This window comes from Scophthalmus maximus, chromosome 18 (genome assembly GCF_022379125.1).
Source record: "Scophthalmus maximus strain ysfricsl-2021 chromosome 18, ASM2237912v1, whole genome shotgun sequence".
In the NCBI taxonomy this organism is placed as follows: domain Eukaryota; kingdom Metazoa; phylum Chordata; class Actinopteri; order Pleuronectiformes; family Scophthalmidae; genus Scophthalmus; species Scophthalmus maximus.
In genome coordinates, this window is record NC_061532.1 from 6,061,132 (window position 1) to 6,132,804 (window position 71,673).

Genomic DNA, 71,673 nt, shown 5'->3' on the forward strand with positions numbered 1-71,673 from the left:
GACCTGCTGGGCGTGTAGATGTGCGCGAGTGTCTGGTATGCCTCGCGCAATTTCAATTGAGTATCGCCCCGCAGAGGTGTGATAGATTCACTGCTCTTGGATACTGTTGCTATGTTTTCACCAAGCCTCCCTGTCACAGTGTAAACAGACCTGATCCTGGGAAATTTATCTTAAATGTCAGGGCAGCCCATGCCAGGTAGCTCTGTCACGCACTTTCACCAGATCTTGTCGTGAAAGACAAAGGAATTTCCTTTAAAAGACTTTAAAGCATTCGGTGGAACAAATGCAAAAAAGAAAAAGAAAAAAAAAAGCTCACAATGGTGTGAAAAAGAAAATAAAGGGGTTATATTCAAAATTCCTAACAAAACTCATAACAGTGTGATGTGCATGTAGTAATGCACATCACATTACTTAATAGAGTTACAGTAATGTGTTTTCCTGCATGACCTAACACAGTGTTTCCCTGGATCAAATCTGACTTATGCAGGACTTTACCCACAGAGGTGTGTCCAAGCATGTGCATTGCTGAACGGGTAAGTCCAGAACATCCTCTTGTGGAACATGCAGTGCTGCTTTCATCGGGGAGTCTCCATGAGGAAACTTTAGAATCTTCCCCTCTTCCTCTGCTCTGGGTGGGCATGCGCCCCTTCACTTTTTAGCGTAACCATGAACACAAAACAAACAAGTTTTGGAAATCCTGCTATACCTGCTTCCGTCTGTTCCATGAATATACAAAAAGTGTTGATTTTTTACACCACTGGTGCTGCTTTCACTATTGTACTTTTCTTTTCTTTTTGCTTTTGGGACATTAAGGCACAAATTTCTGTATTCCTGCCTACGATACTTTTCAGCTCTTTTGAGACTGTAAAAGTATTTGACTGTGACAGAGAGTGCACATCCTAAGTGGAACTACAACCATACTCAATAGCTTAAACAAATGTTTGATTTGCAAATTGTCCTTCAGTGAAGGAACAAGCAAAACATGTTGGACACATTGTTTTTGTCGTTATATTTTTGCGGTATTTACATGTGTAGGAGACTAATGTTGAGATAAAGAAAAAATATGAATGACCTTTGCACAAAGTTCATAGCAGTTACGTGATAACACAATGCGGTCAATGGTGTAGGTGTGAGCCATAGTTCATGTTCACTATAAATTATGTATTGGACCTAATTTTGGAAACCCTGATTTAAAAACAAAAAAATGTTAAAACTCATTTCAATTTGGCCAATTAGGTGAAAGGGATCAAATGGAAAATACGCAGTGCCACTTTGGTTAGCCACCGAATAAAAAAAAAGAAAAAAAAAGAACGCTATTTTCCCCCAGTGCAGAAGGGAATTCTTCAAGAGCCGGCCTGGGGCCTCTCTCTCTCATTCATACGCACAGTGTCTCATCCACCGAGAGAATGCGCGCTGTCCCCTAACCTACATCACAGGTGAAAGAATAGGTGTCGAGTAGGAAACTACAAGTTCTCGTTCTGAGTCTCCCTGATGGGGGGGGGGATTTTTTTGTTGTTTTTTTTTTTTTATTTTGTCGGAGACAAGTCAAGTGGAAATCCCCGCCAGGGCTCCGCCCAGCCAGCGCACAAAACCCTGCGCGCCTCCCTCAGCGGCACCACTCTGCCCCTGACCCGCTCGGAGAGAGACGGAGCTGCCCGCGCCCACCAGCACAGTCGACAATTGACGTCCGCAGAGTGCCGAGCCACAGCGCAATGGATTACGACTCGGACACCGCGGGGCCCAAGCAGGCCAAGGCGCTGCCGTGCCAGGAGGACCGCTTCGACAGCGGCCTGGACTCCATGAAGGACGACGAGCTGGCGAGCGAGTTCGAGGACATGAGCGTGGACGCGCACGAGCACACGGAGGAGTACGAGCCGTGGAGGAGCGCGGTGACGGAGGACGGTGACACGTAAGTGGGCCCTTTCGTGGATCAGTACTAGTGCAATTGCGCATTTGCAAAAAAAATAAATAAATGGTGCGCGCATTAAATGGAAGTTTGGGCCACTAGTGCGCAGCTTCTAAACCTTTCAACGCAAATGCATTTGAAAAGGTTCGAAAAGCTGCAAGGTTTTTACGCACGAAATGTGCAAAAAGTTGCACGACAAAATAAGTGGCCTTTTAAAGTGTGTGCGCGCGTGTGCGCGTGCGCGTGCAGTCAGTGTGTGTACTTTGGCTGAGAGCGCAGTCTGGGCGGCGCTTGTGTCCGCGTTGCGCGTTCAGGAAAGTCCCTGGCCCGCTGCCAGTAACTGATAAAGCATCAGATGTGTCAAGCCACAACTGGTGGAAATAACCCGACAAAACTCCACTCTTGCGAAACGCTCCACTGCTCGGCCTTTGTTCTTTCTCATTTGCCTGGAACCACTTCCTCTGTGCCTGTTTTTCTTTTTCTTTTTTCTTTTTGTGGAAAAGCACTATTTTCACTAACCAGCCCCTCCCCCTCTCTCCCCTTCCCCACAGGCCTCTCCACTTGGCCGTCATTCACGAAGCCACTGAACATGCCCTCCAGATGATCAAGCTGTCTCACAATCACCCCTTCCTCAACCTGCAGAACCACCAGAGACAGGTAACAACCAACGATCAAACGCAAATGTGATCGATCTCCCCCCTGAGCGAAGATCCTTTTACCAACCCCAGCGCACACGCACGCACACAGTGGGATTCAAAAGCGATGTGATAATAATGAAAATTGTCCTCTCCCCAGACTGCCCTCCATCTAGCAGTGATCACAGAGCAGCCCCAGTTGGTGGAGAGACTCCTGAAGGCCGGCTGTGACCCGCGGTTGGCTGACAACAGCGGGAACACGCCGCTCCACATCGCCTGCAAGAAGGGCTCGCTCACCTGCTTCAGTGTCCTCACCCAGAACTGCCAGCGCCACCTCACCTCCATCGTGTCCTTCCCCAACTACAGTGGTGCGTTTTGAAAATAAATTTAAAAATAAAAATTAAAGCAATTCTTTCACACACACACACACACACACACACACACATTGTGTTTTGGTTCAATTTGTCAGTGCCTGCTTTTTGAATTTGATTGTTTGACTGAACTTTGCTCTATTTTTTCTCCCCCCCAGGACACAACTGTCTCCACTTGGCATCTATTAACGGCTTCATTTCATTGGTTGAAAACCTTGTCCAGCTGGGTGCAGACATCAACGCACAGGTGGGTGTCACTAACTTTAAATGAAAGCAACCCGCATAATTGTTTTTGGGGTGCAAAATAACATCTAGATGAAAAAGCAGCAAGCTAACATAATTTTTCTCCACATCGTTTCCTGCAGGAACAATGCAGTGGACGCACGGCCCTTCACCTGGCTGTGGATCTCCAGAACCCCACACTGGTCCGGTGCCTCCTCGCGCTCGGCGCCAACGTCAACTGCTTGAACTACGGCGGCTTCACGGCGTACCACCTCACCTATGGGCGCCAGAGCGACGAGATCAGGCACCAGCTGTACGAGCAGACGGCGCAGGAGCTGAGGGAGCTGCCCGAGAGCGAATCGGACGAGAGCGATATGGAGGATCTGGACCTGTCGGAGGATGAGGTCAGTATCCGATTCAGAATGGCACAATTATGAGGCTGTTTCATGAGCTACGGTTACATATAATCCGGCCTTTTACAGTATGGGTTCCTAACATTCTTTCAAAATTCTCTTCCCTACAGTTGTACGACGACATAAAGTTCGGAAAGTAAACGGAACCATCCCTCTGCCGATGGTATCGATGACAGTGAAGCTGCTACTGGGTTGCCCGCGGCCCCCAATGAGGGACGAGTTGGTACCTGTGCCCCATCCAGGTCCATGTCCACAGGTGCTGGCCCCGGGATCACAAACGTGAATGAAGATGGTTTCCAGTCTGGTCAAAGCCAGTCCGGGTCACAGAACTCCTGTGTCAAGAACCAAAAAACCAGCAGGACCACAATCTCCTTGTGGTCTTTTTCTATACTGTAAAAAATATATATATATTGATGTGTGTATATACACCTGACATGTAATATATTGTAAATGCAGAGATATTATTTTTGTACCTGTACATACTATACATTTTGTGAATTTAAGCACTATAAACAAAACAAAAAAAACTGCTCAGAATAAAAAAAGTCTATGAATATAAAGCGCTTGGACTGATGTTTCCTCCACTCGGCACGAGTTCAATTTCCTTCCACTTTTTAAAAATAAGAAAAATTCCTCACTTACAGAGTGACGAGGAAGAGAGTCATCAGCCAGACTTGCGAAGGTTGCACAGACAAAAAATGATCACACTCGGCCCGCTCGGAACAGTCTGGGATTTCCTTGTTGGGGCGAGGTCACCAGGTCTCTGAGTCACTGCGCCGAAAGTCCCTGGGCAGAACAAGAGGAGCATAATGTACTTAAACATTCCGCCCCGCCCTGGAACTGCTGCCGAATAGCAGCTGGGAACTGGCACTGGGTAGAAATTCCAAGAAAATTTTGGAAGGGGGGAAATGTCTTGTACAAAGTAGGGGAAGTGTGCCACAGAGTGTTAAGTGTTGCTTCTGTCAAAATGAAACGTTGCTTAGTAGGAAATACATCAGTCGGGAATTACCTAAACTAATTGGGTTTGACCTGAAGTAAAGTTGGGGCCAACACCTAATCAGAAAATGCCTCGGAGTGATAAGGTTTAATAAGCTCTAATTGTCCTCAGGGGTGTAAACTTTTAACCCTACAGGACCTCAGGGGGATTTCCAAGGGACAATGAGCAGGTCGTTCGTTCTTAAGGAGAGTGGAAATTGCACAGGAGAGGCAAACATTAACTCGGGTTAAAAGTCCTAAAATATTCTGACTACATTTGGGACAAGATCATGAAACATATTTAGCTGGACCTTTGTTTCTGATGCTGAGACGTTTACGGACACACGAGAGCTGATGTGACTTGACTGATGGGAAATGATCCAAAAGCAACAGACTATGACTGGCTGATGACATGCTACCATCATTTCTGATCACATGGTTATGACAAAGTCCTCTCAAAGTCCCCCTCCTGAGACACACACACACACACACACACTCACACACAAGCCCATTGTCAAAGCCGTTCTGAAGTATATCCGGTGAGCCGAAGTAATCTATTTCTGACATGCTACAGGTGGCTAAGAAAATGCCTTAGTGCTGAGAGAATGAGGACAAGTCTAACCAACATCATTCACCGTGTCGTAGAGTAACCACTCCGCAGCACCTCAGTATGTCATGTGACGTTTAGTGCATAGAGAGCCACAACAGGAAGCTCAGAGGGAGAGCGCTGCACCCGCTCATGTTCCATTTCCTCCTGCTGCTATATTCAACCTGCAGACGAAAACACAGCTGATGAAACAAATGAATTAGCTTACACGGTCAGGGAGTTGAGGGGTGTGAGTGTGTGTGTGTGTGTGTGAGTGTGTGTGTGTGTGAGTGTGTGTGTGAGTGAGTGAGTGAGTGTGTGTGTGTGTGTGTGTGTGTGTGCGACAAAAAAATTCTGCAACGATGCTTGTTATTTTACTCCAAAAACTTTTTTTTATTGTTGAATGAAACAGCGGGGTAAATGTACAGCAAACAAAGATAACACCGGTCTCTGTCTGGGAACTGCGTATCCCATCATGCTCTAAATGAATCCAACAGGTGACATGTCTCTGCTCGCTCAGTCCCGCTCTGCCAAGGCCATCAGGTGGACGTCCACTTCTGACTCCGTCAGAATCCTGGAGGAAGAAAAAGCCAGATCAATTACAGTAAACAAATATTTTCATTGGCAAAATCAAATTTGTTTTAACTTTTACTTGAGATTAGACAATTCATTGATACATTGATTCAAGGATGAAGAGAAAAATATTAATTTATTTTTGAAGCAAAAGTGCTAGGTGACATGTTACAACCAGGGACCATACGTTTGTGGAAAGTCCCTTGGATTTGTTATTTTATGCAAAAATAAAAAACTTTCAGTTTTAAAAAAACGTAGCAGAGAATTTATTTTGTTTGCTGCCATTTTCATTTTACACAAGCAATCCCATCGATACGGATAGCTGTATAATTATCATGCTTTGCCCGATTATTTACCTGAACTTGGGGTCCTGCGTTGTGATGACGCCCACCTCGAGCTCAGAGGGCTTGAAGTCAATGCAGAGAACAGTTGACAGACAAGATATTGCCGTCTAAAGAGGAAGAAGAGAGGAAGAAAAACAAGATAGTTAGGTCAAAATAAGGTTTATGATAAATGTATTATACTGTATAATAATAATTAACTAGGAGCCACACAGCTGGAAACCACCTTTAAGGTGACTTTCACATTCATGTTCCACCTTGGTCGACCAGTGCTCTGTCAGAAAAACGTGACTTCACATACCTCGATAGTTTGTTCAAAGGTCCAATCCAGTTTCTTTTTCACTTTCTTCTCCAGGAAGCTGGTGGCTTCCGTCTGCTTGACTCCGGCGGCGGTGGCCTTGAAGCCGCAGTAGTAGCCCGCCGGGTCGCACTTGTACACCTGGGGGCCGTACTCCTCGTCCATGCCGATCACGATCATACCTGCGGGTTCACAGGCGTCCGGGAGGACAGTGGGAGTGATCCTTGGCATCGACATTTTGTCATTTACATGTCATTAAAGAAAGATGACCAGGTCCGTCTGTTCCAGGACACATGGATTTATACTAAATACCAAATATATAGTAATATACTACAAAATGTAGTAATAAATCAAAACAAGCACTATACATACAGCAGCCCAGTGGTCGCATTTCAGCGTTCTGTGTGTAGACTTGTGAAATGTCTGCAAGTCTCTTGCACAGCATGTCCACTGGAATCTCGTAACCGTACTTGTACTGCCAGTTGGCCGCCTCATAGCGGGCTCGCTGCACTTGGGACCGGCTGTCAGCTGAAGGTGAGGTCGGCGCATGTCGAGGAGGGAGAGAGGAAGAGCAGCCAGTTTGTTTTAAAGCATCCATTAAACTGTCACACCGTAATAGTGGCGCTTTAAATCTGTAATGCAATGTTTGAATGATTGCCGTACAAAGTCAGTTCTCATGGTAAAGTAATGTCAAACGATGACTGCGTTCAACTTTCAATTTGAACCATTCTAAATTCCAAAATACCTGAGATTTAAAAAAACAAAGTAGTGGATTGTTCCTGTTCACTGAAATGTTACTGTCTTCTCAACAGTTGACACCCAATAGGCAACTCTTAGAGAACGCTTAAAAAATGCTTCAATAATAGAAAAGAAAGAGGAGAGTGGGAACAAAATGCAAAGCAGCCGCTCAGTGTACAGCACAACCCAATAAATACATGTAACATCCTACAATGTCTTTGATAAAAAAATGGAATTTAAGTCAAATTTGAACCCTGATTATTGTATTGTTTTTAAATCTGACTCTCAAATTTTGACATTGAATTCAATCACTGGATTGCTTTTAACATTAAAAATAATGAACGATCCCTTACATTAATGTCATGGTTCCCACCACCATAGACAAACATCTGTATTTTTTTCTTACCCGTCATCCCAGACATTACACATCCAATGTTATCTGTTATTCTGAAAAGGTGGGTCACTGTGGCGGAATCCAGGAGCTTGTCCTGTGTCAAAGGAGACAAGTGGAGTGAACACATGATAGTGGTCTTATTGTTTGATTTCAATGATGTCATGATTCCAAATGATTTCCTCGACCCCTTAAACTGATTGACAATAAGATCCGGTACAATTCCAGATATCAGAAGAGCTGAGAATATTACATGCACTGAATATCCTGCTGTAAGTAAATGGAAACATAACAAAATATATCATTCTAAGGAATTTATTTTACCAATTCTTACACTTGGAGGTTTAAACTTAAAATTCTTTCTCAACAAAAAAATCTCTTTTTCACTGAGAAAAGATTGGGATTTTACAAATGTTCACCTTAATTTAAGCAGAAATTTCACACATCAAAACATAATTTGGGCTCAGTGAACAGTTTTCGTACATTTTTCACACTAGCTACACACTGAAGCTACATAAACAGTGTCTTTATTCATGACAAAGTCTCAAAGTCTCCAATAGAGAGTAACTGAGGAGAAATGTAATTTATTGAATATAGATATATGTTCAGTCACTCACTCACGAATGACTGACCCATACTAAGTGGCAATAAATATACACAGGATAAAATGTTCATATATGTATATGTATATATAAGGAGCATAATTCATTTCACTGTCATTCTGGATGTCGCAGCGTACAAGGAGAAAGAACCTCGTGTCGTGAGTGCGGGAGGATGCGAGTGACGTGCAACTTCCCAACGTTATCACCCTCCCAGAGGCGTGAAGAAGAAGACGACGACCCGCCGCGGACAACTCACCGGTACTTTTTTCTGTGTTACGACAATCGCACAGTCCTTCCCCCTGACCGCTACCGACGTGAGTCCACCTTGGTTTATGGCCTTGAAAGCATATTCTGAAACAAAAACAAAGCAGATGCACGTGTTCATCTGACAACAGCAGTGTGTGAACATTGAGGAATGCTAGTTAACAAGCCAGGCACGCTGGGATTTTGGACAGTAGATGCATAAAAACAAACAGTGCTCTCCCTCAGCAGGAAACCTGGAACCACAAGCCAACATCGCAAGATCATGTAACATGATCTGGTTGACCAGGTGATGTTGCATCCAGCAGAGGGGTTACCTGTCTAGTGTACAGCTAAATACCTGGCAATATTCCCATCTTTACTGTTTATTGCTCATGGAGCCACTTCGGGGTCTGTCTCCTAACTGTTGTTGCTCAGGTGACATCAAGTAAACTTTGAGAAGAGACTGGATCAGTTGGATGATCTACAAAAGCGACCTGCAAACATACAGAACCAACGTTATGTGGTCTCTATTTTCCAAACGCCACCTGCTTGCAGGACTGAACAACACATAAAAACTGGCGCCGATGCGACAAGATGCCATTACAATATAGATCGTTTCCTCTCTTCACTCAGGCGACATTTGCCTGAAGTGGCAAGTTGACCCTTCGAGCAATGAATCAGCTCGCTCGGCTGCAATGCTAGCTGCAATGCTAGCCGCGCTAACTAGCCGACTAGCCGGCTAGCTTGTTTTGGTTCCGTTCCGCTTGACGTCTCGACGAGAGAAGCAGCCGCAGAAATAGGAATTCGCACGCCTTTGACAGCACCTGTGGGGATCGACGTGACGCGTCCTCGTCTTCGGCGGGGCGTCATCTACCGGCTAGAAGCGACGCTAAGCGAACCATGACAGAGCAGTTAGCTAGCTAGCAAACCAGCGAGCCCCTTTATCGAACCGGCTTTTTGTCTGAACACAAGCCGCGTACTGACCGACTTGGTAGAGTCTCCCTTCGGGGGAGAAGATGGTGATGTGTCGGTCGAACCCTGCACTCGAGCCTCGAGACATTTCTCTCTCCTTTTTTGTATCAAGGTTAGGATTGGCCGAGGAGTTCGTCCAAGTGAATTTGCGAGCAGATTTTCACTTCATGCAGAACGTTTCCCACCCGGAAGTTGAACTGGAGCGAGCGGAACTTCTTCCGGTGTCAGAGGCCTGCCTCGTCTCCATGGTGATATAAATACTACACCTGCCGTGCTGCGTCTCCAGAAGTGGTCAGGTACCAAAGTAAGTACTACACTCGGGTACAATTTGAAGGTACCTGCACTCACTGAAGTGTTTCATTTGTATGCTGCTTTATACTCCCACTACACTACAGAAGGAAATATAACTTACTTTATACACCACTTGCTATTTGAGCATATTGAAGTCTTATATTAAAAATCAATGACCTCATAAAATATTATGTACTGGCTGAAGCCAGTACATGCTAATAACCTTTCCCGTTATTAGCATAATGCTATTTACACATCAGTAATAATCCAATATTGCACAATATTGCACAATTGGGGACAATTGGCTCTGCACAATCAGTACTTACCTGTAATATCTATGTGCATTTTACATTTGTTATATTTGCCTACTTCATTAAATGCAGGACATTCACTTGTAATAGAGTTTTCAGTGTAGCATTACAACCCTTACTTGCAATAAGTAAAGTTTTTCTTTTTTTTACAGATGCTCGAGTGTAATGTGGATAAATGATAAAATACTGTCATTAACGTGTAGTAGCCATGTGTATTAAATGAAATAAAAATGAAAAGAAGGGCACAAAATATGTAGGCTTACAGGACTACATGTACAAAGTGACATTTGGTCAATACTGTATATTAATTCATTTGTTTCATGTCAGCCCTGGGTGTTCTAAGATTTAGCATTTTACTGATACATGGATATTATATCACTTGCATTTTGTCTGCTTTAGACACCGACACCGTTTCTGCCTGACCTGCACTGCAAAGCTAGAATTGCAATTGTACATCACTGTGTCAAAGTGAAAACAGATGTGAAACCATCAGATTAAACCTCATGACGCCAAAGGTTTTATCTGTGTTCATCATATAACAAGCCATGTGAAAATAATGCCAGCTTTTACATGGAACATGAGCATTTTTGTTTTTGCTCCAGTATGTGGAACAACCGCGGATCCCATTGTATACGCTCAATTCCCATTTCCTTGTTCCTGAAAAAGAACAAAAAGTGCTCTTGTCATACAGGGATTTTCCCCTCTGTCCCCAGGTAGCTAATACAGCTGAATAGAGGATGTCTGCTTCCTCTTTATGAGTAACTTACACATTCAGAGGATGACGTACACGGCTATCAGTGGTTTCACGATCAGCGACAGGCAGGGGTGTTATCTCGGGTCCGCGATGCCAACAGAGGTTATCTTATAATAGTTCCTCATATTCTATGGCAAAAAGTCCCCATTTTCGGTTGGCACGTCACTATACTATTTCAGAAAAGGTGCAGTCCGTGAAACTTTACATGAATGACACAATTACACGCCATGAATGCAACAATGTATTTTAATAGATGTTAATTGGCTGAAAAATTAACCACAAAATCCTGTATTGCAAAATGTTTGAGTTTTAAATATGGACTTTGCAACTCCAAAATGGGCACTGATTTTTGAAAATGATCACATTCTACATTCATTGTTTTGGAATTTGAATGGAGACATGACATTTTATAAAGATAATGATCTATGAAATGTATTTTTAAGGCTCAATTGGGTTGTTTCTGTCTAAGTAAAATAAATGATGGTTGAAAGGTTAAACGTTTGAATGCTTCTACGATACATTGTTAGATCATCTGCACTTCCTCTGCTTTGATATTTTTCAAACTACACAGCAAACCCCCCCACCCACGCCGATGCCCCTCCATCCTGATACCTCTCACTTTCCTCCCCCTTTCCTGTCTCCTTCGCCACAACTGTTCTCTCGCTCTCTCTCCTCCGGTGTCGGTTCTTACTGCATGAGAGCATGGCTCATTCATACTGTATCAGCTCACCATTTGCACACTTTATTCACATTTCAAACCAGAAAAGACCCCCGCCCTCAGCTCCAAGAGAAGAGGCGTGGGACTGTTCTCTGGATTACGCGGGGGGATCTCCACCATCTATGAAAATACTTTTTCACATTGCAAAGCCACAGGCTGTCAAATGTTTTCCAAGCACAGAAGTTTAGATGTTAGGCAATAAGGGAAACGTTCGAATGATGAGGCTTATGTTCTCTGAAAATCCTCCTCACCAAAAATGAGACACTCATAGTTTTGACTCATTTTTGAATGAATTTCTTTTCTTTCCATAACTCTCACCTTTTTTGATTTTGCGCATTTAAAACTTTTCAAATACATTTCTCGGAAACTGTATTTTTATTGTAAGAGTATGAAAAATGTAAAGCTGACTATAGAATTGACCTCGCTTCGGGCACAGAGTTTCTAAGAACCCAAATGCAGTGTGCAGCTTTCACAATCGGCTTATCTGAAGTGAATTCATGCAGATTGATGCAAGTCCACTGAACATGTGTGTGATTAAAAATGCTGCGGGCTCACTTCCTTTTACTTCTGGCGACTTCTTTAGAATGCGTATGTTGTTCCTTGTACACTATCTAGTGGTTTGTCGTGTTGCAAGCTCGCCAGTGGTGGTTGCCTCAGGCTGTGTTGCAATTATTTCTATGGAATCTGTTGGTGAATGCTTAAGGTTTTAGACTTGGACTTGTGATACCTATAATGTTGATAGAATGAAACAGAAGATTGTCATTTAGACCTGGCTGCATGGCGGTGAGACAAGCAGAGTGCGAATATCTTCAGGGTGTTGTGACACTGCAGTTTAAAACCAAACCACCCAGGTACTTTACAAAGATGAACATGGGTGCAGTAAGTGTGGTTTAAAGAGCGAGAGGAGACAATGTGGAAGCGCTTTTCATCCAAAACTAAGTCACACTTGGGGTTTATGTTGATAAGATTATGATAATGTGTTAAATTCTGTTGGTATAGAACCTGGAAAACATGGCCTTGCCTTTTTTACTCCAGCTTGTATTTATCTAAGGCTTAATTGAGTTGATCCACTTCAAGCAAGGTCAAGTCCGCTTTTGTATTTACAGAACAAACTCACCAGGAAATGTTGCTCTTGGCCTTTATTTTAAGCATATGCTGTCCATCTTCATCTCATGTACTGTTCAGGTCATATCTTTGCTTTCATGACTGTATTCCCCTCAGTGCCGCTCCAATGATCTTCCAGCTAAAGGCTGTGTTAAAGCCCATGAGGAGACTGGAGAACGGGAGAAACGAAACTCATTCTTTCACTTCAAATAGAAAGCAAAACACAATTCATCTCTTGCATAACTGGCTCCAATGTCAATCACTCACTCGCTGCGGATATAATATGCAAAATACAAGGTCAGAATTCTAATTTGTGTCAAAGAAAAGAAGGGCATAATACGAAAAAGGAATACAAATCATCATGAGATCAGATCACGGCCTGGCATTCACTTGCCATCTGGTCTGGATATCCTTTCTCTGGAAGAGAAGAAAACAACAAATTAATGCAAAGTGTATATGCATATGGAGACCATCGCGTGATCAGACTGCAATCAAATCCTCTAGACCACATTTGGAGGTGGTCACCTTGGAAAAGGTGGTTTTAAAATGTACAACACCTGTCCCTGATGTTGTTGACAAGTCTGCCTACCCCACCTAACTATTGAGATCCCCCAATATGCAAAGAATTGAGATAGTAAGAACATTTATTCATAGCAGGTGTGCATGCAGAAGACTAAAATATGGTGCTGTTCAAATAATGTATCAGATACAGGTCACATATCATCAAGGTGTAAATGGGACTTATATTTAGTGCTGGATCAAGTGTAAAACTGTTCGGGGTAATACAGCAATTTAATATCGCAGTTCCAAAACTTCGGGGGGGCAGATTTAAAATATAATCGTCAAAATCAATACATTTGGTCCCTTGTATGGGTTAGGGTTAGTAGCTCCAAAAATACTTTGTATATGTATCCATGATGCAACTCCGTAGTATCTTTCACGAGAGCACTTCTGCCTCCTAAATGACCACATCTTTTCAAAACCCACACCTCCAGCTTGTTACAAAGGCTTCTTTTTTTAAACACTGACACGTAGTTTTTTCCAGACTTTGGAAATCTGAGAAATACTCCTCATTACAAATAAACTGTATTCAACTGTGTGTCATGCGGTTTGACGTTGAACTGCTACAACCTTTTTTTGGTGCGCTATCATGTAAACCAGGAGTTTCACCTTGTGCCAAGAGTAATAATTCAAAGTACATTCCCCCATTGGCAACAGTTGTCTCTCCATGTTTCCTGTAAGAACATAGTCTATGAATTGCCTGTATGAACTGTGAGTAAGAGCTGGTCTTTCTGCGTGAACTATGCAAGAGCAGGTGTCTGAGCTAAAAGCGGAGAGCCAGCGATGACGGGGGGATATCTGTGGTTAAACCCATGTATTTTACTATGAATATACCTAGAAACTCCCCCCCTGAAAAAACCCTGTGCATTAAATCCTCGAGGCAGACGAAACACAAATGATATTTACAGAGTCTGAGTGCATAATGCACTTCCTGTCTGTGCGTTTGTTGCAATGAAATATGAAAATGTGTACAAAAAGGAACCCAAAAAAGCTGGATGTCAGAGTGGTGGGTGAGATCGAAAGCTTTTTAGGACAGCCGGCTTATGTCCACATACTTCCTCTTGTCCCTGGATATGACCTGTTGGATGGGATTCCATAGTTGAAAAAGCATTTCAGATGCACATTGCTCCAGTAGAACTGGGCCCTGAGCATAGAGTTAAAAGAGATGGAGAGTCGAACTAAGAAAAAAACAACTAAACGAATGGGGGCATTAAGAAACAATAACAGCCGTAACCATGTCTCACTCTGCTCCACCACAGGGCAGCAGGAAACCCCAAAAACCTCTTCTTCCTTTTCCAAGTATATTTCTGTATTTTGAGTTTTGAGAACCTCGCAGTGTTTCTCAGTTCACACCAGCAGGCGTATTCGGACAGGCCTTAACCGTCAGGTTCAACTGGTGAGCTCTGTCTGCCCTGCCTCATACCCTGGTCGTCCTCTGCCTCGTGCTGACCCATCTCATTATGTGCACCTTTAATGCCCATCATTTGATAGCTGTCTGCACACCAGACATGCAGGGCTTTACTAGTGCACTGGCAGCGATTGCTACTTTACTCCTTGTTCTCAGACCTTTAGTGTTTTTTTTGAGTTTGGTTTACTCAAACCAGAACAATGGATCACTCCCATGAGGCTATGGGGCGCATCAACTCAATTGGAGTTGTGCTATAGCAAAAGTTTAAACATCAAGCAGTTGCAATCGCAGTTGTGCCTCTGACCGCTCCAATGAATTTAAAGCTACTTTCAGACATGCACTGCGGTGGGGACGTTTTTTCCCTGAAATTGTCCGGAGGGGCTGTGTGTGAGGACACAAATGTCCGGAAGTGTTGTCCTGCCAGATCCTCGTAGGTTTTCGGGGAAACGTCCAAGGGATCCCATGTGAAAATACAGCAGGAGCATTCACGGCGAGTGTGTAGTCGTTTTTGATGACTGTAAACTAAAATACTGCCTTCCGTAGTGGAATTATCATCTTTCTGTCCTGCCTCCTTGACGCTCCACCCAGACACCGTAGAATTATCCGGAAACGTTCCCGTTGGTGTGAACGTGTCTGACAAACGTCCAGATGCAATTTTCCGTACATTTTATGGAGTTCATGTCTTAACGCAGCTTCAGCTTTCTTGAAGGTAATACATCAAGCTTATTTTGAGGTGCTAAACACTTTACTTTGTTCAGTAGTGGAATAGCGTGGAGCACCAAACTACTGTACTCTTCCTAACTGGTCTAAATGTTTATTGTTTTATTGTTGGGAGTTAGCTAGCATTAGTGTCTAGACTAGAGCACATTACATGTCGTCATCTGATCGACTGCTAATACAAAAATGACTGCGGCTTTAAGGGTTAATTTAGGAAAATACGACTACGATTAAGGAGCACGTTCCATAAATGTGCCACTTTTTATTATAAAAATGATAAATTAAGTGTTATTAAATTAGAGACAGGAGAGAATTATCCATGCACAGGGGGGTTGGCTGGTGCGAAACCTGGAAAAATCGCATCTGCAGATGTGTTTGGGGGCCGGCAGGTTCCTGCATAGTGGCTCCAGAGTGAAGTCAGTAATCTCCCGCTGGCTTAAGAGGAGAGGAAACACCCTGTGGCATTGCGGCCACGCCAACTTCACCATGCAGCGGCGGCCGAACCGACTGTGTCTTGGAGCATTACATACGTGATGATGAGAGAAATATCAAACTAAAAACAAAACACAAAAAAACAAATAATAATACTGTTGCGTTGCCAAATATTGAGCAATCGACCACAACCTAATAGACACACTTGTGGTTTGCTAGGAGGAAAACTGTGTAAGATCCAAGTCACCAAAAAGCATGACTCACATTTTGCACACTACCGTACGCCTAAAAAAATCCCCCCTTTCGGACACTTATGCGTTCATTAATCCAGTGTCCACTTTATCTGCAAATGGAAAACATTCCCTCATAGATCTCATTTGGTTATGATAGAAAGTTAGAACGGGATTGAAAATAAATAACCGCACTCAGCTGTGTGGTCATCGCAGGGAATGCTAGGGGAATTTGGAATGAGAAAACTGTGGGGTTTTTTTGTGTGTGTATGTGTGTGATCCCAAAATTATACAGTCTATATGACTGTATATTGGATGGTTATTCATGATGCTATTTAATGCTCTGGCAAAACATGAACCCTATGTGCAGATGTAATGATAGGAATTAAGAGAGAATATCTTGTATGTATCCCTTTCTCTTAAGCCCCATTGGTCTCTTCCTCCTTCTCCCATTCTCCTGCTTGTTCTTTCATGCTCCCTGACATACTGTGACAGAGATCTGCATCCAGGAAACCTAGCAGGGGTATAAGCTTACATGCAATGTCCACAGTCTCGGAAGATTTATGGCCTGCTCGAGGCTACGCTGGATCTTTAAAAAAAACTGCCCCACAACTGTAAATTTGACTTTCGTTTCAGCGGCGAGATGCGATGAAAAACACAGGAATGTGCTCACAGAGGGACTGCTAGAGTGGAATTTTTTTCGCTGGGAATTTCCCACTAGCGCCCGTTTGCGCATGCGCCACGGTGTCTCCCGGGCCTGTTGTCTCTGAAGGAGCATAAACAATTTCGACTGACTCAGGTGCACATTTCCCTTCTGACGGAGGAAGTACACAACGTGCATGTGTGACATACCAAAGATTTCTCCTCTGTTTGTCCTACTAGAGTTTAGTAATGGATTATTAATAGTAACCACTCCACTTTAAGGAGGACATGCTGTTCTCCCGATATGACAACATGCCTCTCAGACATGCATGCTCACTGGTTCACACTTCTTTTAAACTTCAATTGACCTGATCTGGAGTCGGTCTCAAGATGGGCCTTTTTGCACTGCGAAGCAAAAACGCGGTAGAAGGCTTGCTCTGTAAAAACGCCAATCAAGATTTAACCACGTGCAAAACGTGCACAACTGTCTATCTGCAAAAGTGCCTTTTTTTTGCAGAAGTGGCGGACTACTGCTGACCTCCAGTAGCACTGTTACTAAGAAGCCACATCTTTCCCTTCTGAAATCCCCCAAAACTTCCCCCTCCGCCAAATCTCTCCTCCCAGCTGCCAGGATAATGGTCTTTGCAGGCCTCCCATGCTACACGCCGCTGTGTGGACGGCCCCAGCCGGCGCAGCGGCCGCCCGGTGAGCGGCAGTTTACACCAGGCCGTGTGTTCCGCCTAATTGCTTTTCCAGGGTAGAGCGGAGGGCAGCGTAATGAAGACGAGACGCGGAGGGCTCAGAGGATGGAGGAGGAGGCGTGCGGGGAGGCTCTTCTGGCCCAGATGTGTGCAGTAGCAGTCGGCCAGGCGCACATCTGCAATCGTTTGAACGTACTTGGGGAATTCCTCTCTCTCGCGCTGTGCGTCTCCGTGTATACTGTTCCGCTAAATCCTCAACTCTGGACAATGAGTTGCTTGACTGCATCCCTCTCTGTTCTTCCTCTCATACCCCCCCGCCCCTCAGTGTCATGAGCTGTTTCCCCACACAGACAGACAAACAGGCTGGTCTGGTAGCGACATCAGAAGGCGTGGGATCCTTTTTGCGCTGACGAAATTTAAAGCGAAGATAAAAGAGCCCCGTCTCTCTCTGTCAATATACAGTACCGTGTGTGAGGCACAGACATAACAAGCACTTGGTCTTTACATGCACCTCACCACACGTGTCCCGACTATGACAAAAGGAAAAACGCAAAGAGATTTCAGCCACAAGTGGTCCATCAAAGCGGCGGACGGGAGACGGGCCCCTGCTCGCCTTCAAAAGCCTCCGACAACACGTCAATAGATATTTCATTTCAACAGCGGCGTTGAGTGGGATAAATTTAACAAAGGGGGCTAAAAATACCCTTTGTTTTGCTGCTGCGTGGGTTGGCCACGGCATAACAAAAGGAGGGAGTTTCCTCTGCTCCAGGATGTCGGGAGATTTCCTTGTGTGTGTGTGCGCAGCGTTTAGAGTTTGGGGACAAACTATTCTGATTGACAAACTGACCCGTGCTGGGACGTACCGCCAGCGCTTGAGCTGGCAGGTGGAGTTTTTTTGTCACTCTCAGTGCAAGTAAAGCCATTTTCACACGCAAACGTAACAACGCTTTTGTCCCGTAACGGACATTTGAGACAGGGGTTCTGTCGATGCCTTATTTAGCATGTAGATAACGAACAGAAAGCTACGCTATAAATACCAGGGTGTGTGTGTGTGTGTGTGTGTGTGTGTGTGTTCTCCTTTCAGGATTGGTCTAAATGTCTAATTACAGAAATGAAAAGTCTTATTGTGAAAAAAGGCTGTGTTGTGTTGTGCCTTCTCCAGACAATACAAAACTTTGTTCTACTTTTTCCGTATGATACTAATACCTCATTGGTTTAACTGTAGTAGCGGTTGGACTGGGAATTACAATAAAACTCAGCATTTTACATTTTTAAAATTCCATTTCAATCTGATATTTTCAAGGCTAAACAGATTTGCCTGTTGATTAACAAATCCAACCACAATGCAAATTGAAATTACTTTAACCTCCAGATGTAGTGGATGATCTGTCTATAATACTGTTAATTAAGAGTTGTCTTTCCATTGTTTTTTCATGAACGATCAAATAAGACACAATTCAAGGCACTACTCTGTCATATTATATTCTAACCCCAGCCGCAGAAAAAAAAACCCACAGACTGAGCTATTTATCACTGGCCTGAAAGTTGGGCTGACATAAATATATATATATATATATTTATATATATATACTGCTTCCTCCTTTCAATCGTACCTATGTACGATGTTGAGAACTTGAGTGACAGATGCGAAGGAAAGTACCGAAAGTTATACATTTTGGACCTCAGTGGCCGTGCAGCCCCGCACTCCACCCACGCAGGGAGATTATTCTGCAGAGGATGTCTCACTTCCATTCCGCTCTGACCGACGGTTACATAAGCCATTCTGAAAGAAAAAGGGAGCAGGCCTCCACCCTGCAGAACAATAACACCCGCGGACCTGTCAGAGTTTCTCAAACAAAGTCTAGAGGCCAAAATAATCGCACTCATTGCTACTTGTTCCGAGCGGATATTGTGTTTGAGTTGGAGTCCGGAGTTTGCGGCGTACATTGCACATTGCTCGATACCAGTCCACCATGTTTTTACTGACTCTCCTTTTAGGCTTCTGAATCAATGATTCCACAGGTTGAGAAAGTTTTGGATGCAGGGGCTGGACGGGGGCACACGGACACATTCACATGGCCATGTCTCTTGAGTACATCGTAGTTGTTGTGCATCTCTTTGTGGCCGAGTAGATACGCTTTTTTCTTAGATGATTTAACATCTCACTGTTCTTGTTCTATATCTCTATGTAGTAATTTCGGTGTCTGATTTTAGTCTTTCTGCGTTTCGCTGGAGTTTGTTTTGCATCTCTTTTTAGCCATTTTGAGCTTCGTAATAGACGGACAGATAGACAGGTACTTTATTGATCATAAGCTGGGAAATTCCGGGAAAGATTTCACCACATACAGGCCCCAGCGAGGATCAAAATCGCCACCCCTGGTTCACAAGACCAGTGCTCTAACCACTGAGCTATGGAGCCCGTTCTAAATAGCCTGTTCTAGTAGGTATTTGGCTCCAACCAAGATTCAGTTTTGATTTGGTTTAATATGTTATGGTTTGACTGATGGAAGCACCTAAAAAAAAAGTGTGAAATGAATATATGCACTATCTGTCCGGCTTTTGAATATCAGTCACTCATTTGAAGTGAGTAAATCTAAACAAATCTGATCAATTTCACACTGGGGCTTTTCACACACCGCTAACATCTGTCAATCGTGACTCCTGTCCAGATGAGGAGAAAGTCAGAAACTGTGAATAAAGACGCACCGTGTCCACCGGCCGATGGTTGACGGGAGCTTGAGTCATAATGTGTTTGACAATCACACAGAAAAGAGTGATAAGGGATGAGATAGTCGTCGTCAGGTGCATCTCCTGATCAAGGAACTGACTCATACGTTCCATTTACCTTGTGGACATGTTTTTTTTTTTTCTGCTGCTAGATGTACTTTTACTTGAAATGAAAGAATAGAGACCTCACTCAGTTTGAAAACTAACAGGTTTCCTGCTGTTTCTTGTGGACCAAGAATGATAAAATAGTTCCTTTTTTTTTTTTTAAAGGCAAGACAGACAGAACACTGGGAGTAAGACAAAAACTTTCTTCATATAATAAATGGATTCAATTTGAAAGAAAATAAAACACGCATTTCAAGAATCTGGTAATAAAAAAGTGTTGGTTCAGAAGAATATATCTAATAAATGTAATGAGCCCCTAAAGTCCCAAATGGTTATATATATTTTTTAATATTATGTGCACATGAGAAACAACTTCAAGATGATTTATTATGAATTAATTTGGGTCTCTAACAACTTCAGGTACCCACAGCCATTGTAGCTGATAAAGATAACGAGACATGTACTAAAAGAGAACAGGCTCAGACCAGACGGTGGAAGGACTATATGCAGATTTGATTGAGGCCGTGTCGGAACAATTACAGATGTGCTCCACCCTACAGTTGTGGGGCATGCCACTTCAGCTGGAGGAGCTGGATATATCCACGGGACAATGTGTGTTTCGCAGCTGTGTTCCTTGCGATGAAGATATATGGGATCTTTTTATGATGCTTGTGGAGGAACTGGGCTTTGCATGTTCCCAAGTAAGAGCCGTCTTGTAGCTGTAATGATCTATTTTGAAGGAATACCGTAAATTTACAACTAAGTGATGACTAGATGTATTTTTTTCTTAGTTTTTAGGCCAACGAGCCATGCCTTTCTCCCGTGTGTGCCATCAGTAGCACAGAAGACATTTTCAAATAGCATTAAATAGGCAACGTGAGGCCTATTAGGACATTTTAAGTGGGCCAGCAACCTGTCCAGGGTGTACACGGCTTCTAGCCCGAATGCCAACTGGGATTGTTTCCAGCCCCCGTATGGCGTTTTAAGGATAAAGGGGTAGAGATAATGAGTTGGTGGAATTTTAAAGTGCCCTAACAGCCACTGTGCATGGACATTATGCACTGTGAACTATAAAAACATATTCAATTCGATATATAAAAGCATTTCATCAAGTTATAAGATGAGACGATACACTACAATGAGGCTCCGGTTGCCAAACACTATCGTAGACGCAGACAAAAGTTAAGTGCATCAAAGGTTACGCCTGATCTCTCCTCTCAAGTAATTTCTTCTTGCTGTTTGCCGTAATGGCAGATCTAGAGGAGGATGGCTGAACACACAACTGTTAGTAGACTTCTTTAGAGAAGTTAGTAGATGGGCCCTCGATGCTTGCCAGACATATTTCGCTGGCAGCTGGTGTTGATCTCAAGCCCTGAGTGTGGATTTAATTGAACTTTTTCTGCTGTTTTCCCCCCCTCCCGAAACAAAACGGCAAGTCGATGAATGCACGAGCAGCTGGTTAAGTATGATGTCTGCTCGCGGGCCGTATTGTCTCAGCCGTGTTCTCGCTGAGGCGGCCACCTGTACCAGCAAACAGCTACTGCGATAGAAGGGAGCTTGTGCCAGGGGCTTTCCACAACCTTGTGTGCGCACGCGCGCGCGTGTGTGTGTGTGTGTGTGTGTGTACATGTGTGTGTAAAGTGCCTTTTTTTTTTGACAGTCAAGTGCATGTTTCTGCATTTGGGTGTGTGCATGTGTGATTGGATGTGTTGAGAGCAGACAGGCGCTGAGCGATTGAGTGAGTGAGTGAGTGAGTGAGGGAAGTACAAAAAGTCTGAGAACAACATGCAGAGGAGCTTTTGCAGGGATGGGGTGGAGGTCATTATTGCACCCATAGGGTGTTTTTGGTGCGTGCAAAAAAAAAGTGCTTTTGTGTGTATCAGAGAAATTAAAAGTGCGAGGCGGTAAATATGCACACTCATAAATGTTGATATTGTGGGCGGTCAAAAACTTAAATTTATGGCTGCTTCAAAGGATTTATTAATGAAGAAACACTTTGATGCCAAGCTCATAGTGTAGCATGTAAAACCTAAAGAGAAGGACGTCTCTGCCCCACAGCTACTGGAGTCAACACACACTCTTCCACCTTGCATATCCCCCCCCCCCCCCCCCCCCATCCCAAAGGGAGGCGGTAACAAAATAGCGTCCTATATCGCCAAAGTCACAATTCCTGCCGTTCCAGTGTCAGCGTTAGCTGCAGGGGCTTCGTCTCGGATGAGGACGGGCCCTCTGTGTTTTTTAAGCTCGCCCACGGTGGAAGCGGAGGCTAAGGGGGTGAGACAGGAGACCAAGCGGCGCTGGAAATCCCCTTCCCTCAGCAGGCCTGCCTTTCGCAGAGGACACACGGGGCCCAGCTGGGGCCCACATCAAAGGGGCTGCTGCTGTTCTCCCCGCCCCTCCCTCCTTCCGTCTCTCTATATGTCTCACTGTCCTGCTGTGTCTTTCTCACCTCGCGCTCTCTGTTTCCATTAATATACCTGTCGCCTTCACCACAGAGGAGCAGTTGTGCCCACTTTTTTTTGGTTGAAGCGTCTGCACCTCTAGGAAATTGAACCTTGTGGCATAAGTCGGACGGGTAACGGGTCACTCTGTCGGTCGTGTTGCATCCACAGCATAGAACTGCGCCTGTGTGTTCATCATTTCTCATGCTTTGTGAGTGACTAAACTGCACGTGCACCCTGATTAATCACAGAGTGGAGACGCATCAGCACACATATGGTGCTCAGGTGTGGTTCAATACTTTTATTTTTAGCACGTGTGGTCAGACGTACGGGCCATGAGTGAATCCGTAGTGAAAATGCTGGCTAAACTGGTCTCCCCAGAACACTCAACACCTCGTGCCCCCAGACCCACCCACCAGCACCACCACAAAAATGTCAGGTATGCCTCGAAGTCTCAGCCGACTCGAGGCCGGCGCCGGGACGCGCACAGGTGGGGGACTGGCACAGTGGAGTTGAGGGAAAGCTTGAGCACTCACACAGACAGACACACACATTTTTTTCATGGCTGCACCAGTAAACACTTAGTCACGAGGAAAGGGCATTGTGAATCGTCAACTCTGGATTTTCCCAGTTAATCACAGTTTGCCCGATGATGACTGTGCCTTCTCACGTCTTCCAGGAGGGGAGGCTCCTCTTCCCTGCCGCACCGCTGCACAGACCGTTAAATCAAAGCATGTGATGGACATGCATGACCAAACCTGCTTTCCATTCCAAATTTTAAAAAGACAAAAAAGCTTTATGTAATGATTGATTTCCATCCATCGTTGATTGACTCTTTCATGCAACCGGTCACTGAATATTTTCAAAAGACGTTACTGGTATCATGCACAATAGTAACCCCCAGCTAGTCTCTCCTGTAAGATGCAGTACTCCCCTCTATTGGGCTGAATAGGAACTCAATAATCTTGCCTCCGTCTATAGATATTTTGTCTACCAACGTGACACTGGTGAGTAACTACTGGATTAAGTAAAAAATAAATATTAACATATAGTACGACACAGTCTGAAGAAATATGCGCCTTCACAGACTAAAGAGTAGTGTATCTATACAGGGGATAAGGGAAAAGTAAATATAGATCATTAATGACGTGGAAATATTCACACAAATATTCATACATTATAATATTCCAGTGGTCTGTAAATTCTAATAACATGACAAAAAAGAAAATAGCTTCCAGTCTATCTATCTTCGTAAATAACTGAATTCACAGTTTGGCTCAGATTTGTTGAATTAATAATCATGTCAGTCTAAGCCCCACAGTCTTTATGGAATTGAATATACCTATAAGTACAGTTTTGAAATAGTAGGTGGTGTAAACATTTTTAGCCAATGCTTTTCACATGGAAGTCCTTCTTTTCTGGAAAATGTTATCTACCCACATTTTTTTTTCTCCTCATAATACATTTCTTTAGAACAACACAATCCGTGTTACTAAAAACTCAGTGGTGTGACAATTACAAAATTCTTTTCGCTACACGCTTATTGGATATTCACCGTCCTCTTTTTGGCCACAGGCCACTATAATTTCTCTCCTCTCCTCCTGTTTAAATCTGCAACTTCACCAGGAACGACCGGAGATGTAGTAACATAATAATCTGTGCCAATGACTTTAATAATTCCCGATTATCATTGCGCCCCTACTCGAACAGACTACATCCCATTTGCATGTGGAAACTGGCACCTCAAATGTGGGAGATTCTCTTTGAGAATCAAATTGCACGCAATGTGTGCAAGGAGAGGTAAAAATCCCATTTTAGCCTTAATATATGCGCACAACTGACTTGTCTACATAAATAATAAAGATTGATAACATGCCAGGAGCTTTTCTTCAATTAGTCTATTTCAACTGCAGCAAGGGAACTCGGCCTTGCCCTTTGACTCACTTTTCCATTCATGCTCTGAACAAAAAAGGTATTCATCTGTGCTACATCAGATCGGAAACGTACATTTAAAAAAAAAAGAAGCTGTCACCGTGTTTTTGAATGCTGCGCACCAGCATGACGAAACCAACAGCATGTGTGAAATGACTGTGAACCTGGCCGTCAGTGGGTGTTGTTGTCTGTCAGCTCTCTGTGTGGCCAGCCTGTGGAATGGACCGACTCCACTTTGTGACTAATAGAGATGAGCCGTCTCATCGTGGCACCGGCACATGATGACGCGGAGGATCATCCGCCGACAGGCCGAGTTGGCTTGGCTCGAAGGGACGCCACATGTCCAAATTTCCCATCCTGTCTAAGTGACCAATAGAACACAGAGACTTTTTTCCCCCCCAGGAAACAGCTATTATACTGAAATTGGAAACTTAGCCTTCCTGTCACGGTCGCTGACTAACATTTCCATCATAAGTCATTTAGTCTCTCATTAAGTCCTCAGAAGCTGGCGACGCGCCCAGTTTTCAGGCTCTCACACTCTGGAAATGTCATGAAAATGAGCAAAACCACTTTTATTACTCGTTAAAACCGAGACATGTTTTTAAATCCGAGGTGACGGCTCGTGGCTGTAACTTCATACTTACCAAAGGGTTGTGAGACGTATCCATCATCTCATCTCACGTTCTGTAATAAAGCCAACACGTGTATTTGCAGAAATATTGAATTATTCTAACTTCTTTCATTTCTAGAAATGTGTGTTTGTGTGGGAAATGGGTTGAAAATCTTGCACATAACCTTTTTCACGACTGTGGACATATTTCATGCAATACGGGCACTGTACAGACATACATTCACTATTGCTGTTACAATTCACACACTGTAACAGTAGTTTTCGACCATGTCAAGGGTCTAACTGACTCTAATATGCACTCCACTATTACACCCACCAGCTATTGCCTAGCATGTTGTCTAATGGTGAGGCTGAGTGTGACGTGTTGACTATAGCCAGAGGCAGCGAGGGGGCGTGGCCGCTGCTGCTGCCGCTGCTGCGGAGGTCGTCGGGCACCACAGGAACCCACTCTGTTCAGAGAATGGTGTCATTGTGCAGCCGAGTGGACGGGGTCTCTGACCTCAGAGCAGTCTGCGCACAGAACAACACTGGCCCTTTTGTCACAGGCGACATCCATCGGTCATATCACTCTCAGCGTGGCACTGCCACGGGTCTTTCGACAGGCAGACAACACTGATTTATGAGAATAACACAGATTTTTTTCCCCTTCCATTTGGACCCATTTAACCTGCTAGTCACTGAAATGAAACAGTGCCCCGCACCGAGGTCATTTAAAAAGTCAGACAGTAACTATGATTTTTATTCACATTTCATTACAGTGTTACTTAATCAAACCATAGAAAACATTCAGTACTTAAATGAAGTGCAGTCAGTTTGGTAAAATAAATACGTAAATATCAAAAATTGTAATAAAAACTGTTAAAAAATGTAAGTTTGCATGTCTGTATACAGACTTAGTGTAACAATGCTCCCTGCCGTCGTCAAAGGCCGACACACCGCATCTACTACTGTACGTGTCGCGTCTGTAGCAGATGGGGCAGACGAAAGAGCAACAGATAACGGAACGTCTGAACCCGTTTTTCATAGATTTTTTTTCAGACAAAATGTCAGTAATAACCAAGGATAAATCTGCTCAGTGCTTCCACAGACGTCGAGTGCAATACGATCTTAATCAACATTAATACGGACAACAGTTCAACGAGAAGGAGTGTCAAAATGGCCGCCTCTTTAGCGCAGCCATGCCGAGAACCGTACAGAGGGCACACCAATTTGAACAGACAATAAACAGTAAACATGTGTCAAACGCATCACATATTTTTGAAAAACTTAATCCAAAGCTGTGTGTACACGCAAAAACTATTCTTAGAGCCCAACAGATGTGGGTTTTAAGGGGTCCGATTTACGATATTAGGGAGTAATTTTTTTTCATACCAATGCATAAATTTTATTTTTTTTATGATTATTAAGATGTCGTTATCAAACCCTTACGACAAATAAGTGTAATTGAGGCTTTATAATTTACAGTTTACAGTTAAGGGTAAACATAAATAAACATTGTTTCTGCACCGTTTGTTCTTTGAAATAAAACTTTTCATATATCGACAAACACAAACGCATTAACTGAAATGTCTGCGACGGGTTCATATCGGACGATTTTATCGGCCAACCGATGCATCGATCAGGCTCTACCTATTTTACGTCCTTTAAACACTGTCAATCAATTTTTAAATAAATGTTTAGTCTAGATCTGGCACTGACTTGGCTGTATTGGTGATTTAGGCACAGTGTCCGGTCCATTGGAGGCACGGGGGAGCAACATCTAACCTCCACTCCGCAGCAAAGCGTTCAAGTCTGGGGAGGCTGCTGTGGCAACTGACAAAGTCACGAGTGTTGTGAATAATGTGGTAATGAGCCGACACGGTAAAAAAAAATGTATACAACATGATGAATGAGCAGATAAACTGGAACATTTTAGACGGTATGTTTTTCATATCCCACCTCTTGCTAGGTTTGCATGTATCCAAAGATTTTACTACATTATCATCCGGCGGTGACTTCATCAGTTGCCACACTGTTGCAAAGGGACACCTCCTGTAGTGGTCAGACGTTTCACCACTACCGTCGTTGCCGAACAACCACCATACAGCGGCACTGCCCGTCTAAAGCTGCGTCACACACAAACCAGGACGGTGCTTGGTGAAACAAGACAGTGGTCCTTCTTTAACAAACACACATTAAAGCTCAAGTGTCCTTTTTCCCGTGGACGGTTAGGTCGCCGTGACGATGGCAGGGACCACGATGGTGCTTGAGGGTACCTGATTTTCATCCTCGATCTGGTAGGCCACCTCGGGGTGAGCGGCGGACACCTCCGGTCGATCGGACACGGCGATCGGCTCGTCCTCGTCTCCCTGAGATTGTAGCTGGTCGAAAGAGCGCTCGGCTTCCTCTGACAAGCGGTTTTCCTCCTTCTCTTCCTCCCTCTGGGCGCAAGATGGAATTAAAATCAGTTGATTGACAAATTCAAAACCACAATAACATGCTCTCGGAACTTCACAGCAACACACCTCTTTCTTTATCCTGTAGTACTCATCGATGGCGTACTGATATTTGGCTGAAGTGATTCCAAAGAGGGAGGCCATCCTCTCCCCCAGGTAGTCGCATGCTGGAAAACAAAACGGAGAAATTGGATAAAACACGAGCATACACACCAACACTCTCTATGCAGGGCCCACTTTGGAATAACTGATGACAACAATTATAATTCAGTACAATAGAGGTAAACAATAGTCTCTTTTTTTTCATCTTTGTAAGACAGAACATATTCCAGTTCTCTGTGAGCTTCACAAATGCTGCTGCTTAATGTCAGCAGCATCAATAATTCATATTTTGTCTAAATTTAGTTGTTTTTGATGGAGTTTTCGATAATTCAAATAAATTGGAAAATATTAATAAATCTTTGTTTTGGGATTGATTGTTAACTCAAGAAATGTGTGCATATTTTTTAAATTAATGTAATCAATGGTAGCTTTGTTTTCAACTGGCTAAGTTATGTCTGGAGTCCTCAATAAAACATAAATCACATGCAGCATTTTCAGAAATGTGAGAGATGTACTTGATATGACACGAGTACAGTGATGATACCTGCAGGACTTGAGAAGTAAGACTATCTACAGACTTTATTAACTTTAATGACAGTCCTCTCCTACCCACGCGCTAATGTTCCACAAAAACAAGTTCACCCTGATTATATGTTGTCGCTCAATCCTGTGCTTAGATTGGTTAAATAAATACATACAAGTACAGTAATATTTTTCCCCTGTAACATGCCAGACTACAATCGGCTTGACCTAATGCATGCCCTTACTGCCATTTTAAGTAAACAAAGCTAACGAATAAAAATGGCAGGGTTAGGCACTTGCTAGTAAAAATCTGTGCTGATAATCACAGATGACACAGAAGCGTCTAAGTGTGTGGAAGTATTTTGGCCTTCACGCCTTGTACCAACCTGTAGCAACAACAACCTCGACCGTCTGCCTTTTCCACACACGGTGCTGTTGTCTGGCAGCGCACGGGGGAAATGTTATCACTGTAGGGAAGGGTGAGAGACTTTCTCCCACCAGCTCTGGCGGATGACATCAAAACTGTATCTCAGACTGTACCGGTTGTATTTGAATTGTGTGTTAGGTTTGAACTTGTCTTTTTGAAGAAAGCTACACAAGCCTCATAAAGGCCTTTTTAAACACAGAGGCAGTTCTCAACAAGATCAGTGGAAGTTTAAAATAAGTAATTGGTAAGGGATTAGATCATCCATTTATTTGAGATAGTAACGTGTTGGTGATCTTTTTTTTGTTAAACTAAAATGAACGAGTACACAACAGCTATGAGCTCATGAGCCATTTTCAGCCCATGTGGCCCCTCAAGTTGTGTACAGATGATTCTTTTTTGATTCTGACATACTGTAGCTACAATGACGAGCGGAAGTTATCTTTCTATTTTTGTGATGACCAAAAAAATGATGTCTTTCGGTGATCTTATCCTCCTATTCATAGTCTTACTCTGAATGCAGCATGAGGTGATCTCATGAGGCCAGCAGCTCCATGACATCAGCAGCAGATGTTGAGCACAGAGATAGCTGACTTTGACTCACTGACCTTGCGTCGCAATGCTGGCCCTATAAGGGGCCCCGGGTTGTGAATAAACAACAAACCTGAGACGGTGGATGTGGCAGCTCTCCACATGTGGAACCAGAAGTAGGGACCCCAGGTCATCTTAGACTGCAACACACACACACACACAGACACAGACACACACACAGACACACAGACACACACACACACACACACACACACACAAAAAGCAAAGTCACTGTGATTCTCTCGTGCTGGTAAAGGACTGCATTTGTGCCACTGCTGCTTCTCACTTGAATTATTCAGCCAGAAAACAAAAAATGCCTTTGTCACTCTCACACACAAGGCTTCCTCCATCATTTCCCCATGTCCTCACTTGGCTCTTTGTGCCCAACGCACACGCACAGATTCCCCCAGCCCACCGCCGCCCCCGGTCCTCACCCTCACCGCATCGCCCGGCGAGGACAGCAGGTCCTTCCTCTCGGGCTCCCCGTCCTCCTCGTCGGTGCTGTACTCCTCCATGGTCTCCCCGCTGGAGAAGTGGATGATCCTGCGGGGCACCTTCTCCCTCTGCTGCGGCTCCTCGCCCCGCTCCCGCTCCCCCAGCTCCACGCTCTCAAAGTCCTTGCCCGGCTTTGGACCCTGAGTCTGGGGGAGGCGTCCACAGGCAAGGAAGACAGGGTGAATTAGTGAGGGGCCTGTTTTGTCTGGGGGTCATTGAATGCAACCTCAATGCAGGATTTAAAAACAAACAAAACACTGTTGCAAGGCTGTGGCCATGGGATTAAATAAATAAACTAATATATACTTCCATTTCTAGTATGACATCATCAGGGATGGCTGTCAAGTGTCAGCAGGCTACGGGAAACATTAAACCACACGCAGGACACAAAGATCGACAAACTGTGGGGGAGCATAGCAGAGAGAGATCCGTTCACCCACCTGCTCCACGGCCATGTTCTGTCCTATCGACACGTTCACGTTGGTGAGGTACAGAGATATATCGGCCATCGTCACCGTCTCCTCTGTATCTTGGATGCTGCTGCTGCTGCTGCTGCGCCAACAACAACGTCTCCGCTCCGCACGGCCACAACCGGAAGTGTCGTTCTTCCCCGCTACGCTCCTTGCGTAACGTCCATGGCGACACGACGCAGACACAACACAACGCAAACACAGCGTAGGGATTGTACGTAATACTTCTACTTCTTCTTCTTCTTCTTCTTCTTCTTCTTCTTCTTCTTCTTCTTCTTCTTCCTTTTTTTTGGCGGTTGGCAACCAGCGTTATGGCGCACTACCGCCACCTACTGTGTTGAAGTGTGAGCCACAGTTTTCTACCCAGAACGAGAACCAAAACAACCAAAACAAAAATTAAAATAAATACATAAAAAATGTAGCTGTTGAATGAATAAATAAATAATTAAATTCTTTGCACAAGTCTTGTCTACTACAAATAATGGAACAGACTTTTTATCTTTCCTTTCACTTAAATATTAGAGTTATATGTTCATATTTAATTGACTTTTTTTTGCTATCGACTTCATACATACTGAATCAGAAATATATCAAATCTACACATTTGGAATTCAGGAAAACCAAAGGTTTATACAACAGACCCCTTTTTTTCACAGCAGCCATTTTGACATGATATGATTCATGATAACTGAGGTATATTTAGTTGCTTCACTTTTAGGGTTCTATTGTACATTGTTGCTCAACGACACAGTTCACTGCACACGGATAACAGCCATTGTTGATACTGTTTGTAACATTTGTAACATTTCCTAATATGACAGATCACAATGTCTACTGTGCAAGGGGCCTATATTCCAAACTTATAATCCTTCTGAATTTAGTGTTAAAGCGAAAAAGGTGTTGTAGTAAACTACCGTGGTGGACCTGATTATACAGGTTAAACTTTATTCCCGAGAAAGGGTTTATGTCAAATAGGCGTGAATCCATTTCTGACATGAATGTAATACGTAATAAGATCTCTGAGCTGCAGGCTCAGCGAGCCAAAGGCGAGCCAAAGGCTCGGGAGATCCCAGAGTGTCTGTCTCCTTTTTTGAAGCGAATAGTATCAACATACCTTGTGTGAAGTTTAGACCTCATGAACCTTGAATATTAAGGTTATCTGCTGGTAGGAAGTCTGGTCTGATATTCATTCATGGCATCTCCGGTCCACGGATAACCAGGTCCACTTACTCAGGTACATTTTCGAAGTACTTGTACTTTGCTTTGCCTTTGTCTTTTTTTTTTTCAGAGAAGAGGAAAATATTCCAATTTGGTAGAAATATTCAAAAATTTGTTTGTCTTAATGACATCTTAATAAAGTCAGCTTTTTCGTTATTCTAAAGTGTCAGCAATGCATATTCCAGTTTGGAAATACAGATGCTAATTTCTGGAACATTTTTTAAACAGGTTGGATTAAACTAAAAACAGGTGGAACTATTTGTGTGTGTGTGTGTGTGTGTGTGTATATACATATTCTTGAGTTATATTATTAACCAAATTATTGAGGTATTTGCAGATTAGACCTTTATAATAAGTAGTAGTTAAAATAAGCTCCATCTCATCCAGCTACTAAAAAAAATGCTGCTCACATTTTAATGCTGCAGTGACAATAATCTGTATTACACTATGGAAAGGCCCACTTGACATAACAATACTTTTACATAACATAACATAACAATACCTCGTACTTGTACCTATTTCTGTGTTACTTTATGCTGAATACACCTCTGTACCTTTTCTTAAATATGGTTTTGATTCCAGGTGTACCTTTACATTCAGGCACTGCTTCGTTTTAGAGGTAAAGAATCTGAATTTCTTCCACCCCCAATGTAGTTTTGTGAGGTGTCACGGCTTCTAACACCTTTCAGCACCACTAGATATCAGTAGAGCTACACGGAACACGGAGAGCTGACTTGCCTGAGGTATGGCTCTCTGAATGGGCAGTGAGTTATTTGGGTCTGATTTAAACAAATCACCGGCAGGAACCTGTACATCTGCACATTCAATCACCCTGTTTAGATACCTTCTCCCGCCCCGGAGAGCTGCGACACAACTTCCAACGGGAACAATTTACTGGAGGCCACGAAACCACAGAACCCAACTCTCAGACCAATGATGTCATTGGAGGTAAACGCTGCAGTCGCCCCATAAAAAATGCATGCTCCTGCCTCATTTTGTGGCTTCACACAAAATGTTTGCTCGAGGGGCACGAGGAAATCGGTTTCATTTTTTAAACAGTTTCATTAGCTGTGAGCCAAAATATGCATCCTCATCCCCCCCCCGAAAATCCCCGGGTTCCTTCCTCGCATAGGTTATCTTCACAACATTTTTTCAGTTGCTGAGGATATTAGATTTGTGCTGATTTACAACTTCACCCTGTTTGGATTAGTTCAAACCAGAAATTGTGTTGCGGTGTTACATTCGCCCGGTCTTGTTTCCTATTAACAACTGACAACAGCATTTAAGCAGGCTATTTATAATCAGTCACACGATTGCACAGGTCAGCTGTTTTATTGGACAAAACATTATTAATCTTGAGCTGTCAGAAAGTATGGATTTCTCTAAAGGGTAGAATCACAACCACTGGGATGCGTCTGATGTGTCGTAGAAAAAGGTTACTGTATTCATGTGATGGTGCAAGTCACTGAACTTTGAGATGGTCCAGGTCCAAAGCTCCGTTCCTGAATGACTAGGTGGATTTTTGTGTCATACGCCTGCTCACGGCCAATTTTCACCCAAATACTTTAAATAAAAGCAAGAACATACAAACAGTTAATATTTTGTATTTTATTTTTTATTTCACTATACTTTAAAACAAAAAAAAAAATCCTGCTCTAGGAGGCACTTTGACAAGTGTAGGGTAATTATAGCACCCAAAAAGAAGAAAAAGAATTGTGGGATTTTGTATGAGACAGTGGATTTTTTTTTTGATTGGATTCTCACCTCAAATTGCCCTCTCCAGGATTCGTGAAACCTCCTGTGCACGGCCGGCCGGGGAGCCGTCGTTTCATTTCCGATCTCACATGATTGGAACATTCACGCGTCCTGACGGGGAGGTTGGTGGTTTGGAAAGCAAACAAAGTGGTGCCAGGTTTGTGGACGTGTTCACCTTTTCCAGTTTTGGGAGAAACACTGTTTGTGTTAAAAAAAAAAGGGAAAAAAAAAAAGATGGACTGATTCGACTTCCCAGACTGTATGAGAGCATATTCATGAAATCAGTTCTTATATAATGGCTTTCAAATGGTGGGGGGAACGGGTGCAGATATTGGGATCGCTCCGAGCTATTATTCCAAAACCTTGAGCAAAGTTTATTCAGGTGTCCTGTGCAAGCGCTGCAAATTATGGAAACAGCATGTGTGTGCGGGTGCGATACAGAGTTCCGTGCACTCTATTTGTGGGTATTTTGTGTACACATGTGTAAGTTCTGTATGTGTGTGTGTGTGTCTATGCTTCATGCGAAGCAGAACACTCTCGCAGCTTTTAATGATGGCATCCATAGTATGGTACGCTCCCTTCCAGCAATGTTCCTTTTACACCACGGGTGATATGAGCTCCGCCGTCGACATGATTCATCCCTCTCGCTGGCCCATTGCTTCCACATAGTTAAAGGTCTCCGTAGCCTCGCACATGCTCTTCGCCGAGACTGTGGGAGTGTGGTTAACTGGTCTGCGAAACATGTGGGGGGGGGGGGCACTGAGACCTGGCGAATCACCATAAACAACCGAAACAAGTACACTTCAGGTTACACGCAGGCGACAAAATTGGCACAGGGGGCACCACGGCAGGCACGCATCCGGCTCCCTGAAAAAGGAAAAAAGAAGACATCTTTCCTTCTGCCTTTGACCCCCTCCATTTTACCCTCACTAAATGAAAGCCGCATCAGTCCGACGCAGAATGAATCAGCTGCCTCATCTCGCCCTCGACCCCTCACGCGGTGACGCTCTCCCGGGTGTCGTGGCCCTCGCAGCACGTGCCCCGCAGTTATTGCGCCCGCCCGCCCGCCCGCTCGCTCTCCCTGCGCCTTGGCTCAAGGTTAGTCACACGGAGAGACTGCATTAGTGAATGGCGATGTTGGTAATCACACAGCTGAGTTCCTCCTGCCCGCCGACTATAATACTAATCGGACAAGAGCATATTTTAAAGAATCCGGTCTGATCAATGAGAGAGAGTTAGGAGACGGACTCAAAACGTATAAGAGTAACACAATCCAACTTGCTTTCATCGAGCCTGCGGGGATGTGATTTCTTTCCCTGCACCTGTATTTTTCCCATTCCTGCACAGCTCGCAGTGATAACACTGGCATACTTAGCATTTTCAATTTCAAGTAATTTCCAACGAGTCTCTGATTTGGGACAGAGGGACGCAGCAGGCTTTCGGGCAGCCGAAATGAAGCTTTGACTGCAGGACGTTATCAGCAACAGCTGATCAAGCTGGCACCGGGTCTCCGTGGGTCAGATAACAGCACCATCTCCGGCTGGTTCTGCATGTCGTGCGATGGCGTACAAGTTGAGTCGCAGGGGTCGTCCGCCGCACAACAAAGGGGATTTCAGCCAACGGCGCTTTTTTCTTCGCAAATCAAAAACAGAGATGGCAGCTTGGCTACCTCTTTTGGGAAATATGTTTAAGATTACATTTTTTAATCATGCAGCGCACAAAATACTTTCTCGTCCGGCTGGTTGGGAGGGTCTGTGTGACGATTCTGAAAGTGTTCTCAAAGCACCCTCTGTGATTTTTGAATTTTCATTTAGGGAAACATAGGAGCGTTGTTCTTGTACTGCAGTGTCGAGCTTTTAGCCCTCATATTAGTCAAAATGGCTGGAAATGCCAATGATTGCATTCTTTTTTAAATGTAGAGACTTTTATTACAGCGGCATGCCTCGACGCGAGGAGAAATGCATCCCGCCATGCCTGGCTACAACTGCACAACCACAGTTCGGGGGGAAAAGGGGTTTAAATGGCGGTCGGCTCAAAATGCTGCTTGCCAAATTAAGGAGTCAAACGTAAATGCAATGAGGCTTTAACAGCAGATATCAGAGGAGGATGTGACGAGCGGCGGGAGCCTTGGTGGTAGGCACAGGCAGGCCTGACTCCCTGTATTACAGCAACACAAAGGAAATGAGGTGGCATGTCTTCAGCAGGAGCGAGAGAGGGCGAGAATATTAAATACTATTTCACGGGGTATTTGGGCACCAGCTGTGCTGATAAAGTACTTTCATTGCTTACTCTGCTTTCGGGTGGAATTTTTGCAAGCGGTGTAACCGCAGCTGAATGAAAGGCCGGATAAAGGGCACAAGAGTATCAGGGGGTTTATACGCCTTTTGCAGTCTGGCGGCGCCCTTCGCATTTGAATTGTTAATAGCACACAAATCATGATAAAAAAAAGAGAATAAACAGCCTACCACGTGTAAGCATGTGTATGTGATGTTTTTATCCGCAGCCTATTTCGGGAGCATGACGCACACCTTGCCGAGTGTACGCGCACAAACAGGCAAGAATATTTTTTATTCATTAATGCCTAGATGTGAGCGGACAAAAACAACCCGAGCCCCATCCTCTGCGTATCCTAATCACCGCCCGCGACTCTCTAAGGTGTTTTATCTGCTGTTCAAATCAATTCACGCTCCAAAGGAAACCGCCCATCACACAAATTCATTTTCCCATGTTTGCATTCTGACTCCAGACATCACAACAACCCAGTCAACTCAGGGCCCCTGTGTTTGTACGGCCACATTAAAGCAGCTCATTACGAGTGAATCAACAGAGCAAAAGGGCAAGGATACAACCCTGTTCACTCCGAGCAGAGACAGCCGTGTGCCTGCAAGCGAGAAAAACCTACCTGAGACTGCTGGCGCTCATCAGCGTGCGGATGTGAATTTCATTCACATTTATGCACTTGAAATACTTCAAGGTTCAAACACCTCCGCTGTGTCTCAGTCCGTGCATTTCCCTGCTCAAACTGCGGGGGCGCACGAGCGCACTCACACTGTCAGGCCCGGGGTTCGGCAGATTATCTTGGGACGCCGTGCACTGACCACTCTTTGACCCGTGTAGCGAACCAGAAGTCTCCTCAATATATACTGAGCTCCTTGTAATAAATACTCCTGCTTGAGACATCCACGGTCTCGGTCTTCCCGAGTCAGGGACAGCCCCGTCCATTCTTCCATCACAGACAGTAGCGGTCGCGTGTTTTTTGCGATTGTCATTTCTCAATCCAACGTACCGAGACAGTTGCAGTTTTAAAAGGCAGAGTTTGAATTAGCATCTGCAACGGATGCGGCGGTCGCATTGCCGTGTCCAGGTGTTCTCACAAACCGGTGGTTACATCCAACATGAGGTGAATATCGAAGCGGTCTGTTCAAACTCCTTCTTTTCTCTGTTGCAAAAACAAAAAAACAAAATCCAATTATAAAAAAGAGGACATATCTGTCCAAACAACGATGATCCCCAGTTGTTAGGATGAGGTCAGGTCGCTTTTCATGCTGATATGTTGTGAACATGGGATTGTAGAGGAAACTTGTACGTGAGTCAAAGTGCAGAATGTTCAAAGGTGAAAACATTTGAGTATATTTCACAATAGACACATCATCCAAATTAAACAAATAACGACTTGAATTGTAATTCATGAAATTCATCCCTTTTTTTGGTTTGTTCACCATTTTGCTTTACGTCTAACTATATGTTGTTTGTTTAATCCTTTCGGCGGCTTCAGTGTATGTTTGTCAGACTTTAAGGCTCTCTCATATGCATATATATTACAGTGGATATTGTTTGGGTATGGAAATACAAAATTTGCCTCAATTACCCACTGTGTCAACGTTTGCATTTCGCATTACCGCGCTGCATTTGCATGCTGGTGTATAATGTGTGTGGAGGGGAAAAGGAGAAGACACAGAGAAAGAGAGAGAGAGAGAGAGAGATTCACAAACCACATGCTGTTCTGGTTTCTGACATGTGCAGCTTCTGAGTTCTTCACAAATCAGAACAGGCTGCTTCTTCTTCCTCAGACAGGCTGGAAGACGACTGTGCTGTCACAACATCTATCAATGAAATACATCACACAAACACACACACACACACACTCGCGCATTCACAGCGCACAACACACACTTATGAACACAAACAGACGTACACACCGCTGACATGAAGATGAATGGCACACGTCAGTGTTTCCATCTTCTGCTCACCGCGGGGCCCGACAGAGGGGCCTCCGCTGCAAAGGGGAGCCAAGATCTCCTCACCCTGCTCTGTCATGAGCATGAAAATTACTTATCATAATTTATATGACGTGCCTGTGCCTAAACGAGAAGATCTGCAACATGCTGAACGTTTGGCGTTTGGGCGGGGGGGGGGAAGCAGGTGAAAAGCAGCTTCACCGCAGCCGTTTTTATGACGCGCGCCATGAAGCCTTGCATCCGAGGGCTGGGGCGACGTCTGCTGACATCCCTGAGAGGCTGGGAGTGTGTCTGGACAGAAGGCAGAGCACAACACACACACACACACACACACACACACGCACACAGACACACACACACACACACACACACACACACACATACACACAGACGTATATGCACAAAATCTGAGGATTAGTTTCACTTGAACCTTCGCTGAGTGATTGGCAAATAAAGGAGGCCCGAAAAGACAGACGGCACGATGGTTTGAAGGCCGACAGACTTTTCGGTTTAGATGAACTGATGCTGAGCTCGGATTTGGGAGCCGATAAATCAGCTGCCAGATTCTTGTAATTACGGCGAGGATTTGTTTGTTGGACTTCGATTAGTACACGGCTTCCCTCTTCGCTCACATGTGGTCCGAGAGCCGAGAGAACATTTTTCCTTTTAATTCTTCTGATGTTTTTGACTCTTGTTTCATTTTTTTATGATTTGCATTTCGATTTGCGCGAACGAACGGCCACTGTGGATAAAAACAAAATCAAAAATGAGCAAATAATTGGGCTCCTATTAATTATCGATCCGAGAAAATCGTTGATTCATTTGTCGGTCAACTCGGACAAAAGGTTCTTTTAACTGACGTGAGCAGCGAGTGAACTCTCGCGGCCTCTGCATGCGGGAGCAACTTCCACCGAAGCTCCAGTGAGAAGTTTCACCTTCCCAAACTGGACTCAACAAACTGACAAATCTCCTTACAAAAGTGAAACCTGGGGTTAACGGAGGACACGAGCAAAGAGGAGGGCTAGAGGAATGTTCCTGTCACTGACCAACCACAGCAGCGCAGTGAGCCCTGTCATTTTGCTGTCCTGCCCCCCCCCCCCCCCCATGATAGATGGATAGTGGTGAACCTCAGTGGGGAGTTGTGACGTCTATGTGTGCACTCCTCAATAACACAAACGCCTATTTCCTCCTGCAGGTGCCTCTCGGAACACGTGTGTGTGTCTGTGTGTGTGTGTGTGTGTGTGTGTGTGTGTGTGCGTACAAATGAATGTGTGGGCACGCCGCGTCCCTCTGGAGGCAGGATGCCGTTTCCGCATCCTTCTCTGTCTATAATTAGCCGTCCTGATAAAAACACCAGTTTGCTGGCGCTCGCAGGATCAAACAGTGATGAGCAGGCAGCTCTCGTCACGGCACACTGCAGACGCGCCAGGTGGCTGTCCTTGAGCTGAGTGCCGGGCCATATGCGGAAAGCATCTGGAGGGCAACTAATCAGAAAAAGGCATTTTGATATTATATCATGACAGTCTTGCAATCACGATTATGCGAGACCGAGTCGTCCGGATTTGGTGCAAGCTTTGTGTTCGTGAAACCAAGGCGTGTCGCGCGTGCTTGTGACACTGCATTATCATTACCACACACTGGTAACGCAGTGTCCCAAGCACTGCATTATCAGCAACTCATATGACAAACTATGTTGTGTGTGGTAAAAACTACCATATCGTTTTCTTGAAATAGCACCTCTGTTCTTCTGTCTCATTCTGACATTGCCATCGCCAGCAAAAGAGCAGCCAGCACGGCTGATATGTTTTCCATTCATATACAATTATGAAATACTGCGGGCTACAGTACAGCAGTTTATCTTCCAGGTTGAGGGGAGGGGCCAACAAAAACATAATTAGCGCTAAGGAGGGTCTTGCGTTGAAAAAAGAAAGAAAAAGAAATATAAGATTCAGTCCCTGTTCCCACCTCGACAAATTTTGTACGACGCCTAAGTGGCAGAATATGAACCCACTATTAGGAGTGCCAGCCTCGTCAGCGAGCAGCTCTCTCTGTGAATCCGAGCCGGGAGAGAACCGAGTGCATTTACGTGCAAAAAAAAAAGAAGGTAAAAGTGGGTTAGCGGGAGGGGGCTGCGGGGATAACTTTTTGTATTTAAATGTCAAGATATCCCTGTGGAAAGATTCAGGGTCGCCACGCTCTGCCCCGACAAAGTGGAGGTGCACTCGGGCAACCTGAATCCAGAGAGATGGAAAAGAGGTCGTCCTCCTTCTAACGTCAACCAGTCGGTGTGATTCGCTCCCCGGATGATCATGCGATTTTAACCTTAAAGAAATAACCTCACTCCGCGAAAAACTATAATCTAAAATGGTCCGACTGCTTTTGAGAGCAACTTCCAAGCCCAAAGTGTTTCACTGGTTCGTCAAACAACTTCGCACCCGTTTCGCTTCTGTTTTTATCCAACTTTTACTCTCTTGAACTGTCAAGCGAGGCGGTGTCAATGAAACTTGTTTATAGCGCGTAGTGTCCAAGTGCCTGTGGCTGAAAGCTGCTGCGCTAAATTGACACGTTAGGCTTTGTGTGGCAGGAGCTTCTGTGATGGAGGGAAACGCTCGCTGTTAACTGCCTTAAAGAGGCAGCACTTTACTTACACTTTGAAATCCTGTCTCTTGCGCCAACACAAATGGTGAAAAAAGATTTTGTAATTGGCCGTTATGCAACCATAATGGCAGTCACGTCAGCCCTTCCCAATGTGCTGATTCTTCTCTTCCCTTATCCCCTCGATTCCTTCTCTCCCGTGCAGTTCACCCCCTCGCTAAAACAAAGCAAACAGACGGGGGGAGACGGCGAGCGATGCAAAGACACTGGCAAGCGGCGAGAGGCGCAGAGTCGCAGAATCTGACATAATCAGTCTGGCAGCGTGTCCATGGACTTGAGGGTCAACAACAGAAACGGCCTCATGTTGAGCTGCATGGGGATGAAGGGGGAGCGAAGAGGGCCATCTCAGGATGCGAGGCGGCGAGGGGGAGAGCAGAGGTGGCGAAAGAACAGAGGGCCAGAGCCGAGAGAGCAGTGAAGGTTTACAGGAGTGGGTGGCTGCTGAATTGAGCATGAGCGTGTGAGTGCAGCCTCCTCCACCACACAGCTGGAATGATGCAAGAGAGCTCAGGTCTCCCACTTCTCAGGCCAAATAATAATGAGATAAACATCATACATTTGAAAAACTATTATCGTTTTTTAAAATGACCAGCAGAAAGGTTGCTTGTATGTGAAAGGTGTCCCTTGTATCTCCACAGGCATCATCTCCGCAGAGCCCTTTATAGCACCTTTTAGTCCTTTGTGTTGGTTTTTGTGCTCCCAGTTTCAATGTTTCGGCTCAAGCTCCCCACGTTTGGCTGCAATAGACTGCAAAAACCCCCCCAAAAAACCTGCAGTATGCTCCTTGTCCAGCACAAAATGGGAGACAGACAGTTAACAGCTTGTGAATATCGTACGATTCCCTTTGGAGTTGGTGGAGACCAAAGCCGGGCTAGAAGAGAGTTAATATTGATTTTAAATTGGTGGCCAGTGTGGATGACCAATGAATGAAATGAGGTGCCACTGAAGGCTAATGTGGAACGCTGTTTGCTTTATTTTAGTTTAGGCCCCCATCAGCTTCCATAAGGTGGTTGCCAGTATATGGCTAGTTCATTGAAGATTTCAGTAGATGATATACTTTAATTTTGCTTAATAAAACCAAATCAGCATTCAATGAATCAGATTATCAGAGACCAAACGACACTCAAAAACCTGGAGCCTCAGGGGGCCCCTTGGGCCCTGCCTTGTATTTGACAGATCCAGTTGGTCAATAATCAGTTCTAAACTAATTGAATCAAGTAGAAGTGTAATGTATGACTGACAACGACCACATGTCGTACTTTGTCTATAGCTCCTGGCTTGAATCATTTCCCATCTTCCCACTGTGTCCAGTTGTGTCTGTGTTGTGACCAAACGCATGCAGCCATTCTACTAAAGGGAAATACAATATCCCAATAAAGCTGGAGTGGAGTCCCCACAAACACCCGGTGATCAGGAAAGGATTTGTAGGCCCAGTGAGAACAAAGGATCGAATTTTCCCATTTTCTCTCAGTGGGAAATCTGTAATGTGAGGGCAAAGGGCTCAGTGGGCTCTTGTCTGATAAGTCAGGGCATTCTGTGTTAGTTGCATTGATGAGGAAAAAAAAATCATTTACAGTGTTTAAGTTTTCGCACTGCTGAAGTCAATACAGACATTCCATCGGGTACAGACGGATTCTCTTCTCTCTCACTTTCTCTTTTTCTGTTTTTCTATCTGTCTTTGTTTCTCTCCTGATAATTCTTCCTCCCTGGGAAATTCTTTCTGCCTGCCTCGGTATCTTTCCATCTCTCTTTGGCTCCTTTGGGTTATTTCTATTTCCTCTCTCATTTCCACACACCATACCGTTGCTGAGGTGCATCAATAATGGTCCAGAGTGGACAATTTATTACGACATTACCATTTAGCTTTCTCGACTGTGTCCCTGAATCTCACTTTATCTCCATTGTGGATTTCATCTCCCATTTGCAGGTGTTGTTCTTCAACAGCAGGTCTGCGCCTGTCTCGATCAATAGAGTCACTTTCTGTCTATTTCCTCTTTTGTTCACCTCAAAAAACCCAGTTGAATGTTTCAGGTGAAATATTATACATAACACAAAAGAAGCGGTGCACACGGTGGATGATTAAGAAAAAAACAAGCGCTAGAAAAAAAAGGGCCTCTTTACCTCTCACATGTTTGTGTCTGTCCAGAACCAGATCTAAGCAAGGCACTTTCCATCTCAAGGTTCATCTACTTTGATAGATAGAACCAGAGTACTGTGGAATAGAATCTCATCCCGAGAGGGGGCCCATTATTTCAGACTGTCACCTAGGAAGGTGTCCTTCTCAGGGAAAGGTGCTGGGCTGCACGCGAATGGGGTAGCAGTTTAAACAGTAGAGGCACTTCTCTGAAGTCTGCTGCTAAGGTGTTTGTCATGGACCAGACCAGCCGTTAGAGGGATGGAGTCATTCCTGTGTTGCCACCACGCATATCTCACAACCTGCAGCCTCCGGATATGAGCTTTTTTTGTACCAGCGAAGTCAGATATCTCCGGTACTACGGGGGATCTGTTTCTTCCTTATTCACCCATTACCTGCCATCGGGCTGGATAACATCAGACCTGGCTCGCCCCCCTGGCCGAGATCAATTTCAGCGTCAACACCTGCGGGGTCAGGATGACAACCCCCAAGGCCACATCTGACCACTCAACACCCTTCCTCTTCTTCAGTTGATGTTAAGCAGATGGCATTTTCCCAGTTGAATGGATTTAAATATCAAAATGTTCCACATATTGTGCTGCATATTTCTTTTTCGTAAAATATGACTTCATTAGAGCCTTCAGCGTCGTCTGCAGGATATGATCTCTGAACTCTGAGCATTTTAAGATGTTTGTGACATTAGCTGCATATTATGAATACTATTTAGCCATAGTAGCACTCATCCAATGTGCCTACTAGCTGAGCATAGACGTGAGTGTGTCCGGCTCAGAATAGTGCTTTTCATTCACTTAATTGAAATTATAACAAAGTGGTTTTTCAAAATTCAAAATTTCAATTGACCCCAGTGGAATTTCACAATAAATTTCTGTTCAGATATGAAAACCAAATGATGCACATTAATAGAACTACTGCGTTCAGTACCAGAAGAGCATGTTTAACCTATTAACAAATTTCTACTTTTTTCTATATAAAGATCCACAACTAACAAAAAACAAAAAAAAGGCGACATCCAGACTAATGGTTTGTAATATTGTCGAACACACTTTCTGTAATAGATTCAGTGAACTGAAAAGTAAACAACATGACCCTACTTGTTCAAGTGCTGTTTTCTTTTCCCCAGATATTTTCCCCTGACCATATGTCGCACCGAGCTATCTTTAACAGGGAGCATGTGAGTGGGCCATGTGAGCCCCCCCGCCCCCCTGAGGGGAACAACAAACTAGTGGCCCTTTGACCTCCAGTTGGGATGAGGACTTTCCATCTCTGGACAACTTGCCCTTCGAAGCACTCTGCTGTCACTTAAATGGCTAATGGCTCCCATTCCCCCCGATGCAAGAAAATTAGGGGGCCTAATACAACACTGTGGCCTGGCTTTTGGTGTTTTGGGGATAACAGATTGTTTCCAAAGTAGTGGAAGGGGGCAAGCTTGTTGCGAGGATGGCTCATCAATCATCATTTAATGCCCTTTAAATGGGTGTGTGCCTCCCTAAGGGATTTTAGGATTGAACTGCCAAGGATTTAAAGGGCAAGCCTACTGTATGTTTTCCAGCCTAAGCAGTTTCCAAAGTAACCCTGTGCTCAAGTCACACTCCGCATTTAGATGGCTACTACTGACGTTGTGGATGCATGTTTCACGCAGCCTACAGTCGGCATAAGATCGCCAAATTGATACAGTGAAATGGGCCATGATGCAGAATATGTGACAGCATCTATTTAAACTACATTTTTCCTGCTGACAGCTGACAGACACTCCTCCTGGAGAACCACAATTACTCTATAAACAGAGTGAATAAGGATGTAAAGGGGGGTTGTGATTCCCCTTCATCAAGCTACCATTATATGTAATTCATGGAATCCACGGCCTGTGTGCTAAACACTTTGGGGAAATCAGAACTGCCTTTGGGACAAGCCCTCCCTGCGCAGGCCTCTCCCCGCAGGAGCACTGGAGGACGGACTGCGGTCATCGGGGAGATTCAGCTCAAATTGATCTGGCCGCACTATCTACACCGGTGGCAGTCGGCCAGTCCATCTCTGCCCGCCTGGCTTCCAACCCATTTGTTTCTTTCTGCATTCAGTTTGTTTACATGTTGATTTCCCTCCCAGCTCTGTAAAACAAAACTTATTTTTAGTTTGCAACTCATGTGTGGTCTACCCTCCTTTGTCCTGCCACGAATCACACAGCAAACCGGTGCATCCACTTTCCTCTAGAGTCTCCGATTTGAAAATAGAAGTGTTGCATTTTTTTTTGCCTAAGTTTAACAAAATGGTTGAGACACACAACATACAGTTTTACACACAGACACATTTTTACTTTTCATAACTGAGCTGTGTCCCAATTCAGGCACCACCTCATTCTACAAGGCCGATGGCGGCCACCCGTCTTTGTCGGCTATGTAGAACAAGACGACCGAACCAAATTGAGATTTTCCATTTGCTGTTGCCATTGCGTTGTACCCTTAATGCTGTCGCCTAGCAGTGGAGCTGCGGTCGCGCACGGTTCAAGAGTTCGTCACCGGCTCGTAATGAATCCTGCATGGGATAGGTGGGGCTGGTAAGGGTCTATTCGTTGGATCCTTTGTTGCTCGGCACGCATTTGTCGGAGCCTTTTAAAATGGGAAAGTCATGCAGCTGTGACGCAAGTGATCTTCAAACGTAGGCGCCCCCTGACTTCTCTTTCTTGCCAACAGATAGATTGATTGAAACCACTTTAATATCTGTGTGTGATAAATATGAGGCTACAACCAGTTGGCCCAGCTTTGCAAAAAGACTGAAACAGGGGCGGGGGGCAGCTAGCCTGTCTACCAGTGTGACACTCAGCATGTTTATCACTGAGCCTGAGAGGTGCCGGTAGACGGATCTTATTACATTGGGACAGAGCCCTCAAGCAAATAATTGTATTTCCCAAAATGTTATGAACGACTCCTTTAAACGCCAACACAATACGCATACATTACAAGCCTACGAGGTGTTTTTATTTAAACTTTGGCATGGGCACAGAGCCTCTCATCTCTGTTCGAGTGCGAGTGAAATAATAGCGCCCCGGGGGAACAGAGGACAGACTACTCCATGGGAATCGTTTGTGTAATTGAAATGGGTCAACTCGGTTGACCTTGCGGCTATGTGAACCCCCCCCCCCCCCCCCCCCCCCCTGAATCCTAAAAAGCTGCTTCAACGAAGTAGAAATTGGTCTAATTACTTGTTTAATTGCAGTGCCATTTTCCTCCTCATAATTTTGAGAGACCCCCTTTAAAAAAAAATACATAAATTCAGGGTTTGGTTTGCATTCAACACTGGCGAAGAACGTTAAAAGGAAACTCATGCTCAGGCTCATGCACATTATCCGCTAATCTTCATTTTGTCAGGATTTAGGAAGTTTTGGCCCTTCCCAACTTCTTAAAGGCAAAGCCACAACAGCAGCGACTTCCGACTGGAAGTCTTGTAAAATGACAGCTCCACGTGAAGCTCCGAATACATCAGTGACAGAAACGATTTAAAAAAAGCATCTGGTGCATTTCATTTTACACCACTGTCACTGCTGCGCTGTATTTCATCGCTCTCCTACAGACGCCTTATCAAATTTGTCAACTAATGTTACTTTTTTTTGAAAAGCAAAAAACACCTAACATTTTCCTACTTCAATTTGCGTTGTCACCAGCAATTTTACAGTAGAACGGGCTCTTTGATGAACTTAAATAGCAATCATCACTTCACATTCTGGAAATGCCTGGCAGCCTCCACACCCTTCTCATGTGGGTTTAAGACGGAGGACCCTGAATCGCGCATTTTCAGGCACGTGTTGGAAGTGCGTGTGGGATATTCTTTCCGCCCAGAATGGATTAAAATGATGCATTATCAAGCATACATTGGGAGGATGAAATGGCCAATGTTTATTCACGGCAGGAGATGATGAATGGCTGCTCCGATGGTCTCCTGTGTCAATCAGTCAGGTTGGCTCATTAGGTCAGCAGATTCTGAGCCACGGGGGGATAGTTATTCAAATCCCTAAAAAATATGCAGAGGCAGTGAAAACACCTTGTCAATGAATAACAATAGCCTCGTGCTGCAATTGCCTCCTGTGTGGAATTCAGCCACGGTGATAAACAGGATATTGGGGACGCTGCTGAGAGGGGCCCTTTGATTTACTGTAAACAAGAAGACATCATACATATTAAAATGATGGGCATAAGAACAATGCAGCACGTCAGTCATGTGTGAATGCAGTACGCGTGCTCGTGCACACACGCACACACACATAGAAACTAATAATAAATTAAGTGTATTTCTGTGAAACCCAAGTACACACTGATATTGATGAGTACTAACGAATCCTGGCTGTACTTTTGGTTTATATTATTTTGTACCAACAGCATACTTCAGTATACTGAATTTTGTCGGTTACAAGTATTTTACTCATACACAGGTTTAATCAGTATGTCTTTAAGTAAAACCTACATGTACACTTATTATTTATATACTGATTATTTATTATTAATATTTCCGTACTAGTGTGCATAATGTCATTAAGCATTCTTTGTACAGTAAATGTACTGTTACTTTTCTAATGCACTGCTTCCATGTTATTTGCAAATAAAAGAGCACAACTCGTTATAAACATAAAAGTACAAGGCTAGTGTATGAAGTAAAAGAAAATTAGGTTACAAGGTTAATATTATTACTTGGCTTTTTAATGTTGAATTCTAAGTTATTCAACAGCAGTACATAACTAGTTCACAGTAGTTGTGTTTTTCAGTGCTGTCGGAATATTCAAAATGAACAAATACTATATACAGTGTGTATCCATACAGTACATACATAGTGCAATCTTCTGAGTGGACAACTGGTTAGACTAAAAAAATCATATCTAACAGAGTAAACTACTCAAACTTTTGCTTTACAACACACAATATCAAAGTATCCACCCATTAGCTATATCTGTCGTGGGTCGTGGAGGGATGGAGCTTATCCCACGTGACATTGGGCAAGAGGTGGAATACACCCGGGACAGATCGCAGCACTGACAGGACGCTGCTCTCAGGCATGCGCCGAAGTCCGGACTTTTTCCCGAACGTCTGCGGAGGGGCTGTGTGTGAGAACGCAAAATGTCCACAGGAAACATCTCCGGATTACGAGCCCATGCGAGAATACAGCAGGGAAATCTCTGGAAAAATCCACAGCGATGGAGTGGGCATGTAAAAAGAATCGGTTATCGTCGTGTCCTGCCTCCTGGAGGCTCTGCCCGGACGCCACAGGACGTTCCAGAGTTTTTCCTGCTGTTGTAAACGCGCCTGCCTCGGACAAATCTCCTGCTGCCTTCGTCACATGTGAATGGCAACCTCCATAACTTATCTTCTATATTGAAATATACAGCTCAGAAATGCTTGGATTTCAGCACTTATACAGCTATATCTGTCATTTCATAGGTTTGCTTTCGGCCTTGTCCACGCGTGTAATGATTTAAAAACAGCACAATGAATCTCAACACCAGTATTCCTTGGCTGGCACACGTGTCTTTTAGTCCCTGTTCTGTCGACACAGGAGCTAGATAGGAAAGTAATATCTCAAAACCATTTGAGCTGTGGCGGCCGCTCTCCAGCTGGGTTCCGCAATCTTCACAGTGAGCCGGGTTTCGAGCCCTGCCCAGGAGAAAGCGCGTGCACCGCACTGATTTCTCTATCTCTTTCATTCTTTAACGCATTCTCTCCCTTCATCTCGCCTTACGCTTCCTTTTACCTGCTGCATTTTCTGCCCCTCTCTCCCTGGTGTTGGCCGGGCCGATATCTGGGTTGCATTCAGGAACCAGCAAGTCACAGTGAACACCAGGAGGAGAGACCGTCAACTCTGACTATGTGCCAGCACTGTTATTTTCTTCATCACAGAACCCGCCTTGACACAAATAATGGAATGCACTGGCAGTCTCTCAGAAAGACGGCGAGGGGAAAGTGGGCCACAGCCAACCCTGGGCTATGCAAATCCACCCGCAGCCGCCTGAGTTTAGAAATCTAATGATCAGACCGAACCCAAGCGCTTTGCGTCCTCTCCTTTTTCCAATCTCTGGCTTTTTTCTCTCATTTCCTTTCTCCATTCCTCATTCCTCCTCATAGCCCCCCCCCCCCAGCTCTGTTACTGACTGCCATCTGGTGCTGGTGCCCAGGAGATGGACTCAGCGCTGGTTTGGGGGCTTAGAGTGGGAGCCTGGCACCACGGCTGCTGATTCCAGAATAATCTACGCTGTGCTGTTGTGACTCATTTCGCCTCAGATGGGCATCGTGACCACTCAAGCATGTGCCGGCAATTAGGCGTTGTGTTAAGTAAAAACTGCAATTTGCAAAGGCAAGCATGAAGGTGCACTTCAGTCGAACAAAGCAAATTGAAAGGGTGGAGGGGGAGCGGCGGGGACGGCGCGGGGGCTCATGTGGAGAAAACCAATCAATCCCAAACTTTTGAATTAGCTTTTCTTTTTTTTTTCCTATGTCGGACAGATTGCAGGTTCTGAAATGAGAAATGCTGTGGGGTCCATAACACGGCTATATAGACCAAGGCAACTTGGGATGAAGACACAAGACAAAAAATAAACGAAGCACCAGAATTTGACTGTGGCATGAATTTCAATTTTTTTCTGGTTCGGTAATGTATTCATTAAAACGCACTAATCGGATTTCCAGCGGCGGTTTGCTCGCCGATTGTCGCTGCCTCCTCGAGATTTTCACCACTTTTACACCAAGCGGGGCAGTCAAACATTCACGCCTCACCATTTGAGCTCCATGGGCTGTGATTATCCCAAAGAACTGCTGTCAGAAGTCGATGTGAGCAGCAGCGAGCGGAACCTATTAAAGCGTCTGTTTTTTCCAGTTTTAAGTACAGGTCTGAGCATTTGGGTTTCAGCGAGAAGTGCCGCCAGTTTTTTTTTTACCCCTGCCAATACACAACATCAACTGTCAAGTCCTGCTGGGCCGTGGGGGAAAGTAAGTCCAGAAATGCGAGGCTGTAAGCCACTTCTACATTTTTTACATTATTTCCTCACTCACACGAGAGAGATAACTGCAATTCAGTGTCGGTACCTTGAACGGAAAGAAAGAAGAAAAGTTGGACAATTTGGTGAAATACGCTCATTTGCCATCCATTAGTTTGGGAGATCATTAGCATAAAAATCAGCTTTAAAACCATTTTGATGGCACACTGACTCGTAATGGGAAGAATGGTGCCTCGTTCATTCCCACTCTACGATGCAAATGCCTGTGTAATTTTGGTGAGTGTGTAGGACGTGAGAAGTGCCTAAGCGAGGGTTGTCAGCAGCTTAAACTGAGTGAATCAGGCCCAGCAGTCATAACCCCCCCCCCCCCCCACTGTTCATCACTGATATAGTGAGGAAACCAAAAAAAATATAAAGAATTCATGACCACTTGGGGCTGCAGAGGTCACTGTTGCTCAGCAACATGAACTCAGCACACATGAACTCTGGAAAATCCATCCATTCATCCATCGTCTACCGCTTTATCCATTTAAGGGTCGCGGGGGGTCTGGAGCCAATCCCAGCTGACATTGGGCGAGAGGCGGAGTTCACCCTGGACAGGTCGCCAGCCTATCACAGGGCCACACACAGAGACGGACAACCATTCACTCTCACATTCACACCTACGGCCAATTTACAGCCTCCACTTTACCTAACCCATTCTGCATGTCTTTGGACTGTGGGAGGAAGCCGGAGAACCCGGAGAGAACCCACGCATACGCGGGGAGAACATGCAAACTCCACACAGCCCTGGTTGGTTTGAACCGGGATTTTAACCCAGAACCTTCTTGCTGTGAGGCGAAAGTGCTGAACACTACACCACCGTGCAGCCCCACTCTGGAAAATGTCCGGCAAAAATTGCGTCCAGACATTTTCTTCTGGAGGCTTTCCGTTCCTATATGATGAACGCAGCAGGAGACCGTCTGAGTCAGTTGGGTTCACAACAGCAGGAAAATCTGTGGCGTCAGGGTAGAGCAGCACTAGGCGGGACATGATCATACTCCCACTGCGGAAAGCAGCGATTTAGTTCACAGTCATCAACGTGCCCACTCGCTTGCTGCGAATCCTCCGGAGATTTTCCTGCTCTGTGTTCTCGCATGGGATCACTTGGACATTCTGCCACAATTTTGCTACGGGGCTGGCAAGAGAAGTTCCAGAAAATTGTCCGGGGCAACATTCGCGGCCATTTGCGTCCTCGCATACAGACCCTCTGCAGAAGTTCAGGAAAATCTCCATACTTCAGTGCACGTCTGAAAGCGGCTGTAGTGTTACTCTGAAGAATGAAAACACAGGGTCACAGTTCATATATGGATTTGACAAAATAAATATGACGTGTTAATTAATAAGCTTTAGAGGTCACACGGCCAGACTAACCGTTTCCCTCTGCGTCAGGTCTTTATGCCTATCGAAAGCTGGCGGCCTCCTGGCTCCAGCTTCATCCAGATAAACCGACAGATGTGAGAGTGATGCAAATTTTTCTATTCAGACTTCATGCAAGAAAGCAAATATGTTTGTTTCCCAGATTTGTCTGCCACTCCGAATACTAAGTCTCACGTGGCAATAACTTGAATTCTAAATTTGTATTTACACTTTACACAAATCTCGAGCGTGCTGCCGTACGCATCAAATGTTCAGAAAGCATCTGTTTTCATTGAAATTAATCTGAGCCGGTTGATTAAACCAAATTACTGGCAGGAATTTTCAGGGGACCTTTAATTAGCACGTATTAATATCATGGACGACACTGAAAATGAATGTCAGCAGAAACCGAGGTAACGCTCAGTCAGGCTATAGTGGGAAAATAACAAGGTAGCAGAAGTGGCTTTAAAGCTCCAAATAAAGCCGCCATCTGCAGCGAGATCATGAAGCTGGGGAATAACCGAGAAGGAAGGAAAATTATAGTAAATAAAGTGGATATGAAAAACTGGTTATGGCAAATTTAAAGTGACATCACATAGCAGCCAATAGAACAACTGTTGCTTTACTCTGTCAAAGTCATGATCACGCCGTCGTGGTGGGAATGTGACCGGGATTCTGGCTTCGTTCCAGACGGGATCGGTGATATCAAGGCTTTCGTGGGATTTACTTCTCAACAGGATCGAGGAATCAAATCAGATCAGTGGACTGTTTTGAAAATGTCTCTTCCCCGCGGTTATCACATTTATCTTAGAACAGATCAATTGGAATCTTGCACATTTTTCACCCTTAAAAGATTTCTCTCATAAAGATTAAGGGCAGTTTTCAGCCATCAACTCAAATAGAATCCTTACCGAGTCCCCGGAGGGGGGAGGAGGGAAAAAACAAACAAAACATAAGCAAATTCACACCCACTGTCTGTATCACTGTGATGAAAGAGCTCAGCTGGGCCCCCAAATAACAATTTCAGTCAGGAACACTTGCGTCATAGATTTAACCATTTATTGCAACAAATGGATATACAGTTAGACTTGGCGCTGATGGCTCCCTTCTCAATAATGCTCCCTGTATCTAGGCAGCAGCATGCTAGGCCAAGACAGGGAGCGCAATGCAGATATCCCCCCATGGGTTTACAAGAGTGGGCCCAAGCAGCACATTGATTGCCATTTTTAATATTTGAGACATGTTAGGGCTAAAGTAGAAAGGTGGAGGCTGGGGTGGAAGAGGCAAGCTTTGCCAGCGGCAGCGGTATGTGACAGCATTGGTGTGCACAGATCAGTGCGGAGGGAGTCATATTTAAATTAACCGGCTTGTGTGAGGATGGCTGTGATTGATGTGTGACTTATGGCAATTGTTCAATCAGCGGGCTGTCAGACGATTATGGCTGGGGCGTATGACTACCGTGTCCTGCATGAACTAACGCAAAGCTTCATTTATCCCCCAAAAATAAAATGATTTAGTTAAAGTATACGAAAGTAAACCATTGTTCTTTGCAGATCATCTCTAGCTCTGTCAGGTTGAATAGTTGGTGAACAGCCATTTTGTGGTTCGACGGGGTTCCAGTCAGGGCTCTGGCTGACATTCACAGAGTTGTCTCTGAGCCACTCCTGCTTTGTCTTCCCTTGTGTGCTTCGAGGGTCACCGACCTGCTGGAACCTGAGTCTTTGGCCCACAGCGAGGTCTTCAGTGCTCTGGACTCGGTCCCGTTCAGCTTTCCCTCAACTCTGACCAATCCCCCGGTCCCTGCCTCTCGCGCTGCCAACACCATGCTTCACCGTGGGGATGGTTTTGGGCAGGTGATGAACGGTGCCAAGGTTTCCGCCAGACGTGTTGCTCAGAACTGAGGCCAAACAGTTTCATCAGGCCAGATAACCTTTTTTTTCTCACAGTCTCTTAGTCTTTTAGCTCCTTCCATGTGTCTCTCTCACTGAGGAGAGGCTTCCGTCAGGCCACTCTGCCATGAAGCCCAGACCAGCTTGTTGCTGCAAGTAATAGTTGTTCTTCAAGAAGTTTCTCCGATCTCCATACAGGATCTCTGGAGCTCCAGAGTGACCATCGGGTTCTCTGTCACCTCTCGAGGCATTTCAATCCATTACGCAGTTTGACAGGTTGGCCAACTCTAGGAGCAGTCCTGGTTGTTCCAAACTTTCTTCTGTTTAAGAATTACGGAGGCCACTGTAGCTCCATGGGAACCTTCAATGCAGCAGGTTTTTACTGTAGCCTTTACTGTACCCTTAAAGCAATGTAGGCACTCGTACAGTGTCAGGACTAATATCAAAACCACGGAAACATTTCTGTCCTCTTGTCCCGTGTAAATATGGCTGTGAAGGATTAATGAACAAATCTGTTGGTGAATTGATGATTTATGAACATGTTCTCTCTCCATGAAGTATCTGTTAACGCAGGACATCTGTGGTGCAAATGCAGAAGATGAAAGAACTCTGCTGTCACCCCAAATCCACAGATGTGTCTACTTTAGTGATACATTGTCATCAAACCAAAAAGGTTCGGTGCGTGATACACAGTGCTCAGCAGCCGGTGTTAACATGCTCGAACATTACAGCGGGGTTGCAAGGGTGAAAAGAGATCGCATGTCGACTAAAGTTTGGTCTGATCCCAGTTGGGGCCAAACGCTGCTTTCGGATACAATTTGAACAGATTGTTCACAACCGCTCGGTAATACATGCAAAACTTTGCCAGCAATTTCAAGGCTGTCAGCTCTAATCAGACTACTTTTACCTGAGGTTATTTTTACTGGACATTATACAAAAGGTACAAGATGTTGAGAGTTTTGCTGGCAGGGGAATGTGCAGTCTGCAAGAATTACCTCCCAACATAAATCTAATCCATTTTAAATAGACCTATGGTATGTCCTCTACACCTTATGAAGCCATGTGTATGTGCCCAATGGGCCTGCACATGTGGTTGGGTTTAATACAACAGCAATGTTTAGTTTAAATATTGGTAAGGACATACACCCTTTTTGTCTGGTTGGGCCCATTTGTATATATATACATTTGCTTTCCTTATTTTTTCTATGTTATATGCAAAAATCTTCATTATTTTATTTGCACGAGTATGCATATTGTCTGTATTACTGCATATTGAAGTAATAAAGCAACCATTGAACCACTTGTGAAACAGTGCCGAGGGGACTAATGATGTCAGTCAGCTCCTAAATAAGATTGCTGTTAAAGATTAGAAGAGTTTGCAAAGCTTTTTTTTGCATTTGAGAACATTTTATTGAGTCAATCATGAGATGTTATAGCCATTGTCTCTGTAATGATGTTGGTTTATGTTGTTTGTCTTAAATGAAATGATCTTAAAACTAGGCATTACATTATTATATGAAAAAAACTGACAGATCTTGATAGTGACAATTTATCTTCACATTAGTAGAAGTGTCCCAGATGTCCAATCACAAGTGCCTACGGTGCAATTTGTCCTCAATGAGGAAGATTAATTATTTTCTAAATACTTCAGGCTGCAAATCCTGTTATGGTCACAGTGAGCTATGTCTTTTAGTTCAAATATAAATACGTTTGTATTAATGGAGACCTTATGTTGAGAATATGCAAAATAGGTTTTGATTTTTCACTGCCTGCTGAGTAAAAAGTCCATTTGATGAAACTGGTAAAACCATGACAAGTTAATTTGTCTTTAATTACCAGTTGGATTTAATGTTCACCCATAATTTCATATTTGCATTCAGTGTCTTTATGTCTGATGTGTGCAGGAGTGTTTTTTCGTCCGCCTCCCATCCAAAAGAGGGCAAAATGATTCTCCATATACAGACTTTGATGTAGCGAAATTGTTCGGAGATGGCAGCCAAATAACCCTGACGGGGGGGGGGGGGGGGGGGGGGGGGGGCCTGCTGTGCTTTTAGTTCCATTACTGGATGTATGACAAACTGTACTTTACTTCAAATAGTGAGTGTATTTGCAAAAGATGAGATGCTAAATAAACAATCCTTATGATGAAAAAATTAACAAAAGGGCCTAGAGCCTGCTCTGGGTTGTTCCAGAAAATATACAAAGCATGACATATACAGAAAATGTGTTTCGATCAAATGTGATTGGATCTTAAGAACTTGTTGAATGTCGAATTCTATTTTTGATTTGGACTGTACATGATGCAATGCAGAGATGAGTGCTTTATTGGGATGCAAATAGCTGATCGCACGCCACTAGCCAAATCCATAGTGTTTGATGGGTAACATGTAACCCCAATATGTCTGTAATTATTGTTTTATCTTCGGGTTGCCTCAGATGTGGAGGATGGCAGGGCAGGATGGTTCAGAAGCCTCAGGGGAGAGAGGGAGAGATAGAGCATCAATGCTCTGGGAACCAAGACAGCTTCTATACGGTGGTTTTGATCAACCCTCAGGCTAGACAGAGCCTGAGGTGTGTGTGTGTGTGTGTGTATGTGTCTTTGAGGAGATGGGAAGGCAGTGAGCAGTTGCGTTTCCCCCCGTGTTTAAATTCTCACCCGTGTGTGTTTAAACCACGTGTGTGTGTGTGTGTGTGTGTGTGTGTGTGTGTGTGAAGAGTGGCGATGCGTCCTGTTTTTTAATGAGAGTGTGAGCACTTACTTGAAGGTGAGAGAGGCAGAGGGACCGTGTTCCTGCTGCCTCGGCACAACCGGGTCACACTCTGGTTACAGACACAAGCCCATTAACACTTCAGGTTCAAAGGTGCAGAACTGTCCACTCAGTGCTTCGAGCCAAGGAGTCAATTTAGAAAAGCAGAGGACTGACGCGGGGGAGAAAACAAAATAGCTTTTGATGCATCCATAAATTTTTGCGGCGCTTGATGAACACCGTTACGGGAGAGTTGTGCAGAGTACACGTGAGTTATTGTACATTAGAACAGCAACGGGCAGCGTGCGGCCCAAGGGGAACATCAATTCTTATAATCAGTTTTTTCCTTGAGTGAATGAGCTCCTAATGTTATAGGATACAAAGACAGGGGTTATTAAACAGCCGAATAGTTGCCTATGCACGTAGGTGAAACTGCCCCTGCTCGGAAATTCCTGGCAGCATATATTACTTTTTTTTTCAACATGGACTTGTTTTTTGCATTTCACATATCAAATGGAACAACAGTCGCTAGAAATAACTTCACTTCATCCTTGAATTAGCCCCTGGAAAAGATACCAAACACCTGAATCTAACTCAAGGTGTCTGGTGTGGCAGCCAGGGATCATTAATTTAAAAATGAATGAGTAATAATAATAAAAAAAGGTGACACTAAAACCCCTTTCAAATCGCTTTCTTACAAAAGCACTCTGTTAACAAAATGAGTGCGATCAGACTATCATATTTATTTCGACATATGAGTTAGTTGTCAATGTATTGTCTTAGTAAGGAATAACCAAAACATCTTTAAAAATGCATATGGTAACATTGCAGGAAATTTGTACAATAACTAGTGGGAGTGCAAAAGATTTCACATTGATGTTTTTCAAAATACTAAAATGAATTAACTCATTATTTTTATTATATCCTGTTATTTAGTCAATTTTAAGGTATAAAAAATACCATAGGATTACAGAACTTTAATTTATCTGCCAAAATCTCATTAAAACCCCTCCATTACATCACTATTAATGGACACATGAACAAACTTTTCAAGCGAAAGAATCCGCTTTATTGTGGTTGTTGATCCTCACAAATTGCTCGCGGCCTCTGTCATATCAAAAACACAAACTGAGCACATCCCCCCCCCCCCCCCAGTTCAAACACTAGCCCTCTGCAGTAGGCCACCTCCATCACAGAGAGCAACAGACAGCTAGACAAACCTGTCATCTTTTGTGTGGGGAAAACAAACCAACAGACTAACAAACCAACGCGGCGGTCAGTCACTTGTGAAGCTGCTCTACAGGTCGCCGGGTCGCCGGTGGGCGTGAGAGCTTTAGTAACCGCGTGTCGTGCTGGGGCTGGGTCGTGGCCTGGATGTGGACCGGAGCCCATTAACACAGCAGGGGCGCAAGCTGAGAGCCTTGACACCGGTTGATTATATTCGGGCTCTCATAATGAAAGAACACTTTCTGCTCCTCTGGTTTAGGAAATATTACTCGAAATGTGTAAAAAGAAGATACAGCGCGTCGTACATGTAATGATGCTAATGTTCTGACCCCTTTTTATTCTGCAGACCTTTAACAATACAGAAAATCACGGCCTAATTGTTTTAATGCCCTAACTGTGTAATGGCCCCTTTGCTGGCATTTAATGAATGTAGACGCCGAGCTAGCTGGTAATCTTATGTATTTATTATTATTATTTATACTTTTATCATTTGGGGCATGTGATGGTGTGCCTTTATTGGAAAGCTACGGTGGGGATGGAGACGAAAGGTGAGGGAGGAAGGAATGGCAGGCATACCGAGATAGTGTAATTATGATTTCTATTGTGTATTCATTCTATTCTTAGTCTACGTTCAGATACCGCTCTGAACATGTTGAAGGGAAAGATTTCCAAAGCATCTTCTCTCTCTCTCTGTCTCCCTCTGGCTTAGAATATTGTTCCCTCCCTCCCTACATCTTGTCCGTCGGGAGAGAAATCCTTGAAACCTTAATACATATGTCATCGGCTGCTGCGAACTCATTACTTTCTTTAACAGAATTGAATTCTGTTGCATTTCAGTTCTTTTCATTTAAAGCAGCTGTCCCGGATTCCTTGTACCCAAAAACAAGGGCCACGACTTTCAGACATGAACCACAATGATTGAAATGATAGACATTGTCTCCTTTGCTGTCTTCTGCTGCAGATGGAGCAAAACATTTTTTTCCCACTATTCATAAGTTGTCAGTATTAAAATCTTTAGGAATGTTGTAATCTATATCATGAGTTCAGATTCATTGCCATCAACGCAGAGGCAAGGTGTTTTATATGTAAAGTAGTGAAATGGTGATCAGAGTTATAAATGGGACACTGGGAAATAGTTATAAAACTATGCCACAAAAGCATAAAGGGGAATGATTTCTAGATCTTTAATCATCATTTTCCATTAATCAGAACGGCTAGCGTTCATTTATCAGAGTCCTTCTTTATGCTACTGATTTGGTCTGCCAACATTCTGCAACGCAAAGCTATTCCCCTGTAGGATAATAAAGTAATTCAACTTAATTCAACTCTGATGGGGACTGATGACATCTACTTTGATATATCTGTTACATTATAACCACATAAATCCCCCCCTTTTTTTTTTCTCTTTTGCTGAATTATTTAAAACTTCATGGCTCTCAGTACGTCTCGGAGGCTGTCATCAGGCAGCCTGGTGGTTTGCTTTTTCTATCCTCCAACATGTAGGCCCGGTCAAATGGGAACGATGAGGAGTGACTTGTTGAGGACATGTCATGTCTTGTCCTTGACATAAGTAACATTTGAACGTGGTATTAGTTGATGTTTTTCATAATTATGAATGTATAAAGAGAAAACAGCGACATCTCTGGAGACCGGTATTAAGCTTCCCAAATAGTGCACGTTAGCCATATCCTTTACATTTTAGATGCATGTTTCGACTTTCATAATCTACTAGATATTAACGGCAGAGTGGTTTTAGTATTTTGCTCCCAGAGATGGAAATAAAGATCAGCCTCTATTAAATGACTGTCTTTAGGTCTTTTGCTACACCACAGAGATCTGCAAACTTCTATGGTTGTGGTCCAAGGTTAACTTAGATCTGTCTAACATATGTAAATCTCAATACACTTGCAAATCTGAGTACACATTCAAAAAAACAAAAACATTTACAATTTGATTACATGCACACAGATTGAGATACAGTTACACAACCCTCCACTCATGTCTGTAAATGGTCCTGCTACGATAATGGCCCCATATACCTACTCATACTAAATGGTAGACAGGCACAATTAGATGGAGACCATTGAGGAGCCACATATTTCTGGCGTTGGAGGAGGCAAAAACAGATACCCCATTTACACGTGGCATTAAAATTCCTTTTGAGGAATATGCATTGAGGCTGGATTGGGACGAGGCAGCTAGCAGCTGTTAGTCGGTAAACACCCAAAGCCGTCCTCTCCTCAGCCATCACATTATTCAAGACACATGTGGATGTGGAGACCAATCAGAAGACAAGAAAAAAAAACACAACAACGTAGCATCACTCGTGGCTGCCACCTTTATTGTGGGTTTTTTTTGGGACCTGAGCAAACCAGAGGAGGATGTCACGTGGGCAGGACAGAGCGATCAGATCTCACTCGCGCCAAGATGTGGACGATGGAGACGCATGTTCATACCAGCTGCAAATATAGAGTCAGAGCAGCAAGGAGAGTGAATATTTGACTTTGACTCTGCGGGGGGCCAAGACACGCGACTTCAAGTGAATGCTAATGTTGCCCCGCTGGATTTGTCAATGGCGCCGCAGTTCACCAATGCTCTCACCTTAAACACTTGAATATTAAGTATTTCGTCAGCTTGTTGTGCTGGTTCAACTGGTAAAAAAAAATGAATGAGTAAATAAATAAATGAAACGCATCGGTTTATACATCAGGTAATGATACAGATAAAATATTTACAATGCGATATCTGGTCAACATGTTAAAATGTGTCCCACCGACAAGCCGAGAATATCAAAGTTGTTTATAGCTGCCTCGTGTCCAGCCAGTATTTCTGTCTCTCACTGCGTGATGAGCATAATGAGTATGACCTACACTTTCTTTGAAAAGAAAAGAAAATCTTTTCATCTCAACTGTTTCATCATCTTTGGGTCATTGGGAATGTTAACACGCCACGCTGAAGAAAGGGTTAAAGCGCAGACATGAAAAACGATCAAGCGTTGCATAATTCATTAATCAAACTAAATCATTTTGAAGGGGGGCTTAAAAATCAGTAAGACCACATTTGGTTGCACTCAGCAGCTTCAACAGAATTGGCCATTTTTTTCAAATGGAAATTTGTCGGGCGCCACCTCAGCTGGTGGAGGTGTCGGGGGTTCTGTCACAGAGATGTAGCATTTATCCGAACTGATGAATCGGTTCTACATTCCCACTGTCAAAGCACTTGCTTCTTCATGCGTGGACCCCACTAATGGCTGCTTGCGGCTACTGCATATTTATTATTAATGTTGTTGGGTTATCAGAAGCTCATGGGATCCTCTCAGTCCACATGGCCTTTTAATTCTGGCTCTCCATCTCCTCCTTGATGTGTCGGCTTTTTAAACCTTCACTGCTTCCAAGTATCAATATTAATTATGAGGTCGATTTTGCACCGGCACGATCGATACATCATAGTTACGACTGGGGCGGTTTGACATTGATGCACTTAAATTAAACGGAATTGCTAAAAAAAAAATTGTCAATGGGTCAAGTCGATTGACTTGAAGGACATGGGCTGTGCACCTTTTTGTGAGCCACAAGTGTGTTTTAAGGGTACAGGGAATGCAGGACGCAACTTATCTAAGCTATGAGCAAGTTTCCTGACAACTATCCCTCACTTCGACACGTATCGGTCCGATTAATTGAAAGGATCTAACGAAACAATGCAGTGTAGGAGAGCGTCTCCCAAGGTTTTGATTATTAGAGCGCTGCTGATCAAATTTATGGGCGTACTTTCATCTGGACATGCTTGTATATTCCATTTACATGTGGTTTATAGAGCCGTGATATCATTTGCATAAAAGGAGCTCAAAGTGATATGCTGATGAAAGCAGAAGGGTGGACTCCCAGTAAACATTTTTTTTTTTTTATTGGCTGGTGTTAAAAGAGGAGAAGAGCAAACACCACACTGCACAACGCATGTGTGTGGTGTGTTCCGTTCTTTCCGACAGCAGAAAAAAAGAAGAGAATGCTTGGATCTGTAGTCGTTTTCAGCTCCCATGAACAAACACAAGATGTCAATATCTTTCAAATGCCAAAGAAAATGACTAAAAGTCAATAGACTGTCCATGCACGGCAAAACACAAAACAAAAATCCATTAAAAAACACAAGACTGCTGCTCGTATTTGGCAAAGGAACATCTCAGATTTCCGGCTCGGAGTGTGCTTCTTTTCCGCACTAATTCCGACACTAATTAATTTAGTTCAGCAGTTCATCATTATTCACAAGCGACAGAAAATCATGCCAAAATAAAAATTTTAGGATGCAGTTAATGTGGTCCCGGAGAACTACCACAGAGGTGTGAGAGGTGTCATCATGATAGTGTCACAGTCGTGCAAGATCGGGCAATCTCAAAACTTTACAGGTGTGAAGTGGAGATCAAATTAAAAGTGTGTTGCCCGCCCGTAGACTGTAAGCCTATGTTCTCTGGAATCACCAGTAGAGGGCGACACCACTGGTTGTAAGAAGACGTCGATTTCTATTGAAGTCTACGAGGAAATGACTTGATATATAACTTCAGTAAATATTTTGCTGAGAAGTTTATGAGTCACCAGTTTCAAGTCCTCTTCAATACAGCATCATGTTCACTTTGTATATTATGGTCTCATTTAGAGTAAATAGATGATGAAGCACGCATACTTTGAGGCATGGATACCGTGTGATTGAAAGGAAGTTGAGCCTAATTGGTACATGGTTACAGGTGAATGCGGTGGTGCAGTGGAACAAGCTCCCACTAAGACCCACACCCCGCTCCTACATCTGGTTGCAATAAACCAAGATGCCGCTGGTCATAATACTAAACTCAACGCTTCAAAACGGCAGTTCGCAAAAACCAACGGGTGATGTCTAGGTGGGTTGCCACTTGGGTCCGCCCCAGGAGAACTGATTACTCATAGTACTGACTACTGAGAAATGACTCGTGGTCATAATATGTTATGAACCCCAATATGAGCATAAGATGTCTCATTTAAAGTGACACAGTTTATGTCTTTGTCAAGTCACAAAAATGCTGATACTGAGCATATCAGTTGTGTTTAGACAATATGTGGGTTTTCAATCAAAACATCTGGTTGGTTTAGCTCCATTCACATGGAAAAAAAAGCTCAGTCAAACAACATGTTCATTTACATTTTACCAAAAAGAATTAGCATTCCCGAACCAAAAGTGCTTTTGTTGCCGTATACAACTAACCAAAGACAGGACTCCAGCTGCAAACTCCTGCCTCTGGCGAGACAGTTTTGAACACTTTGTACCCCCACTGTTCAACCCAAACCACCTCTTGGCATATCTGCTGCTAATAACTAGTGTTTCATTCATGCTGCACCATGCATGTTGAACAAAACACTGCCAACGGGGGAACGCAGTGTGTTAAAAAGTGACGCCAAGGGGGGCGCTGACCGAGCGTCCAGATGTGCGAATGTGTTGATGAGGCCTTTAGATATCTTGTTTGATCTCATTATCTGTGAAATGCGAGGTGTTAGGCGTTCGTCTGAGTGGCAGAGCTGCAGCGTGTTCATCAGAGTGACACTGTCCCCCCGCTCAGTGCTGTCGCCCCCCCCCCCCCGTCTCTTCTTACACTCTCCTTTGCTCTCTCTTTCCTCCCAGGCTTTGCTGGTTGTTCATGATCACCCATCTGCACCAGTGATCAGGTGGTTTCAGACAATGGCTCTGACATGCAGGTGTGGCTCCTCTGAAAGGTGCTTTTTTGGTGTAATGTGGAAGATGGCAACACGTGTGTGTGTGGTCTAGGTATTGCCCATGTTGTGGGGCCTCTATTGACACTGTCAAAAAATGAGTGCCCATAATGTAAATCATAACACGTTTTAAGGTTAAGGTTGAGGTTAGGCTTAAGGGTAAGGGTTTAGTTAGTAGTACTTATAGCTAAGGCTAGAGTCTCCTGGAAATTTACTTTCAGTCAGTGTAGTGTCCCCTGAAGTCATATATACACGACTCTATCTCTGTGTGTGTGTGTGTGTGTGTGTGTGTGTGTGTGTGCGCGCATGCAGGATAATATCATTGCCACGTTCCCCCTGCCCTGGGGTGCTCTGGGTCCAGACTGTCTGTTGTCTCTCAGGCGTGCTTGTAGTCTGCCAATTGCAGCGAGTGAGGTCACATGTTTTGACCCTCCTGCAAAGAGTGATTAGAAGTGACAGGCCTCCGACTACAGATGCCTTCATGTCAGTCGTTCCAAAAAGAGAGTTATTTGTTATTTTGTTAGTGCTAACATGGACCGTGGATCAATGTTGGAAAGAATATGGTATCATACGGGAACAGTGCTGAACAACTGACGTCCAAAACAAAACTGATATTATAGGCCTACATGAGTAAAGCTTTTCTTTTCTATAACTCTCCAACCGGAGACTAGAGAAATCCATCCACCAACACCAACAAAGTAGAAAACAGAGATTACTGAAATGAATTGGTAATTTGTCAATTTGATAATTAATAATGTATCCCTTTAATAGGGTCACTGATCAAATTTCCTGATGAGGTGTGTGAGGTGGATTCAATCAATCAATCAGACTTTATCTATGTAGCACTTTTCAAAACAAACACAATGTGTGTGATTAAATCGGATGTAAATATTAAACAAACCTTTTCATATAACGATGAAATGATGAAAGATATGTGACCTTTGACAGAAATTGGACATGCATCTGAATGACTTAGTTCACCTCATCTATTCACCCAGGCATGTGTAGCATGGGTCAGTAATGACATGATGTTGAAAGTGACATCCACAGATAGGATGTGATACATATCCGGCCAGGTGACTGAATTTTCAGTTCTTTCTTAACTAGCCTTTTATTCTCAGATTTTCCAAGCTAAGAAAAGGAGAGTGAGAGGTTGGTTCCGTTGGTCTCATCACTTGCTACCTTTAGCACGTCTCTGCGCTGGAATCATTTGGTAGGAGTGTGCGGAGGGGGACTCAAAGTCGAAGTTTCTGACAGATGGTACGGGCCAATGCCAGCGTAGGCCTGGGCGAAAGGCCGGGTACACGGTGGGCCCCGAGTGAGAGACAAACCACACACGGCTAATCTGGCACACCATCAAACCTCTTGGCAGCTCTCCGAGGGTAACAATTACCGACGCAAGGTGCTGTAGAGCCGCTGCTTTGAAAATGAAATGAAATGAGTTTCCTCCTCTACTGTTACATTCGGTACAGAGATGCTGATTACCCTTCAAACGTGGACGCGGCTCCCTTTGTTCCTAATCGGCTGAGAAATACAAAGCAGATTCAACAGACAGACACACAGACAGAGGGAGATTGAGCAGCTTTGTGTTGTGCCTCGCTGTTAAACATTTACTCACTCCGAATCGCTCTCTCAAACAGCATATTTGGTTTAAGGGCTGGAGGAAAGACAGAAGCGTTGTGTGAAAAACTTGAGCTAAAAACGTCAGATGGGGGCAGACATGGCTGACTGTAATGAGGCACCGAGGGACCCTGTCAGAGCCAGGACAAAAGACCCCAGTGGAGTCCTTCACACTCACGGGGGAGAAGTGCCAATTCGTCTGTCCTCACCCTCTGGGTTTGATTCTCTGAGTGGCTCTGTTCTACTCTTAGCTGCTGATCAATACGTCCTGTTCTACTCTTTTCTGGTCAGCTTGTCACTGAGCCCGTGGGGAAATGTGAAGAAATGGCAGAGTTCCATAAAAGCGTCTGTGCCCCCCCACCCCCCCCCCATCCGCTACCAGGCACTGCTACCCAACGTCTGTTTTTGTGCGAGCTGATGCTGCCCAGGAGGAGCTGTGACTGAGGACATCGAAACCGGTGAGGGATGATACAGGGAACAAAGCGTGTATACAAGCAACAAACTTTGTTCAAACTTAGCCTCTCAATTTGTCTAGTCGAATCACAAGTGGACAGTTGCAAATAGGGATGTTATTGCACCTAGATGTTCTCATCATGCATATATATATATATATATACATACATGCACCAACGCGACTGCTGACAGTGGGTGGTCCATTTTCGGATTTTATTGTCAAAGGCGTAGCTTGGGGGGAAAAGGGGACAGACTACCCAGGGCCAAAGGGTGGGGGCGGGCCCTGGTAAGCCTGCAATTAAAAGTTTTTTTGTTTGTTGCTGGGGGTGAATGGGCTTTCAGCAAGTTGAAACTGGTGAAATCCAGATTTGATCAAATCAAAAGGTGAAGACGCAGTGGAGAGTCTGCCCAGTGCGCATGTCACTATAGGCGTTGTCAGGGACGACCTATTCCAATCTCACTGCCATTACACAGAATTAGTATTTCACACCTGAGAGTTAAAAAAATACAAAATGTAAAAGTTATTTGAAAATGAAAGGTTTGCATTTTTAATTGCTCACTCTTTTATGAATTTACTGACATCAAACCACCTCTCATGTGTCCAGGACATCCTCTCACAATGTTCACAGCTGTTAGTTTGTGAAAAAGGCCTTAGCAAATGCCTTTGCATCTTTATCAGTGAGCATTTTAATATGCGTATTGTAAGGATTGCATTTTCAATAGCTCATTCATAAACTTTAGTTATTTGCACAAATGTGACTACTGGACAGTGTCCATTGGCCCCAAACAGTCACTGAACAAATGTTAGTTGCAGCAACAGACCCGCCGTCTGTGTGTTTGTGTTGAGCTCACGCTGAACTCAGCATTCGCCACAAACCCTAGTTTTTTTCTGTCGTTTTCTTCCAGCCTCTCCTCTCATCTCTGCATGTTTGTGAAACGGACTCATGAAGCCCCAGGACCTGCACACAATTCTTTATCAAGATGAAACATTTTCAGCTCACGCGGACGTTTCCTTTATTGGCAGTCACGTCACCTTTAACATTTACACATTCTGCAGGGGCACAGTCCGACTCGCTCAGCATATACTGCAATCAGCGGCTCATTAGTATTCTACCATTTTCTCTTCTCTGTTTATGACCTGAAATGAGATTTAGGCGGAAGATCCCCTAAGAATTACGTTAATTCCCATATTTTTCCTTGTGTTTCAATTTTCTTTCACCGCTAACGCAGAAGTAAGCCTTATTAATATTCGTCTTATGTTCTGTAACATGGGATCGTTCCCCAACTTTGAAGACGTGTTTGAATTGTTTCACCTCCACAACGTTCTGAGGAAAAGCAAATCTTTTAGATGCACAGTCATGATCACACCATGCTGCTGTTGCCATATTGATCATAAGATGAAATTATCTTAAAGCATTCGAAAAACAAAAAGGGTGATTTCATCCATTTCTGTACATGTTGTTTTGAATGATGTCAGATTGCTGCAGCGTTATGTGATCCCAGGTGAGTCAATTCATCACTATGATTATTTGAATGAATGCTGGTTTATGTAGGCCTACTGTGTTATTCAGTATAGATGCTGATGCTGATGGTAGTGCTACAGCCTACAATGAAGGCACCCCAGTTTTTAAAATGATCATTGATTGTTGGCCGATCATTTTATGAGAAAAGTAATTACTAATCAAACTCTTAACTCTCAGACTCTTGCACTACCATCCCGAGGCACAATTCTGATTAATTTCTATGAAGATTTCATTAAATTTTAGTGAAGCACAACGAGTCTGCCTCGTGTATGAGATGTGCTATACAAGTAAAGTTGCCTTGCATACGTATTTAATTACTTTTTTAAATGTCTTATATGACAAGTATTTTTACATTTTCTTTAGTACATGTTATATGTAAAAATGCTTCGTGAGATGAAACACATTCTTGTCCATAGACAAGACGAAGTGTCCGAGATGTGTGATCTTTAACCTGTTCTAATGGAGGTTCCATGATGCAGATATTACAAATTGCACCTTTACAGTAAAAACAGCAGCCTTATGGTTGACGGTATCACTAAAGGGTTAAGAAACACGAAGGGACATTCTCTGTCATATGCGGTAAATAAAGTACTACAAATAATGTTTGCAGGATCGTGACCTTGCAAAAGACGGTCACCCAGCAGCTAAACGTTGAACAAAAAGTTGAACAGGCCCCTTTTCCATCTCACTTTACAGAAAAGCATGAAAATCTGAGAGGAATAGATAAAATAAAACCGTTTTGAAAACGTTGGAGCGTTAAAAATACTCCCGTGCCCTCCCTCTGCTGCAGTCAGATGGATTCACGGAGAGAGGAGACACAGGAAGAAGACGGAGGACCTGAAATAGCCTCCTGAAATAGCCTGGAGCATCCAGGGAGAGAGACCTGCCTCAGCCTGCTGTTGATTCCCCTCTGTCCTTGAATGTGAGAATGGTCATGTGAGGGTATATAGAAATAGATGTGTGTGTGTGTGTGTGTGTGTGTGTGTGTGTGTGTGTTTGCTCTCTCCCACAGCCACTTCTCTTTCCTCCCCCCCCCCACCTCCCTTTCCCTCTGATTTGATCTAAATAAAAGCCATCCAGTTAAATTGAAGTGTCTGGCTGAGACTCCAAAAAATGTGTTTAAGTGAAACAGGATTTCTATGTGTAAACATTTCATTCCGCCACATTCTCGCTCATGTTTATTCATATATGGCAGGGCTATGAAGTAATGTTTCGTTTTGGTTGCTTGCACTATTCATTAGCCCGTGTTTTGCCCGAGGTGTAGCCACTTATAATGGTTGCGGAGCTGTGTTGGCAGCGGTGTTATTGACAGAACCATATGGATTTAATTTCATATTCATCAGGAAAAAAAAGAGGATCCTCGAGACCGTGTCTTTGTGTGGTGGTGAGACAAATTAGGGTTATTTCACGAGAGAAAGGGAGAAAGAAAGAAAGAGGGAGCGCGCGCGTGTGTGTGAGCGCCTTAGATCTCAATTCCTTTTCAATCTATTTTGGGGGAATTGTTGCAGAGACAGTGCCATTTCTGGAAGCCATCATCGCTCAAGCTGCCCAAGGTCTCGGCCGTGAGATGTTGCCATACATCAAGGTATCGCTGATCAATATTGATTGATCTGCGCAACGTGAGGGAGTATCAGCGCCCAAATCTGCCTCGCACGCCATTCTGTGTATGTAATTAATATGGAAGACGAGTGGTAACTCAGCCATAACTTTTTAACCTTGCGGAAAGTCCCCGATAAATCACGCGAGGGGGACGTCGGACGAATCGAGCTGGCAGGGTTGTACTGCAGCGCTGCTCTGAGCTGCACGTGTGGGAGCGAGGTCACAGTTTCTCTCTTACACTGGTTTTAAAGGAAGACCAGTTTCTACATGGGTCAACCGATACCCCCTGTATACCGCCTTTACTTTGCCACCGTTGTTCAGAGGCGAGAGGCCACAACTGCTTTTCCGCAGGGACTTGGCGCGGGGACGGACGTCATGATCTCTTTTTGCTTTGAGGTTTCTGGCGAAGATCTTTTTCCATCCTCCAGCTTCAACAAAAAACCCCTGTTAGAGTCGTCCTTAAAGGATATTTTAAAATATGGTTTTTACAATGCATCACGATGACAATTATGGCAGTTGCGTCACTGTAAGAGTTACAGAATTGGCGAGCAATATCCAAACCGTGTCCTTTCGCAACTCAACACCACTGTGCTGCAATTACGCCCGTCTGCTTCTGATTTTTCTTTTCATCTCATATTTATGAAAGGAAAATAATTTCTGCTTCCATCATGTGCCGTGACAACGAACTGTCACATCCCTTTAATTTATTCCGTATGACGACCCTATCATAAGGAATTATATCATGACAGTGTGTGTCTCACAGCGTAAACGTATTCAATTGTTAACAGGGCACAAATAGAAACTCTAGACTGGGGAATTTTCTTTTTTCATCACATCCGATAGTTGAGTGAACATGTTTCGTTGGTAGAGGGTGCAGTTGCTCAGCGCATTTATTCATGAATAAATGAATACGTACTCCATTCAATTCAACTGAATTATGGGAAACGTATTGAAGCAGTGTTTTTTGAAGCTTGACCCAGTGCATGACCAACAGCTTAGGTGATTAAAGCCTCTGCTGCAGCCGTAATAATAACCCCTGTCTTTTTTCAAATGATGTCTTTTGTTAATCCCACAGCTTTGTGGCGGAGCGGTGCTGTATTTCCGGAGTACCCTCCTACCATGCATACATTCGTCCAATGTGATCAAACCACTCCGGCAGAATTATTGTGTGAATAAAAAGGACGTCTTCCTTTGAGTTTCACCTCTACAGGGAAATATTTTCAGTTCTGAAACCAAGTTTTCAGGGGCTTTAAAGTACCGGCAAGAGACGCAGGCTAGAATATGTTGTCCTGAACTAACTATAAGAGATATTTGCATTTTTTCCCCTCGGGAGTTTTGTAGGGCCGTTGTTTGTGATGGTAATGTTACCTGTTTTATCCAGGTTGAGAGATGATGTCTAGTCAGGATAATGATGAGCCACGGATTCTTTTGTAGATTTTATGCTGCCTCCTGCAAAGCAGCGATACTAAAAATGAATGTTTTTTCTGTCTGATACAATTCCAACAACACCTGTTCGGCTGCTGAATCAGCCCACTTCCAGCAGTCATTACTTCTGCTTGCGTTTCAGGCTAATTCCATCACATGCACACCACAGACGCGCTGTTCTCTCTCCAGCTCTCCCGGCCTGCTTTTAATCATTTTCTTCGATGAATATGTAAAACAAAAAAAACAAAAAAAAAATGTGTTGTGGAATTTGTTTTAATTGCAGAGATGCGACACGGGGTCGTTATTCCTCTTGCAAAATTGATGCGTAATTGTTTTCTTCATTTAGACTGTGCAGTCCAATGATAATTGCGTCTATCAGTAAAGTCCTCTTTCACATGTCAAAGTGTGGGAGGAATAAATGACTCCCCCCCCCCCCCCCCCCCCCCCCCCGAAAGTCTGTCACTTTTGTTTTGTGCTTTGAACATTTGAGGTCAGTATATTTTCTCAGTGTATACTTCACATATTTTTTCCTGACATCAGTTCCACCGGCATGATATTATTGTTGTGGGCTTTTTTTTTTATTAGCCACTGGCTTCTCATGTTTTACATCCACAATGGCTGAGCTTAACTAGTAGGACTGAGCGCTACGTTGAGTTCCTCGTGGACTTTTGCCCCCAGCGTTGCCACGGGCAACAGCCCACCTCATTGTAGGAGGTTGCTGGGTCCTTTTTTTGGAGAGTGAAGACAATGTCTGCAGACATTGCTCAGGGCCAAAAAAAGCATTCATTTTAATTCCGTATTTTTTATTTATTCCTAAAGCAACTCTGGTATTGAATAGCAGTCAAACATAGGGCAGTGTAGCATATAAAGAACCCCACACCCTTGCCTCGGTGGGACCTGGGCTAATAATTATGAAATATCCTGAAATAGTAAATAACACTAGTGAAATACAACGTCTAACGCAAACGTCAATGGGCACATTTTAAACAGAGGATATGACTATAACACACGTATGGTATATTTATTTGAATTATATTGATATTCATTTTGTTGGCGTTAAACTGATGCAATATTTTATGATCCGAGATCCTGTCAGCAATCTTTCCTTACCGTCAGCTTTTTGTAACAGACAGGGGAAAAAAGTGAAAATGTCAGAGAGAGAGAGAGATTGTGCGTGGAGGGCTGCTGGGGTGAGGATTATGCATCCGGTGGTGTATGGATGCGAATCATTGCCACAATAATTGGAAACACATCAGCAACTGAATTCCAAATGTTGACATTTAATCACTGCTGAACTCCCTTTGATCTCATCTCAATGCATCTTCCAGGATTCTGATTATGCGGCTTGTAATGTAGCGGTTTAGCGGCCTCCGCCCTCACCACCGGGGACTGGCGATAACCAGCTTCGTGACACGTGGTTATCCGCGTTCACCGTGCGTTCGGTTTAATGGAGCCAGTAGCGCCTAAGAGAGACAGAAACAACAGTCGGAGAGTCGGAGGCTGGCTGCCAGCCAAGTTAGATAAACTCCCCCACTCGCCCCAGACAAACTCTGAAATAATGAACTTCAATACAACACGCAACGCGCTGCCAACACTATCCTTGTGTGAGTGCTGTCTGACTAATTCAGTGTCTTGTTGCTCACCTCAAATCCACAACTTGCCTGCGTTGTCTCTTTGTACAGGAGGTTGTTGGCGCGTACACACACACACACACACACACACACACACACACACACACACTGGCAGTATCTTCTTCTTTGGTTTGCTTTTATGGTACGCCCCGATGCTTAGCCTCCACCGGCCGAGTGCAATAGTTCAAAACTGAACGATAATATTTTGAACCGGTATATTGATGGATGACATTTTTGATGGGGAGGGGGTCACGTTTCCCTCTCTCATGTCACCTGGCCCATTGTGGCAATTGCATGCATGTCACAAAAGCATTTTCAGTATTTGCTGAATATGCAGTTGCATGTTCTGCTGTACTTACCTACAATTTCAGTCTCTCTAGTGTTGAATTGTGTCAGTTTTCTGTCAATGTATGACACCTACGGGTTCTCAATACAGGCTCATATTATTTTAGGATTCATTTTAAGATTTCCCTCGAACATAGGATATAATTGTCATCCAAACATTTACAAACAAGACTTAAACATAATCTACGACATGATGACTTGACAGTATGGCGCCGTGGCAACTTTGATGTAAATGCAAGACGAACCAGAGAAAGAGTCTTCCCCCCGCGTCTATGTCTGGCATTTAATTCAGTTGGTCATTTACAGTAGCTGTCTCGTGCTCAGTTCTCCAACACGGTCCATATCAGATTGGTACAAGTTGAGTGAAGTATTCTAAAGAAAATCGTTGATTTCGCTTCAAGTCGCGAAAACAGGGCAATAAACAACGGGCTGGAACAAGAGCCTCAACATCCACAAGGATATCTAGGAGAAATCAATGTGAAACCCAGTGGGCCGTGGATCAACCAGTTGGCTTATTGCACTTCAATATGAAGCTCCCCTTGTTCAGTAGCTACCACTGTAAACACAGCATTATTTGCATTATTTATAGATTTTTTTTCCCCCTGCCACTGTGTAACAGTGTGTCGTGTTCTCGCTGGGGGTAAAAGAGCAGTGACCATAGTCTCAGTGAATCGGCACTCCAGTGCAAGTCCATTTACATACATTTAGGTTTGCAGGAGATATGACATAACATACTGCTGGATGTAGGAAGTTGCACAAAACCTGTGGTGGCAATCCTGATTTAATAAAGAGTGAAGGGGAATTTGAAAGGCGTTTGCAAAAACGGACTCGCAACACGTTCAAGCACAGTCGTGTATGTGAAACGTGGAAATGAGCAGCCTCATTCTTTAGAAGAAAAAAAAAAAGGGTCAAAAATAAGTTTGAGTTGTTATATTTCTATTTTTTTTCTCCTGCTGGTTCGAAATTGAAATGCCCAGGCATGATAATCATACAGTCAGTTCCAGTCTTTCAACCGACAGCACATGAATCGCTGCTAGGTTGTTGTGCAGAATAATAGCGGGATTTGCATCAGCAAAAAGACATGAC

General features: G+C 44.0%; 3 protein-coding genes and 1 non-coding gene across 22 annotated transcripts; 1 reads left to right on the plus strand and 3 right to left on the minus strand.

The window, feature by feature from the left end:
• The first annotated feature begins 515 nt into the window (after positions 1-515).
• On the plus strand, positions 516-4,107 carry LOC118290361 (NF-kappa-B inhibitor alpha). Its single transcript, XM_035617972.2, has 7 exons — positions 516-533; positions 1,449-1,909; positions 2,458-2,563; positions 2,702-2,909; positions 3,071-3,159; positions 3,278-3,538; positions 3,658-4,107. Exons 1-7 carry the CDS (start codon positions 516-518, stop codon positions 3,685-3,687), a joined length of 1,173 nt encoding a protein of 390 aa, XP_035473865.2. The 3' UTR covers positions 3,688-4,107.
• Positions 4,108-5,477: 1,370 nt separating this feature from the next.
• LOC118290360 (proteasome subunit alpha type-6) lies at positions 5,478-9,472 on the minus strand. Of its 3 annotated transcripts, XM_035617971.2 has the most exons (8): positions 9,279-9,412; positions 8,653-8,788; positions 8,308-8,402; positions 7,465-7,546; positions 6,693-6,848; positions 6,324-6,502; positions 6,038-6,132; positions 5,478-5,682 (listed from the first exon to the last, which is right to left on the minus strand). In XM_035617971.2, exons 2-8 carry the CDS (start codon positions 8,666-8,668, stop codon positions 5,625-5,627), a joined length of 681 nt encoding a protein of 226 aa, XP_035473864.1. In that variant the 5' UTR covers positions 8,669-8,788; positions 9,279-9,412; the 3' UTR covers positions 5,478-5,624. The 3 variants fall into 3 exon arrangements, with proteins under 3 accessions (XP_035473864.1, XP_035473862.1, XP_035473863.1); XM_035617969.2 differs by lacking the exon at positions 8,653-8,788 and having other exon boundaries at positions 9,279-9,472; XM_035617970.2 differs by lacking the exons at positions 8,653-8,788; positions 9,279-9,412 and adding an exon at positions 9,119-9,179.
• A 2,992-nt stretch (positions 9,473-12,464) lies between these two features.
• Positions 12,465-30,271, minus strand: zgc:153383 (uncharacterized protein LOC751751 homolog). 17 transcript variants are annotated; one of them, XR_007030098.1, is made up of 9 exons: positions 29,981-30,271; positions 29,480-29,686; positions 29,119-29,185; positions 28,417-28,533; positions 27,476-27,573; positions 27,227-27,391; positions 24,985-25,024; positions 12,839-12,861; positions 12,465-12,613 (listed from the first exon to the last, which is right to left on the minus strand). XR_007030098.1 is itself a non-coding variant. In XM_047328702.1 (8 exons), exons 1-8 carry the CDS (start codon positions 30,047-30,049, stop codon positions 12,541-12,543), a joined length of 813 nt encoding a protein of 270 aa, XP_047184658.1. In that variant the 5' UTR covers positions 30,050-30,271; the 3' UTR covers positions 12,465-12,540. The 17 variants fall into 17 exon arrangements, 11 of the variants coding, with proteins under 11 accessions (XP_047184658.1, XP_047184657.1, XP_047184656.1 ...); XR_004786401.2 differs by having other exon boundaries at positions 12,465-12,583; positions 12,798-12,861; XR_007030099.1 differs by having other exon boundaries at positions 12,798-12,861.
• Positions 19,482-19,554, minus strand: trnat-ugu. The gene has a single exon. It is a non-coding gene; the product is annotated as a tRNA-Thr (tRNA).
• Positions 30,272-71,673: the final 41,402 nt, after the last annotated feature.

Bases quoted from the DNA above. Each gene is read 5' to 3' on its own strand.
- LOC118290361 (XM_035617972.2), top strand. The intron at 2,564-2,701 runs GTAACAACCAAC...TCCTCTCCCCAG, and splicing joins TGCAGAACCACCAGAGACAG to ACTGCCCTCCATCTAGCAGT. The intron at 3,160-3,277 runs GTGGGTGTCACT...CGTTTCCTGCAG, and splicing joins GTGCAGACATCAACGCACAG to GAACAATGCAGTGGACGCAC.
- LOC118290360 (XM_035617969.2), bottom strand. From the start codon at position 9,354: ATGTCTCGAGGCTCGAGTGCAGGGTTCGACCGACACATCACCATCTTC. The intron at 6,503-6,692 runs GTATGTATAGTG...GTGAACCCGCAG, and splicing joins AATGCGACCACTGGGCTGCT to GTATGATCGTGATCGGCATG. The intron at 6,133-6,323 runs GTATGTGAAGTC...CTTCCTCTTTAG, and splicing joins CCTTTGAACAAACTATCGAG to ACGGCAATATCTTGTCTGTC.
- zgc:153383 (XM_047328700.1), bottom strand. From the start codon at position 30,049: ATGGCCGATATATCTCTGTACCTCACCAACGTGAACGTGTCGATAGGA. The intron at 12,862-27,226 runs GTACCCTCAAGC...CTTCTCTTCCAG, and splicing joins AGATCGAGGATGAAAATCAG to AGAAAGGATATCCAGACCAG. The intron at 12,614-12,838 runs GCAAGTGAATGC...CCCGTTCTCCAG, and splicing joins AAGGATATCCAGACCAGATG to TCTCCTCATGGGCTTTAACA.